We start from the raw sequence: 63,238 nt of genomic DNA, 5'->3' as shown, positions 1-63,238 counted from the left end.
TAGTCAAGGTCATCAGTTGCCTCATCATTTCTACATCATGCCCACACTAAAGTTGCAAGTTTCAGTAGTTGTGAGATGTTGACAAAAGAAGTACATCAAGAAGTCTGTAACATCTCCCCCTTACTGTTCCCACCATAACTCTGCCTTTCAGGTGCCAGTATATCTAGCTGTCAACCCAAAACTAATACACAAAATAAACAATAAAACCTCATTGTTAGTGATGCTTTTTCCTTATTTATTTTTTAAATTTTATTTTCCCCTCTTTTCATTCTCACTCTCTCTTTTCTTTTTCCAGTAACCTTCACATAAGGTGCTTCCAACATGGGAAAACTGAGCTGCCCTAAACTAGAGTGTATCTCCAGAAAACAGCAAAAGAAGCATTTCCACAATGATGAGGCCACAGAGAAACACGGGCCTATGGTTATAAGAGGACTTGCACGAATATTGTGGTACCTTTCTCAGTGGTAGGTACTTGCTGGACATCACACCACCTCAGCAGGCAATTTAGACAAACAACACTTCAAAGCCTGTTCTAACACCTAACTTGGGGTGGAAGTAGATGCTTCACCCTGCTCGAGAGTCACAGACATGAAACTTACCTTGGAGATAAAAGCCTAGGCATTGCTTTGTGACAAACACTGTATAAGATGGTGAAACACGCATGCCTCTAACACCCATTTCCTCGACATCCTCTGGAAGGGAACAGTCATCTGGAACATGGACAGTGAGACCTGGTCTCTAGCTTCTGCTTCAAGTACTGACATGTTATGGGACATTAAATATCTTAACAGGAGACAGAGTAGTACCCACTTGATACCCTACAGACTCACCTTCCGTGACATGAGGGCTTAAATCCTCCAATGCTCTCACCGCAGCATAAAAAAACTTTCCTCCTTTGTGCCTTTGGAAGGAAGACCAACAAAGGTCCACCCTTGGTGAAACCTAAGCAGATGGAAGTTATCATCCAGCACTACAGGCATGTCCTACATGTTTCCTACAGGCCAGTGCCATCAGCTTCCAGCACAGCTTGTTCAATGTTGTGGGTCACATCTGAGGCACCTACCTCTCCTAATACAGAAAGCTTTGAGGCTTTGCTTGGATTCCTAACTTCCTCAGGAAGCCAGTTGGCTTAAATTCAGATGCTTCAACACTAGATCCAATTTCAGTTTAGAGCACAACCCTACATTTTACATCAGTTTTAGAAATGGGGCTTTCGTTCCTAAAGAACCCTGAAAAATCTTTTTCCACATCAGAATTTAAAGCATCCCGCTAGGGGGGAACCCACTGTGACCCTGCAAGTCATTCCACTGCTGAATTACCCACACTGCCAAGAAGAGACATGGCACATTATAGCCAGACTAAGTTTGTCTTCAGCTTTCAGCAACTGCGTGATCTCTTCTTGAAACATGGATCACTTGGAACATGACACATTGGAACAAGGATCCCTAACTAGGTTGGATAATCCACACTTCCTACAAGAAGCCCCTGTCACAAGGGAAGGATACAACCCACAAAATAGCTCACTGTCCATTTATGCACCAATTATTTGACACAGAGCTATTGTAAATACATGCTAGAGCTAATGGTGCACTTGGATGACCAACTGCAACTGCACCCAAACCTATAGTACAGAGGAATGGTGATTCCACACCTCCGCTGGCCACGTGGCCATCTTTGTGCAGGCAGTAGTATTTGCACTAAGCCAACAGCTGGTTTAGTAAACAGACCACATTAAAATCTAACCTGCAGTTTCGTAGAGGAAATTTCAGGCTTCCTTATCCATCAGTCTGTTGCTGTACAACTCGGTGCTGGCATGGAGGAAGGCACCGGCCATGGGGCAAAAGACAGAAGATGAAAGGTGCCTTCTAGTGGCAGCCTGACTACTCCGGCCATTAAACCACACCTTTGGCTAATTCATTGCACACTCAGTTCCAAAAATCTACTCCTGCTCTACTAAGTTGTGTCCATTTCAAACTATGTATTTTTCTTCCACATTTGTTTGGCATTATGTTCCTAGCTTTAAATCTTTAAATTCAGTTATCTAAGGACTCTCTCAGACATGTTTATATTTTTATTATGTTTTCCTTTTGGAGTTCTTTTTTCCCCGAAAGAGCTAAAAAGCTGAGATTTGAAAGAGAACGGATTTAAATCAGAAATAACCTTTAGTGGAATTTCAGTATAACACTGGAATTTGGAAATAAAGACTAGAATGTAGACGGAATTTCCTTGGTGTTTAAACTTTCCTGTTTTAGTATAAAAAACACCCTGCTCGAAGCAGACCCAGAGTTTTTGAGGAGCTGATGGAAGTAATGGAGTGTGACGTACACAGCTGGGACAAGGAATCTCTTGGAAGAAACAAGCACGGTATCTTTAAGATGTTGCCAAAACCTGCAGAAGGCTGACACAGGCGATTTCCTCTGAACTGAAGCTACAAGCCAGTGAAATAGATGGAGAGCTGTTGAAGTCACAAAGATAAGAGTCTTCGGAGCTGGTATGCAAAATGACTGAGCAGCAATATTGATAATCCCCAAGGTGATATTGAGAATTCCCAGGATCGAGAGCTTGGATTAACTATATGGAGTATATGAATATGCATTCAGCTTACTTCATTAAGATGTCTACATTAGATCTTAAAACTGAAAACATTTCACATGGAATGACTTCAATGGGAAGAGAGCTAAAACCTACCAGTTAAATCCACTCTTTACAATATAAACAGGTAGAGCTCCAAGGAAATCAAACACTGCTTTGGAAAGAAACATAGCAGTCGCCCAGCACATCCCAGCTTCGGGGCAGCGACTCACTCAGCACCACAGAGGTCCCACTACCTCTTCCAAAAGCAAGGAGTGGTAAAAGTCTTGGGTGGCAAATGATCTTTTCCCATTGCACAACTCAAGGCAGGTATCAGAATTTGACCACTTTTAGTATTGACACCTAAGCCTGTGTTGGACTTGCATCAAGCAGACATCTGTTGATACTGTCACCATGGCCAGAAACATTTGCTGCTCTGCATTGCGAAGTTTTAGGGTAAAAAGTTTTACTGAGGTTCTGTAGGGAATTCCTCAGCCTCTGAGGGAATGGAGCCAGAGCTACAGATCTGAACATGCGATGCCCCTAGAACATACAGAGATAAGAAACAGTGAATGTCTGTACTTTGGGTTGATGTAACAGATTAAAAAAACAAAACAACAAAGCAAACCACAACTAAGGAGAGATGTTACTAGAGATGCTGTTGGAATAGAAAATTGAGGCATTCACAGATCTGCCAGCATCAATAAAAACTTTGCTCCAGCTGCTGAGTGCACCTACTGACTTTAGATTGGGTTCCAGATGGAAATTTCACCAGCTGCACGAGTTACTAGCTTGCCAAACCCTATCAAAAAATGACAACTGTAACTGAATTTTTACTGATGATCCTTTAGGTGGTTAAAATAAGCAAACAAATTCCACCCCAAATCCACACAAGTGATTAAAAAACTATAGAGTACGTGAATCCATAGCATTTTAGGTTTAAGGCATTAGAGAGATGTAAAGAACTTTTAAGTAGAATGCACAAAAAAAAAAAAGAAGAGATACTGACAGCTAGCCAGAAATCCATCACGAAGCAAGTGGAGTTTGCCAAAGTTAAAACAGTTGGGGGAATTTGCACTTTCTTCCTGCTCTAGAGATTAAGTAAAAGCAGCTCTCTTGCAGGAAGAGAACTCCTTTAATACCTTCAGACTATGAAATAATGCAATGAATGATCAAAGACACACTCCACAGATGAGAGGATTTTCCTAAATATTGCCCACCAGTGAGAGGAAGGACAGTAAGAAAGCTTCTAGGTTAGCTCTGAAAGGCTGTCGTTGATCTTCAAGGTTGTATTTCTCTGCTCAGATTCTCTTGCTCTGACTGTCTGTCAGGCAAAAGACAGTCAAGAGGCTCTGACACTTTTAAGTAGGAGCTTCATCCCCATAAGCCATGAGAACAGATGTGCTTGTGAAAAAGACAAATGTAACCTGCACTGTGGCAGGAGAGGTATTACCAGCAGAGAGAGAGAGAAGCAGACGTTCAGTGTGGTGGGAGGTTTGCTAGGAACCTCCCGAGCAGCCTCACTGCTCAATTCAGGTGTAAGGAAACAATAACAGGAAGAGATACACAGGACTCCAGCTATGATCAAAAGCCTAGAAAGAACTGATGGGGAAAAAAAGGAAAAAAAAAGATTACAAACAGCTCAGCTTGTTTAGACATACAGAATGAAGGCTGAGAAGAAACCTACAACTTTAATTTATGCATACTGCAGGGGGCAAAGGGGAAGAAAAGGAAGACATTCAACTCATCCTGTGAAGTGGGTATACATTACTCTTAGTATACATGAATGCATACATTACTGTTAGTCATGTATAGGTATATATTAGTAATATGTTAGCAAGGTATATATTTCAGCAGAGTTGAGGTGCAGATCAAAAGGAGTTAACTTTCAGAGCAGAGAGGTTTTGTATTTCAGACTCAAGTTTGCTTAGGGGAGAAAAAAAAACGTGTGCACCTGCCTCTATAGTGTACTAGGGTTGGTAAACTGTTTGGTCCTCTCCCTACCTGAAGGCCCTACCCGTAGGACACCAATCAGGTACAGCATTACTTGCAGACATAGCTCCAACCAAATACATTTGCAAAAACAAGTTTTCAGAGTGATATGATTAAAAGATAATAAAATATGGCAACTCAGGTGTTTGGCAAACATTTTATAATTTTTATATAAAAATCTCAGTAAGAAACCAAGCAGAATATCTGACGGAAACATCTGCCTTACAACAAGTTCAAAAAAAAAAACAACCCACAAAAGAGAAAAAAATAAAGGAAAATTCCAAACCCCCAGAATCCTCTGTAATTATAAACCAGAATACGAACAAAACACTTAAAATAATCTCAGATTGTTTGGCAACTCATCACATCAGTACAAGAGACACATTTGATCATAAGAAAAGTTTAACTTTATATACAACTTCACTTGAACATTTGCTCTTACCAGAGTTAATATACATTAAAAAAAGATTCTGGCAACAATACCAGGTTCTATTTTTAATACCTGTGTATAAAACGTAACATAAAATGCTGAAGCTCTATCGTTAGGAGAAGTGACATTTGATTTCAATGGGTTCTTCTTTGTTGAAAGAGACAAATACTGAAAGAACAGGTGTTTAGTTGCAAAATAAAAGTTTGTTTCGTTTCAGGGTAGAGTTGGCTGACTGAATAAATCTAACCTAGTACAATTTATTTCTTGAGGTTGGTAGTAAATTCACGAGTGAAAATATAATCCAGTAAGATTACATTTTAAGTTTTATACTTCGTCACAAATGTGAACCGAAAGGAGCCAAGTCCCTTTCACTATACTAAACTACTTTAATGCATGCGAGAAAAATACTTTACCAACTGTCTGAGCATATTTTAGAGAACTTCAGGTTTTAGACAGCCCCAGGAGAGTGGAGGGAAAGTTTCCTACTGACATCTGCATAGAATGTAAAATATATAATTAAAAAAACCTAAGGTATATACTAAAGTTTACAGACCAATGCTTTCCATATAATAAATAAAATGTCCATCATTGATTAGATTCATACACAGAGTAAAATACAACCTATTTTTACAAGTTTATGTACAAAGTGTATTAGTAGGCCAAGGGTGCCTCGTGGGTTGGAAGCATCTGCATTAGCATGTCACATTGGGTATCCCCAACTTTCCAAGTCAGTGATAAAATATATAACTACTTTGTTTTTCATTCAGATACAAAGTAAACTTATTTTTCATCTGAAATAAATGTACATAATATTCTGTATAAACAATAGTTTATAAAGCTGTTTAAAATGTAACTTAGAAGTACTGTATCGATTAACTTAGAGCTCTGAAACAAGCACGTGCAAATCCCTTTGCTTTAAAAAAAATAGAAGCACAGATTTTTTTTTTCTTCCTTTTGACTCTTCCATGAAGAGTACTAGTTGGTAAAGATTATCGTTTAGCTTTCTTTACCGGTGTCTCCTCTGTTTTCTGCTGGCCTTTTCTCCGTACTACTGTTGGGCTGCCATCCCTTTTACGCTTGGTAGGCTGCACCTTTAACCTAAAAAACATCATAATTAATTATTTTAACAATGGTAGGATCTGAAAAACAAGAAGGGTGGTCAGGCACAATCCTGTTTAGAGGACGGAACTTAGCTGCCCATCTCTGATGAATTATCAGGATATATTGTTTAAAAGCTTACTACTATAACATTATAGTTTTAGTTGCACGGACCCGAGGGAGTCCCTGCACAGTTCCATCACATCTTAGCAGGGTACTGCATGATAGTTCTGTATGATGGAGGATGCTCCAAATGGAGAATCTGGGGCTAGAGTACTCCTCCTTCCTCTTCTCTTTTGGAATGACTTGTGGATAAGAACAGAATATAACAAACTACGTTATCTGCTACCACCTCACAAGGATGGAATAGTAATAGTGGATTAAGCCTTGCATACACAATAGGGAATAAAGGGCAGACACCATGTATCCTTATCTCTGTTTAAGCATCTATATATAAGCCCACCACATTTCAGCTGCAACCAATTATAAGTGCAGCTTAAACTCTTGGCCATTCATAACCATCAGGTGAACCGTGACAGCTGATCAGTGCACAATACTCATCTGCCACTGTTCCCGACATTCCGTTTGAAAACATAACTCATACACTTCATAGTGGAAAACAACTGAATGCATTTGGCATATAGCCTGTTTTACAGGTAAACTACAAGATGGATAGCTACGTTTGTTGCTCTCTTTGGATTGTACACAGTGATCTCAACTTCAAAAAAAGCGCACCAGGGAAGGAGGGAAAAGGAAGTATTTTCAGAACTTCGTATGAGGCCTCAAAGTTTCTCCTTTCTTACCAGTTAATCTTAGAAATATCTTCAAAGTTTTAGATCCATGACATAGCATGTTGCTTTAACCTGAACTACAGCTGCCCTCCCCTCTCCCCCACCCCATTCATGAAAGAACCAGAGCTCAAGTTAAAATATTGCTTAGCAGCATTTTCAAATTCTCCCAAGAGGTTTCCAAGGACACACACACACACACACACAGAAAATCTAGTCTTGCAAATGTTAAAGAAAGGAAGAAAAAAGGAAAAGCATAAACAGAAAAAAAAATCCTTTGAAAGCTTTTATATAAAACAAAAGACCAGAACTGAGCAACATTAAGACGGCAGTTCAGATTTTCAACCAGTATGTTACATACAAAGAAAGGATCGATGTAGTGGACTCCCAAACTAAAGTGGCTTTAACTTTCATACTTACTGTGTCAATGGAGGAGATTTACTAATTTTTGTATCACTTGGAGATCTTTTTTTCGCTGATAGCTTCTGTTGTTTTCTGGGAGAAACTGAACTTGGACTGCTGCCTTTAGAAGTTGCACGTGTGGTTGGCTTGCTGGGCTGCTTTCTGTAATACAAAAGAAGGATGAATGTATATATAACAAAATACTTTTACCAAGTCACTTTCTTCTTGCATTCCAAGTGTGGAAAATTAAGACCGCACAGTATTTGCGACAAGTAAATCAAAATTGTTGAAAGAAACTGTGAAAAAACATTTGCATGCTTTGAGACAAAGTACCAACCAGAGACGTGTACTTTTGTACCAAAACACAGAATCAAAAAGACTGCTTTACTGACAATATTTAACAAATAACCAAGTAAAAATCCTAGTTTCAAATCTGCAGCAATTCTGGTACATAAATGCCCATGTTTGAAAAAAAATATCTTTGAGTACCAGCATAACAATAAAAGAAGCAAGGGGAACAAGCTGTGAAAGGAAAGGTAATTATCTTATCCAGTGTAAAGAAAGAACTCCTATTAGCCTTGGTATTCATCAGTTCAGAAACATGAAAAAGTAGTTACTGAAACAACAAAAATATCTATAAATAAATGGAAAGCGTTTCCAAAAGCAATCAGAATGAAAACACTGATATCTAAACATTTATTACAATTTTAGAGTTAACTGTTAAGTGAGATAAAAAGAAGCCCCTTTACCTTTACTACAATAGAACTGCTGTTTATAAAGCAGTAAATCTTCACAGGTTTATATTAAAAAGACTGTGTAACTAATACCTAAAATTATAAATTCAAGAGTTTACTCTGTGAACAGTGCTTCAAGTAAGCCCCAAAGGCTAACACCTAATACAAAATCCTCAGGAAAGAAGTAAAGCTGGTGGATTTACAGAAATCTCACCACGAGCATAAAACAAAGCCTGGAATCCAATTTGTTCTGGAAGGCAGCTATGCAGCTTAGAACTTCCCAAAACTGGTATTCTTCTGTGGTTCCACATAGCAAAGTCAAGAGGATGACCTCTATATAATTAAGTTTGCCAACAGAAAGGTACGTATACTGAAGAATGGCTTCTTGGAAGCATTCTTGGTAGACTGATCTTTTGCAGTAAGATTATTTTCCTGAGCTTGGAGATCACTAATAGATAAATGAAATCCTACAGTACTGCTGATTCACGTATTTAACTTGGATAACATTTGGAAAAAGAAATAGACATTGAAAAATGTATTTTTGCCTTGTTCCAACTCTGAATACCAAACAGTAAAAATGGCAGATTCATATCAGAGGTCCCTTTTTACCTATCAGAGTTAAGTGCTTTCAGACCAATCTTCTGAGACATCCCTAGGATGAAGATTGCCAGCAGGATCAATTCTCATCTAGCAAATTCAAGTGTGTCTTTTGTGGCCCTAATAGTTTCCCATCTCCTAGTAACACTGAATCAAGGCAAAAAGCTTTGCCCCTCCTGGTTTGTTATTCACTATTAGAATGAGAGCTACCCTCTGCCATACTACGACCTGACTCCACTTTCAAATAGGACTTTCCATTCTTCATTATCGGAAGAAACAATAGCCTCTTTCCCCTTACTATGAAACCTCCCCTTTTGCCTCTTCATCCCTAGAGAAATGGTACTGGAATTAGATATGGAATTATTTGGTAAGTTCAAATCAATTAAAAAACAAACAAACAAAATCAAAGCAACCTACAACTGAGAACAACGTAGAAAAAAAATCTGCTGTCAGTGTCTCTACAAATGGTTACCTTTGAGCCTCTAATCTTGTGGCTGGTCTAGTTGTGGACCCAGAATGCGTTTCATCATCGTCCTCCTCATCTTCTTCCTCACCTTCCTCCTGCTCTCTTACTTCCTCTTCAGAAGATGTTAATTTCCGACGTTTTCTTTCTGGCTCCAGCGTTTCTGCCCATGTAAAATTTTACACATGTGCTATAATTTTCCAAAAGCCCTCCAAAAGGATATGGACACTTAGTTTAGAAAAGGTATTCTATTCACAAATCCCATTTTAAGTAAGTATTTTTCCATTTCCTTTATGCTTCAACATTTTTAATTCACACTTGTTTGACTTAATCTTGCTAACACATTCACAACAGTTTACTTATGCAGCTCATAGCCAGAATTCATAGAAAATTCATGAGGCTTTATAGAAGCATCTGGGATGTAGCAATTCTGACATGAGATTACAGCAATTTACACATATTTACATAATATTTACACTAGCTGTAACTCAATGATTTTTCCTCAAGAAAGGAAAATTGAATAAAGCTTATCTTGTTGCTATCAGTATACAGAAAGGCACAGTAATATCTCCTCATTCTGGTAGGAACAGCACAGTTTCATGTTTTTACCAGTTTCCTCTAACTGAACCAGAGAACGCCTGGGCTTTCTCCCTCTTTTACGCACAGCCATATCTGCTTTCCCAGCTTCATCTTCCTGAAGAAATAAAATACAAGCAAGAAAGACAAGAACAATTTAATTTAAATAAAAGACAGACATTTTTCATTACATACTGCTTATAGGCTTACAAAATTAAAATGCTTGCACTTACATTTGTTGTTTCTTTCTTATTTGATAAGTCTGTACCTAAAAAGAAAAAACAAAACGGAATCCTGAACTTGAAATCTTTTGCTACTCAGTTAAAAACCACAAACTTCTTTTGAACTCTGTCAACTTTGCTTAAACAACACAATGTCAGAAAACATTTAAAGTCTCTAAATTAGAATTTGGCTTGGCTTTGTTGTATTTTGTTATACACAGACTGGGACAATGATTTATTAATATTTTTTTTTTAAGCAGTAAGGCTTTTATAAAACTGATGCTATATTTATTACTTTGTTGCATACGCTTTTTTTTTATTTTAATGGAAAAACAGAAGTTACTTATCCCTTTTAATTACTGTCAATCAATTACAGCACCACAGAAAAATTTAGCTTGGAAGGGGCCTCTGGAGGTCATCTAGTCCAGCCTCCTGTTCAACGCACAGCTAAACTCAAAATCTGATCTTACTGCTCAAGATCTTGTTCAATGCAATTCTGAAAGTCTCTAAGAACACAGATTACATATGTAGTCCCTCTGGGCAACCTGTTCCAGTGCTTAACTACACCCATGGTGAAGCACCAAGATGGCTGTAGCTCAAAAAGACAACACTGAAAACCTGTATATATAATACCTAATACCTAGCATACAAATTAGGTGACTTCCTCTGTTGAAGTGGCCCGGCTTTTCAACTCAGTGCTTCTTACAGACTGGCTTGTGCATGTTAAAATACATCTACAAACCCTATGAACCGTGTTGTCCCAACCTGGCCACTCTCTATGGTAGATGGCTACTGCTTCTACTCTAACTCTGTGGTAAGAAAAATAATTTTATGAATTTTGAGGTTTGCCAAATGGAATTATCTGCAATACTGCATGGATAAAAATCCCCAGCTGTGGAAGGAGAGTAGCAGCCTAAACAAAAGCATGTTTTTATACCTTTTTTCTGCCATAAAATTGCCTTTTTTTTCCCTCCAAGAAAGCTTAAAAAAAAAAGAGACCACAAACTCTAAATCCATCACTAATTAGACCAGTAGAGTAAGAACAGAAGAATGTCAACTCAGTGGATCAAAACCAGATCTCAAAGCAGAAACATATTCTAAAATTCACACAAGTGTTTTTTTGGAGTTGTGCTGTTAAAGTTATGAGGAAAAGCTTTTACACAGAAGCAAACAAAATGAATTGCAAAGATGTGTAACTACTTGATGAAGAAGCATAATAAAACATAGGACTGTCCACTGCATTAAGTGTTCTACATAAAATAAGTCTAATACATAAAAAACATTTTTTAATTCTGTTGTGTACTGAAGACATATACTTAAAATTCTGGTAAGTTTTGGCAAATTTATAGCAAAATATTTTGTGATTGAAGAAGATTTCATTTAACTATAAGATACCTTTTTTTTTTTAAACATAAACAATCTTCCCTTTAGGATGACAAAATGTGGTACTTTTACCTCAAAGTAAATATAAAAATAATTAGCAATAACAAAAAATCCTACCAACTTTACAGCAGCAACCACTAATTAGTGCAAAATAATTTCAATTTCAAGTTCAGCATCAGTTACTTCTACTTATTCAGGAAGAGTTTTCCAGAGAAGCCCTTTTCCACTGCTGAGTGTGTACAGAGGAGAAGCATGCTACGGAAGGATGTTTCCTTCAGATACCAGTTGTCTCCAACTGTATGAGTTGTCCTGACTGAAAACGACTTCTCTGCTTCCTATTCTGTATGTGAATCTGTCTCTGTCATAAACCCTTATACAAAACATCCCAAAATTACCAGACTAAATGGACTGCACAAAGGGATTCCACTTTGTTTTCCTTTCCCTGCCAGAGGTTTTCCAATCCTCACATGAATGCTAACATATGATGAAAAGTTTCACAAGATATTTCACCCACTTCATACACTTTATATTGCCTGTGACATCAACAGCCTTTTACCTGGAAAATGATATGTTACTTAACATACTAAATTAAGTTTTAAGTACACAGCCAAGTGTCTGTCCTTTTTAATAAAAAGCAAGCCAAAATGTAGTTTTACACCTTTCTCACATTCTTGTCTGTTCTCTTTGCAGTTGACAGAAACCAAGTACCACACAACCAGCTAGCCCTCCAGAGACAATTCTGAAGCATATGGATTAAAGCTGACATTTAAAAAATGCAGTGAAAATAGGAAATAGTCTACATGTACAGTGCAGCAAGATTAATGTCTCTGTAGAAACCTAGGCTTTTGGAAACTCCTGAAGGTTTGTTTTGAAGATTTGTTTTCTCAGATTTCTTGCATGAATGTTTGTATTTGTCTATAAACTTTTTATTTGTTTGTCTGCTTCATGAATGAATTTTAAAAAAATATTTTATGAATGGCCGTTACTAAAAAGACTTAATTAAAAAATCACCATCATTTGACCTCTTACATCACAGGTGTTTGAATAGGCAATAAAAATATAAAAATATCTCACTTTTTATTTGACTTCAGTTTGAAACACTAGCAGTATATTTCCAAGTAAAGTTAAGTGATAATCTTAGAAAACGTTTACAATAGTTGTGAAAAGGGAAAGAAATATTCTCTCAAGCTGCCACTGACCTTTTCAGACTCTCATTGACAGATAATGTAATTAACTGAACATAATTAGATTTTTTTTCCTACATGCATTTTAAAGCAGTTAATGTAAAAACTGTTACTTTGATATTCACTGTATGAAAGAAAATAAGTAGAAATGGCACCATGTGCCACACACAAATGCTTGGGTAATATTCAGCAATGTATTACTCTACCCTTTAAGCTGTAGCCGCACTCCTGAAATTTATTCTCAACATGCTGCTCTTTTCTTAAATGAAAACCTCAGTAGGAATTAGGGACAAGTCTTCACTGTCCTGTTTACTCAGATATTTTCACAAGTTGATAATACTGACTGCCAGAGATGATGTTTAAGAAAGACCCATTTGACGGTCTTGAGCACCCCCTTTCATTTCTCCCATGATTTGCTTACCTGTTTGAGGACTTTTCCCTTTACTTGCAAAGGCTGGAGACTGCAGCTAGATTTTATAACAAAAACAACAACAACACACAAAAAACACACACACAAAAAACAGGAAAATCCAGGTTTGTATTACATAAACACAGAAACTTCTTTCCATTCATTAGCAGAACATAACTGCAAGTCCAGAAAACACAAACATTCTAACCAATATGCAGAAAGTTTGTACCTAATGGCCCATAAACAAATGAAATGACAGTAGTTTCAGTAACCTGATATGGTAATTTACACTGGAAGTCATTACAGTGAAATATATTTATGAAAACTTAATTCTCAAAGATAAAAAGAAAAGTTTAGTGCAGTCACTTTATGTAATCACACACAGATTTGCAAGTCGTAGTCACCAGAATTTTGTATGTACTCAGAATACAGAAAAAGCTATATAACATTACATAATCTCCTACAACAAATGTCAACAAAATCCAGTTGCTTTCATCGTTACATGACTACACTAAGATGTCTATACCATCTTTGAAGTAGCAACAGATTCTCAATGCAACCTTGGGAAAACTGCCTTGCAAAGACAGTTATTCACTTTACAGAACCATTATCTCAAATGGGTGGCAAGTAGCTGTTCCTCCTGCAGCCAGCCTGTAACTGACTGACACACCTATGGGTCATCACTTGGAGGTGCAAGACAGTTCAATGGTTGAACTAGAAAAAGACAACTCGGTTCCAGTGCTGAATGTGCCAGCGTATATATATCCCAGAGGGGATTTGAAATGAGTTTTAATTCTCGTTTGAAACCAAAACAACACTTCAAATTACTTTTCATTAAATTGATATTGAAAAATAATGATTAGGAAAAAGATTTACTAGAATTTTGAAACAAAGTTTTACCAGGCCTGTAAAAGGGACAGGACCCTGAAAGGGCTGCCTGAAATGCATGGACAGAAGAAGCAGGGACGAGAACACCTGCTAAATTCCCCAGACTTCTGACAACCATGCCAGCGTGTGCCTCAGCAGGCAGAACACACCAGCTTCAGTAAGTGTTTTTTCTTTTTTTTTTTTTTTTTTTTTAAATCATCTCTTTCCAAGCAATATTTCTATCCTCAATCCATTACTACCCAGTGCTGTAATCCAACTGGACTGCAGGAACACTTTCAACAGAAAAGTTGGCAGTGACTGCACGTCACGTGGGTCTAGAAATCAAGATATTGCTGAACTTTAGTAGACAGATAGATGTTTCAGGAGCTCTTAACTTACTATCAGTGTCTCTCTGTACTCTGAGTTTACTGTACACACTGTAATGTAGATAACTCAACTGGATGACACAATACTTTAAGATTTTAATAGCTAATATATGCTATTATTAAAACAGGCTTATGTAGAGAAGAAAATCTCAGGTTTTCTTTAGGCCAAAATAACCCTCAGCACAAACCAAAAGGCATGTAAGCATGATGAAATTCTGATCACATGCACACGTATACTGCTAGACAGTGTAACACATTTGTATTATTTACGTTGCACTGATTGATCCTGTTATTTGCCATGTTCAGACGTAAAAGTATATTTTGCTTACTGAACTCAGTTATATCAGTATATACTTTTCATAGTTTTTGTATGCTTAGGCTGAAATCAATTATCAAGCTTTCCATAAAATGTTTCTGAAATACCATTAACTATTAAACAGAAGAACGGCTCTTGAGCTAACATGTTTAATTGCACCCAAACAAAATAAAGGCACTTACATTCCCACTGCTCATATCAGCTTTTGACTCCCCACCTGAGGGAAGAAATATGAATTCAGAACTTGAATGTTACTATTTTCATTATTTTCCCACACAGGTGTTATGAATTACTTACCACCAGGCTGCGCAGCTTCAAGAGGGTATTTACGAGGCCTTCCTCTTTTCCGTTTCACTATGACAGGTTGATTTTCCTATGAAAAATAAAGGACAAAAGTATTTTAGTTACTGTAACTGACATTCAGCATTTGATCAATATAATATAAAGACTGCTGCTAACACAGTGTGATAGTAGCAGAAGTAATGCTTGTCTGTTTAAAATATAGGTGAGCCAGGTTCTGTTAAGAGATGCTGCTGTTTATAAAATCCATAGCTGAAAAGAAACGAGACAACTCCTGATTGTATTAAATTTTCTGCGGCTTGCCTCCAGCACAATGCATGCTTGAGAACACAATGCCTTTTGCAACCTCCCACCTATACATCCCACCATGTTTTTTCAGTCTTACAAGAACTCCAAACCTGGTATCTTCTGATCACCTTTTCCCACATAGTATAGGCTACATCTTGTAACAGCTAAGGAAGTGCTATTTAACAGTCAGTATCCTAATTATCCCAGTATACAGATTGGTAAAGTTCTTTATATACCTATATACAGAGGGCCTTTAGTTAAAAAACAAAAACTTTTAAGTTTAAACTATGAAGGACACCTACAAGCAATAAATACAGGCTGAAAATCTCTAGCAACAGACTCTTCTATTTACAAGAAAAGAGTGTAAAGTTCCTCAGTCTAGAGGTGTCCTGTTTTGTTTTCGCAGCTATTTATGGTGTTGGTGAAGTCAAAATTTTAATATTGCTGTCAGCAAAATACAAACCACTTGTTTTCAGTGTGAACCTATATTATCCCAATTAGTTATCACAAATAACACCACTCACCTCTACAGAATTTTCATTTGATTCTAGACTCTGCTTCATCTTTTCAGACATTTCCTGCTCGACGCTGGATTCATCTTCTCTCACACACACACAGGAAAGAAAAAAAAGAAACTGTTCATTTTTGTTTTGTTAGACAAAGAAAAAGGTACAAGCCACAGTCTCTGGACTGAAAGCATCATTTCATTCTGTTGCCCTAAGTTCAGCTTCCCTATAAACACCCATCAGAAATTAACACTTTGCCTTGAAGCAACAACATGTTGGACTGCCAAAATGCTTCCCTAACACTAGATGAGTTAGAAGTGACTTTTAATTTAAGGTGAAAAAAGTTCAACAAGCAACTATACAATTTTCTCCCACGTTCCATGAAATAGGAAGCCATAGACAGTATAGTGAGGATATAAGCAGTGAGCGTACAAGCTCCCTGCAGAAACAGCTTCAGATTTTTTTTAAAACATGCTCAGTGGAGAGACAAAACTTAGCTCAAACTGGTATTAGGAAATGTACACTGTTCACACAAAGGCAGACTCTAGCTACATCAAAGTCATTATTAGCCCTGTGGACACATCATTTTTATACTTTTTTTTTTTTTTAAGTGTATTTAATATGTCAATTACAACAGTGTAACTTGTAAACTCTTTCCTTGTTGTTTTTATTATGTAAACAAATAGGACAGTTTTTGATTGTGAACATGTCATGTTTCCTCCCACAATAAACCCTTACTTATTTAGAGTTGGAAGAAGCTGTTCTTCTCACATGTCCTGAACATGCTGTTCCCCTTGTCCAACTGTGTATTTGCAATTGGCTTCCCTACTCAGGCTGTATACTGAAGTGGATGCACGATATCCCTGTAACTCTTTATCTGGGTCAGGCTATCACCACCAGGAACATGAGACTTGCACTCACCATTAAAAGAACTGAGAATAATGTATTATTTGATAGCAGTAACAGAACAGAAAGCAACTAGAGAATATATGCAAGTACTTGACTGGGACTGAATTTCTCATTGCTCCCAGAATCGTTCAGATGAAAGTAGCATTCAGTACGGGTTCAGTAAATTGCAAAGATTGTGTATTTTCATTACCTTTTACTTCCACAGCATTTCTAGGAAGTGTATGTGTTGCATCAATTTCTTTGGACACTTCTGCTGTATCACCTGAAGTAACTTCCTGCATTGTTTTGAAACAATACAGAAAAGAGCAACTTACTACAAATTAAAGAAATTGTCAGTTACCTGAATTTTAAAACAAACAAACAGTTATTTCATAATCTCTCAAAAATGTTGATGCTGAGAGCCTTCATTAAAATCAATGGGTAAAATAATCCAAAATATTCTGCATGTACTTTTACAATGAACATCTGTTTTTTCTTAAGTTCCGGTTCTGACCTGGAGGAGATCTGTGCAAATCCAGGACTTGGGTCAAGTCTGATACCCTCTTGCTGATCTCAGATCAGTACAAACATAAAGATGCTGAACTGACTGGACAGCTGGGCTCCCACAGTGCTCCATGGGATCCTAAGTTCTTAACTATTGGGCAAATTGGTCCATCACAGATCAGAAGTATTTGGTCACTACACAGACATTGTGCACAACAACAGAAACCTCTGCAATTTTTTTTTTCAGTTGACTACCCTATGGAAACTTAGTACCATTCTATATTCATTTTGCATTCAACACAATGCAAAATTAATTAACAGTTAATAATAGACATACCTCCTAAAGTAAACTGCTATAGAAATAAAAACTTAGACTTAAGTCTTATTTACATTGCAATTATAGAACAGTGTTCTATAATATAAAAAGTGTTCTTCAAAATACCTTGATGTTATTAGGTTTTGTTTCGGAACACTGACTTTGTTCATCATCTTTTCTCACATCCTGAGCAATCGGCTGGTTGCCTGAAAAACCAACAACAGTTCAAGCGTTTAAAAAAACAAAAAGTGCCTTGTGTATTTGTCAGATTTTGATGTTGCTTTTATACCAGCAATACCATTAGTGCTATTGGAAAGATTTTGAAAAGCAGCATCTTATTTACAGAACTACGAACAGGAAGTTATGCTGATCTCTCTTTGAATAGGAACACAAAATAATTACAAAAAAGAATTCCATGTTTCTTATTTTTTGAAATACGAGCTCAAAATTGAAATTTCACAGATACCATACCAAGAAATTAAACATCAACTGTAACTTCAATCCAACCAGAGAAATCAGTTAATGAAATGTGGGACACTATCATAAATACTGCCTGGTTTCAAATTACTCACTTCATCAAATCAACATTCTTAGAAGCGGAAGGAAAACAGTTATCAAAGACATGACATAATCAGTTAGCCTAATGTACCTTTTTTATTGTTTTGTTGTTGCAAAAAAAAAAAAATCAAAAATTTTTAGTAAGCTTTTTTTGAAGTAAGTTTTTGCTTCAGTTGAAGGCAGAGTTTAAATAGCTATTACACAGTCTCATGATTATGTCAACAAAACGCCTAAACAAATCTATTAGCTTAGAAATATTTATGCCATTCAATGGACTAATTTCCTTCTCAACTTTTGCTTCTAGACAGACAAAAAGGTTACTCTAAAACTTTGGTTTTCCCAGTCTAACAGAAAGAAACATCCAGCCTCACAACGTCCAGTGAATGGCCAGGTATTTCCTTGATGATCAGCTTTCCCCAGCTTTATTTTCCTTCTGTTTTTCTTCTTTAAGGATAAAGTCAGTAATTATTTCATAGATTACAGAAAGTTTGTTCCCCTATGATCAAAAAAAGCTACAATACTCTTCTGTATACTACTGAATTTGCTACCCTATTATTATAAAGTATATGAAGCTATTTCAAATATGTTGAGCTGTTTTGGAAAGATGTATTACTTTGGATTTTGTAATTCCCCATTCCAGTCTTTCCTTCAAAAAGAGAATTTTACCGCCTGATCACAGCATGACTTTATTTTGCAACAGAAAAGCTTTCCACTGTATCACTTACATTTTTCTTTATCTACTGTTCCTGAAGATTTACATTGTATTCCTTTAGATCTATGTTCTTCAGTTATCTTGGTATCCATGTTTTCCACCTATGCATAAAATACAAAGAAAGATAACTCTTTACCTTCTTTTTCTTCTTTTTTTCTCCCCCATAAAGTTTATAAACACAGAAGGGAGAAAGTTATTCCCACTCTCTACTTTTAAATACAACATCCATTAAAATGGGAAGTAGTGGAATTACAAAAGCAGTCTGTTTCTACAGCTCAAAGAAAGTTACTACTATTACGAAAGAACTTCTGACTTGCAGTATTTGCACATTTTTTAATTGATACTTTTAATGAAAAAAATGCTTAGTTTTAATTAGACATTCTACTATGTGTTTTAAAAGCAATGTATCATAGCAATTTACTCAAAATATATTTGGATTTGAAAGGACACTCTCCGACATGCAGAAACAAAATCAGTATCTCATTAGAACCAAAACATGATCAAACAACATTGTAATATATATATTACAATATATATATATATAGTAATATATATATATATACATATATATATATATATATATTACAAAGTTAAAACAAATAAGTTACTATTCAAGTTCAAGAAACTACAGACACACATTTTTTAACCTGTCACGTACATAAACTGTCTTGCTACTGCTCCATAAGAAACACTTCGTAACCTTCTCAGTCATCCTTATTATAATTACAGGTTCCACGTTTTTGTGAGATCGCAGTGGACTGCACTAGAAGAGCAGCTTTCTAGTCCCAATCAAAGGCCCTACTATAATCCCTATTTTGCCCTCTTTTCTCAAGGAGAGGAACAAGCTTCTAGCTTTGGACAGTTAAGAACACTCTTGAAATAGTCATAAAATGTTAAACAACAAAAGATTTATTTACTGGTAAATTCAAAAGAGTAATTAGGCATCAACCTACACAGCTGCACAGTCTCCATATATACACATATATAGGCTCTGCATATACAAGAAATAATATTTTTGTTTAGAGAATATTTAATGTAAATAGAACTTTTAATGTAAATAGAAGTAAATGCAAGCAAGAAAAAAGCAGCATAAACTGATAGTAAACTTTAAAAAACAAAACAAAACTTACGTGAATAGTTTCTCTTCCTAGAGCAATATTCCTCTGCTGCAAATCTAAAAATAATAATAAAAAAATTAGAAAAAAGTTCAGCAGCAAAATATCTTCGTATCTTCTATTTCACCTCTCCGAAAGGGCTCTAAAGTAAGTACCTGGCACTACATAACTTGCCTTCAGTGTTGAAAATACCATTCACCCAAGCACCTTATCCTTCTCTTTAACAATGTATCATCAAACAAACAAAAATAAAGAAAATGGATTTCTAAAGCATAGATAGATGAGAATCATGTTAAGACTAAAATATAGGCATTCAGGAGGCTGTGATCTTTGAAACATACATGAACCTTAAGTTAAGAAACTATAAGTTTCAAATACAGTTCTGGCATTTGAATGAGTCAGTCACCAACATCGCAGACCTAGATGCTAGATCATGGGATGAAGTAAATTATGCTGAAAACTAAGCTGTAACATCAGGCTTGGCAGAGAACTCAAGTCTGCACAACTGTAGCAGTGAGACAGTGCACATACAGAAGCTGTTTGATTGCTAGACTCTACTGTACTCTAACTTTGGCTCTGACAAAGTAGAGCCAAACCTTACATATCACAAAAATGTGGAAAATCATTACTTATTATGGAAACTAATGAGTCCTCTGCAATTTGGTAAAATTCCATACCTTTCAAAGTCACTTCATATAGGTACAAGAAGAGAATCCTAAAAAAGCTGCTCTATGAAAGGGTTCAAAAAAACCTTTAGATCTGATTCACATAGGCAACTGAATTAGTATTTTTATTTTAAAAAGCTGCTAAAACTTTCCATCCAGCTTTTCTTTCAGCTACAGTAAGAACATAAACCTACAATCCAATAAACCCGTTTTCACATAAAACTCTATACAATTTGTAGCTGATTTCTTAAACCTGTAAGTTTTAGGAACAATTTATGCACAGCTATACTGTTTAGTTGCACAATATCTTCCAATTTTTAAAGCAGTGTCAAATGAAGAGCTAGATCCTACCCACTCAAACAGCAATGATTTGTTTACATTCCAAGGAAGCTTGGACTACTAAACTACTGTGTCTGCTGTTCATACTGATGACAGGACACACATTTGTCTTTTAAACAACTTCCTTTTACGTACGTTGAGCTATATGTATATATATATACATAAAAGAGAGATTATTGTGTGTGTGGGGAAAAAGCAAAAAAATCTCTACCAAGAGCTACAAAGCATTATTCTTTCTTCAGTGTGTGTCATATCCAACATGATTTACACAACAAATGGATTTGTGTTAAACATTTTACATGGAACAAGATTATCGCAGCCAGTTCAATGTGCACATTTTAAATTTTAAGTAGTGTCTGTCTGGGTGACTGAGTGATGTGAAGTGGCACAGTTTGGATCTGGTGTCCTGAAGACCACATTCTTCTAAGCCATTCTTGGGGTTTACACTTTCTTTCTTGTGAGTTGAGCATGTCTCTTATCACCTGGATGAACACACTACACCATTAAAGTAGGTATATGAATTTGACCTACCCCCAGAATAAAAAGGAATCTAAGGCTTTACAACAAGGCACATCTCACCTTGGTCCTAATTTTGTCCTCTATTTCGTAACGTTATTTTGGTATACACATAAAAATTTACAAGTGAGCTTTACAGCGCGTCCTTTCAGTTTATGCTTTCAGCTGCAATTTCCATAAGAGGAAATGCATCTTTAACCTCTCTGGACTCTATACAGCTATATCATTGGTACCTCCCGGAATTCATTTTAGTTTTGCTTGTTACTCCATTAACTGAAGATTAACTCTCATCTGGTAGTGTTGTAAACATCTTTGTAAAGCATCTGGAGCATGCAATCCATCAAGATGGGAACAAAGTTGGGGTGTGTTTCTGCTTTAATAGGAAAGCCAAACAACTGCAACACATTTGAAAATGTGTTTCTAGGAATGAGGGATTTTTTTTCCCCCCTGCATTTAAGACTAATTTAATACACTGAAAAGGAATTACTGAGCACAGATCTAGAGTTGACTGAGATTTCTAGCTAGATGACTACCTACTTATAAATACTATTCAAATTTCATTGGATGGCCACATTTCAGTGGTTGGCCAGAAACTCTTTAATCTGATGGAAGGCAAGACAGACTAAAAAACAAATAATTCCCGTTATTATTATTATATATATTTTTTAACCTTCTGTAAACTCTCTGTGGCTTAGTCATATATTACTTAACTGTCGTTATATCCCCAAGGGCCTGTCACAACACCAGAAACAAGGTTGTTCTAATTTCAGAAAGAAGAAAGAAACTCATTGGGGAAGTTTCTGTGCCTGAGCATCAAACATTTTATTATTTTATTTATTTATTAATTATTTATTATTTTATATTTATTATCTATTATATTTATTTATTGAGTGCTAACATTCTATTTGAAATCCACATTTTTTTTTTTTTATTTCTAAGTGCTTTCCACCCTTCTTTTAATGTATTATATTGGAAGAAAAGGCTGATCCTCCCACTCTCTCCTGTAAACCAAATGCAAAACCACATGAGCTCCTAAGAAGCATTTCATGAAGATTTCCACAGGCTTTGCTTCAGTCCTTCTAGACAAAGTATATATCAAATTTACAAAATTCCCCTTTATGAGTAATAATCAAACCAGTATGAAAAGTAATGTACTATCAGTACAAAAATCACCTTTTTGTAGCTCTTTAATATGAGGATCCACACATACTTCTTCACTCCTTGGATTTTCAGGCTGTTGTGGCTAAACGCAAGATCAGAGAAAACAAATTATTACAGGCATCTAGTACAATTATGTTTTGCTCCCCTCCCTCATCTAGTAATTACTATTGTCTTTTGACTGATAAGCCTTCAAAAGCTAAGACAGCAGTACAAATATTAATAGGAGACACTGCCAGAGCTTAGTTACATTACTGTTGAACACTGCGGTGCCATGAGCTTGACCTTAGAGTTAACAACGGTATGATAAGAATGGATTAGTTTAACAAGGAGATCCCAAAAGAAATCTCAGGAAGGTGCAAATTCTTCTTCTAAGAGGAGCTCTCGTCATAACAAGTATTCCAGAAACATACATATATACAGAAAAATATGTATCTGCAAAGTATTTGCCTGTTTTCTTTCTTTCTTTCTTCTTTTTTAAGGAAAGCTGCAGATCAGCTGTATATTACAAATGCATGGGTAAATACACTTAGCTCCATGCAGCACTAAGTCAGATCCCAACACTGTAAACCCAGGTACAGTGTCATGTGAACACAACCACATTGACTGTAGGACCACTATCTTACATTGGCAAACAGTACAGCCATTTGCAGGTGGTACTGAACTCAACTCAGTAAATCCCACCAGACTGAAGCTGACGTGGATTTTCCCAAAATGCATTTCAATGCATTGAAACCGTTGTTCAGAAACGCTTAACTGGTCTGCCCTGTGCCTGGTGGCCCTTCCAGAGATGCTTGTGAGTCTCTGAACCATGCTCTGAACCGAGGGATACAATAAAATGAACAGCAGTGTATGTTTACTATTTTAAAACACTAATTGACTGCCACCTGTAAGTGTTAAGGCATATATGACTACTTTACAAGTAATATCAGAAACGACACTGTACAGTATAACTAGTTCTGAAGAAAAGCAAACTTGGATGTCACTGTCATGGAAGGAACACAGCTGGGGAAGGGAATTGGTTCTACCACAGAGTAACATGGACATCACACAATTTAAATGCCAATTGCTTAGAAGAGTACAGCTAAATATTCCGAAAAAAATGACCCTCTAAATGTTTTGAGGTTCAAATACAGTCCTTGCTGCAGAAAAATCAAATATTTAGTAAGGAAACCCTAGAAAATGTATTTAATTATACAAGAAACAGCCAAAAAAAATCAAATTAACACATACCTCTTCAATTTTCAAGTTAGTTTCAAGTTCTACTTCTGCCAACTTTGGTAAAGCTGCATTATTGCCTAATGAAATACAAGTATGTTAAAATTATTAATTACATTATGCCATAGTTAGCTCATGCTACAGTAGGATGCTATCCCTCATGAACCACCACATGAATTCAACCTCTTTCTGTAGGCAATGGAAATAATAGTTGTCTGTCTGTAGCAAACCAGCTTAAAAAAAACCTTGACATCCGCAAGAACACAAGTACTTCTCTGTTTTCCTTAAATACAAAAAGATTGGAGACTAGAAGTTATCAGGATTTACCACAGCTTATTTATGGATTTCTGACTTCAGCTTTTTTTCTTGCTTTTCCTTTGAAAACATCAACAGATTTTCTGACAAAATTCCAAACAGCAAGTTACGTTTGTATTAAATACAAACTACTGTTATCCCTGGTACTTACAAAGCCTGCATCAGTCGATGACAAGTATTGAGTGAAACACCAAAACAGAAAAACTAACCTTCGAGACATACATGAAAAGGAAAAGTTTTTAAAAGAAGTGTTTCACCAGCATCATTCCATGTACCTTGGCATAACTGAGGACAGGCAGATTTCTCTACTTTTTTCTACAGTTTAATTCCTCCAAAATTTTAACAAACTCAAAATTTTGAATTCGTTATGGCATTTACAGAACTTACTATTTCATAAACTTAGTGCTTCAACTATTCTGGAGGGTCAAAAAGGAGAAAGGCTAAAAATAGCAGGATGTTCACAATGTGGTATTTTAAGGAACTAGCAACCATGCAAGTTCACTTCAAACGTTAAATCCCAGAAAAATGGATCTTAAAAATAAGGCATGATATTCTTAGTGTCGTATGCTATCATATCTTAAGTTCTGTATTAAAAATAGACACCTAAAATCATTGCTCTCCTAAAACATTTGTTTACTTAGGATCACTACCTAACTCCTCCACCAACACGAAGGATGATAATTTCAAGTCTATTAGTGTAGAGACAAGACAAAATTCAGCATAAGACAGTGAATTTAAGTATTACCATTAAAAAACTATCCTGAGAAAATCTGCGGTTACGACTAAGGATGGTCACTCTTAATCTTCAAAACTCACTAAGTTACCATTTTTAAAATGTTGAACGTACGTCTAAATGAAATACATTCTCTTTCCTATAAAAGTACTTTTGAATTTCGGAACACGTTAGTAACAAAACCTATTTGTAGCTCCATGATAATTATCCCTTGCAAACAACATCATAAATTAGATCATGATTTTAACTCAATATATTTTATCTTTGTGCACTTTTTTAACATACCTCAGATACTAATTTTGTTCAGTCACGCCAACACTCTCAGAATCACATGCTTAGTTAAGTATTTGCCACCAATTCTTAAATACATTAGAATTTTGCAAACTACACAGAAGTCTGGTATATTTGAACAGCATAAATTATTGGTAATTCAGCATTTATTAATGACAGCTATAAACTCAAGAGAGGAAAAAAGCACAGAAATCCTCACCTGAATTAAATGTTGTATTACTTTTCTGAAAAGTAACTTCATTTCCAATATCATCTATTTTGACCAAGTTCATTTTGTCATCACTGCCATATAGTTCTTCCACATGCAACACAGGCAAGTCTTTTTTTTCCCTTAATTCTGCTCCTACAATCACTTCACCATAGTTGTTATTTACAGTTACTTCACTTGCAGAAACTAAGGAAAGAGCCTGTGCCTGAGGCAGTGGAGTCCTTCTTTCAGAAAAGTCGCTTTCTAAAAGCAAGTTTGAGTTAAATTTACAGTTTACATTCTGTAGAGTCTCACTCTCTACTGCTGCTTCCGAAATCATACAAGAGAGTTCTGATGTAACATCCGCCTGCAACACATCTTCAGCTTGCTCGTCATCCTCATTTACCTCTGAGGACGGACTTGCACTCGCAGCAGTCTCTGTACTAATCTCCACACAAAGAGCTTCATCTACACTCATGAGGTTCACTGAATTTTCATCTGTTTCTGTGACTTCACTGTCTACAGCAGTCTGAGATGCTGCTGATTCTTCCTGCACAACACTCTCACTGGCCTCATTCTCTCTACCAATGACAAGCAAAGAATTATTGCATTTTTCTGGGCCTGTGGTTGATAGGATGCATTCAATTTGGCTAGCAGTATTAAAAACGTCCTCACTTTTGTCTTTTACTTCTGTACTCTCAGCAGCAAGTTGACTTTCTTCTATGACTGTAAAGGTGAAGAGACTATCACATTCTTCCATTGTGCTCAGGGTGATCACTGCCCCTTCCTCTTTATCTCCCATACTCGAAGCAGCATGTTGATCTTCACTGTTGGTGGCAACCCTCAGCATAGGAGCTCCACATTCTCCCACAAAAATCACAGAACCTTCGCTCTTTGCATCTGTATTGAAAGCAGCTAGTCCAAACTCTTCATCTACAGTTGCAGTGGTCTCCACGATCTTGCATTCCTCTGATGCATTTGGAGAGAGAATGGTATCTTCATCTCCTTCTGCCACAAGAAGCTGACTTTCAGCTTGTGGTGCTGCACTGATCAGGACTATCTCACATTCTTCTGTCATACTTGTCGTGATCATAGCAGCTTCGTATCTTCCTTCTGTTTCTGAAGCAGTGAGTTTATTTTCATCTTGCACAGCTACACTAGACATAGGAGCTTCAAAACATTCTGCTGTACTTGTGGAGATCATTACTGTTTCATTTTTTGACTCTGTGTCTGAGACATGCTGAACTGCCTCTTCCGTAACCTCACCTGACATTAGGATTACTTGTTCTTCTACAACACTTGTGGAGATCATAGCACACTCATCCTTTTCTTCTTTACTGCTAGCAGTTGGTCGACTTTCATCATCATCATCTCCTCCCACACTGGATGCACTGGGCATGGGAACATCGTATACTTCCATATCTATAGAAACCATAGTATTCTCACTTATTTCTTCCGTTTTCACAGAGGGGAGCTGACCATCGTATTCAATAGCGGCACTTGACATAGGAGCCTCAAATTCTTCCACAATACTGGTGGAAATCATCGTGCACTCATCTTTCTCCTGCTTGCTGCTAGAAGCATGCACACTCTCTTTAAATTCTGTAGCTGTACTGGGCATGGGCACCTCTGTGTCTTCGGTGTCTGCTAAGACCATAGAGCTTTCCCCACTTTCGTTTGCTCTTGTAACAGCAAGCGGACCTTCCTCAGCATCCATGGCTGAATGTAAGGGAGCATCACTTTCTTCCACTGTACTGGTGGAAATAATATCACCTTTAACTTTTTCCTCTCTGTCAGGAGAAATAAGAGAGTTGTCATCTTCCTTTGGAATGGCACTACTTATAGAGCCATCAAGTTCTCTGCTACCGAAAGAAGTCATGGCAATTTCATGTCCTTCTTCAGCACCAGGCTGACCCTTATCCTGCAGTGCCATAGCACTAGTCATGGGGCCCTCACACTCTTCAGCATCCAGGGGAATGAGGGTACCTTCATGTTTTCCTATATGTGCAGCCATGGCACCCTCATCGGCAGCACTTGCACTGGTTACACTACTTTCAACAATTCCTTTGGCATTTTTGCTGTTTGTGCCATGACTAGCTTCTTTCTCGGCACCCGTCATACTGTCAACCATAAGCTTATTTACATTTGTGCCAGCCACTCCTGACTCAGCTTCCATTTGTTCAGCAACTATGCAGATAATGGAACTTTCACCTTCTTCTGCACCTATACAGATCAGCGCATTTTCACCTTCCATTCCCGTGCAAGTAGAAGCATGCTCAATTTCTTCATTTCCTCTTCCAGTACTGGTCACAATACCCTCATCTTCTTCATCCTCTTCTTTTGAGCCTGTACTAGTCACAAAACCTTCATCATCACATGAACCAACGCTAACCATAGCGATACTGGCTTCCTCTTTTGTCCTTGTGCTGTCCATTAGACTTTCACATTTTTCAGCATCTAAAGAAACTGCACACCCTTCATTGCTGTCCTCCAGTCCTGTGCAGACTACTGAAATTTCAGCATCATCTTCTGGAGTTATGCCTGTGCTGGTCACTGCACTTTCACCATTTATAGTATCTTCAGATTTGTCACCATTAGTTCCAGTTGTAGCATCATTATTTGTGACCACCGCAATACACGCCCCACTTACAGTGCTTTCTCCTTGGGCATCTGTACCAGTCACTGAGCACATAATGAAGTTATGACCTCTTTCTTCCGCACCTGTGCAAGTCACAGTACCTTCGTGTTCTTTTACTCGGCCAGCTCTCTTACTGCCCCTAAATTCTGCTGAACTGTCACCACTTGTTGATCCTTCACCTGTTTCCGTCCCTGCACTAGTTACAGCACCATCGCTCTCCACTTCACCTAAGCAGGACACAGAACTTTCAAATTTGCTTGCATCTCCACAATCTGAGGTCTTTCGCTTCTCTTCAGAGCCCGCACTAGTCACAGCATCATCTTTTTCTTCTGTCCCAGCGCTATTCACACTATCTTCAATTTCTGCTCCACTTGCATTGACTGAATCCTTACCACTTTCTTCTGCATCAACCATGGTACAGTCACCATTTTCTTCTTTTGTACTTGTTAGGAAACTTTCACTTTCTGCTAATCCTTCAGTGACAACACTGCCACCGCCTTCTTCTGCTGCTGCAACTGTACACTCACCGATATCTGCTCCTGTGATGAAACTGCCTCCCTCACTACTTTTTACCCATACGCCTGTTGTGAAACCTTCATCAGCTTCTATGCTTGTGCAGATTAATGCCACCTCACTTTCTTCTTCTGAGCAAGTGGTCGTAGCATCACTTTCCTTTTCAGAATGTGATGCACCCTCAGTTCTTTCTTCTCCTGTACTAGTGGCCATTACAGTGCTCTCAATCTTTTCTGTGCTAGTTCCTATCACAGTGGCTGGAGTTGTTTGCAGGCTGCTGTACAACAAACTAAGTTTGCTGCTTCCTGCGCTGGTACCCACTGCATTGCTTTCATTTTTATCTTCTGTGACAATCACACCATTCCCTTCTTGCCTAGTGGCTACAACAGAGCCTTTGACTGTTTCTTCAGGAACTCTTTTAGGCACTAACACAGAGGAAGATTGTATCATATCATCAGCATCATGCACCTCATTCTTTCTCACGTTATCCACCATTGTACTCCTCTCTCCTTTTGTGGAATGGTCTGTTTGCAAACACTCTCTCTCTTTTCTTTTTATCTTTTTTAGGAAATGTCCTTTTGTTTTTACGTCTCTATGGTCTTCAGTCACATCAGCCACCAAGCTTTCCTCTTTTATTTTCAACTCACTTCTTTGAGTGCTTTTTGACTTTGCTGATTTGTCATAACCTTCTTTAATGGGTAAGCCAGTTTTACCGTCTTCCATTGCCTGCTCATCAGGCTGTGGTGCCTCATTATCTTTTTCTATATTGTTTGTCATAGCGTTGTTGCGATCACCGTCTTTCATGACAGAACTCAGCGTTGCACTATCTTGTTGTTCCATGTATACAACCTGTGCTGCATCATTCTTCAAAATGAAAGCATCTTCAGACAAAGAAGTCCCACCTGTATTATGGCATTCCTCCTTAGACATACTACCCAAGGAATCTGTAAAATCTGAGATATCCATATCCATGGACTTTGCATCAGCAGCATCTTCTCTGGAACAATTACCTGCTAAAGGAACGTTATCTGAATTAGAATTTATCACAGTTTTAAAATTCTTTGGTTTTCTGCCGTCTTCTGAAGTTTCATCTTTACTGGGAGCATTCAGTGAGATTCTACGACTTGTTTCACGCACAGCACTCATTTTATAAGCCCCTTGTTTATTGGGTCCTTGATCCATGGAAACTTGTTTGGACAAAGCATCTAAGGCACCAACTTGCTTATTAGGGATATCTTGTTTAACAGTTTTTTCAACTGCAGCCAGAAACTGTGGTTCACAAGCTTCAAGATCTGCCACACTGTGTTTTAATTCCTTACTTGAAACAGAGAGAGCAATTTTTTCTTTCGCTGTGTACTTGGCATCTGCAGCTTGGAGTGAGTTTAGAATGCTTTTTCCTTCAATTTTAGATGCTTCTTGTACTTTTGCTTCTTCCACATCAAGTTCCATCATCTCTCCCTCATGACCAGCATACACACCATCACTATTCACACTTGACTTTTGAGGGGCTGGAGTATGGCTACTTACAGTTGTGCCAGCTGACTGCTTTTCCTCTCCAAGCAAATCTTGATTTGATACATTGCCTTTTCTGTTTTCACATAGTATCTTTTTACTTTGTTTTTTATCCATTGCAACTGTGATGCCCAACACTTTTTCATGCCCACTGTCCACTTCTTTGATATCTTTATCCTCCAATTTGACACACTCTTCCTTCTTCTTTATTTCCTTGTTGCTGTGCTTTAAGCTTCTGCTTTTGTGACCTTCAACGGAGAACCTTCTTTCTAGTTTGGAGTTACTTAAATCTTTATCACCTCTACATTTCTCTTTAACAGATCCTCTTTCTCCAGAATGTAACTTAACTCTGTGACTGAAGTCTTTTTGTGATCCCTGAGTTGATTGTACGCCACTTTCATTTTCAATATCAGCACCACTCTCCTCAAAAACTTTATTTTCATTCTTGGATTTGTGTTGCTTATCTGAATCATTCTCTTCCATGCTCTTATCTTTGTCCTGTTTCTGAATAGTCTCTTGTTTTGCTAAATTTTCCTGTAATTCAATTTCAGATACTTTGAGTTGTTTATTATGACTCTTTGACTTAGACTTTAATAAAGTTTTGTCTTCTACAAGGCTCTTAGATCTTCGTCTATCTTTATGAATGCCATCTTCTTGCTTCAAATTACATTCAGAATTAGTTGATTTTATTTCATGTTTATCTTCTGAGTAACTTTCACTCCTTTTTTGTGAAGCAGAAGCAAGTTGCTTTGAGGCACTTAGGGAATCCTTCTGTGGCCTAGAATCACTCAGTGACCTTTTGGACTTGTATTCTGCTCTTGATTTTTCTGTTGAGAGATGCTTGTCTTTTTTATTTTCCTTACGCAGCAACTCTTCAGTTTTTAAAGTGTGTTCAGAAATATTTTTTCCATCTTTTCCAGTCACTGATATTTTCCGTTCACTTCGGTGTTTACTTTTTCTTTCAGGTTTGTCATCTGTGGAAACCTTTATTTGTTGATTATGTTTCTGAGCACCATCCTCACTTTTCAAACTTTTCTCAGAAGAATGGAGTTCAACATCTTCACCTGACTTATGAGCATTGTCTCCTTTATGTTTGTGCTTTAAAGAAACTTTATCTTCTACAGCAGTTATTTCCTTTTCATTTTTATCTCTGTAAGACTTGGCTTCTTTTCTGGCAGAATTTCTTGTATGTTGAATTTCTGTGTCACTATCTCTTTTGGGGTGCTTTTCATTTTTAAATGTGGTTTTCTGCTTCTGTGGTTCTTCGGTATTAACTTCTGCTCTATCCAGTTTTTTTGGATCCCTCGTTTCACTGTCCTGCTGGGTTCCTTCAGCCTGAAGAGAGGTAGAGGTTTTTCTTTTATGTTCTTTTTCCACTTTAGAATCATTCTTGCTTTCCTCAGTTGAATGCACAGATTCTGAAAGTCTTCGAAGTGGTTTAGAGATTTCACTTTTCCCATGATTATGCTTTAATTCTTTTGAAGAATTTTTTTCACAGGTCTGTAAAAGAAATTTAAATATGTTACACAGTTCCTTCACTATACGTCTGACAGAATTCTAGAAGACAAACTATCCATAAAAGCAATACAGCAGGGGACCCACTTTCTGTAATAAAAATTAATTTAAAATATTGTTGGCAAGAAAAGGAAATTTGCCTTATTTATTTCAACAGAAGTTAACAGTCTGCTTGACTTTGAATATCACTTCTTTATAAAGTGACCTTTCTTTCTAAAATAATTTAAATAGACTTTTAAATGGACAATAACCCTTTCAAATGTTCTATAATTTATTTCAAACAGCCTTTACGCTGTTTAAAAGAAAAACAAAAACCCACAAAAGATAGTTTTAGATAGCTGGAAGTCAAACTGGCAATCACTTTTTTGGTAATAACATTGTTGATAAAAACCTCTCAACCTAAAAGTTGTCTTTCCTGTACTATTCAGACTATATTTAGTTTCTCTATAAGTTCCCAAGGAGAAATTTATGTAGATCAAACTCCTGAAGTCTTTTACATACTTCACTCCTTTAAAAATCCAATGTGTTTTACAGAGTACAGCTCAAACTCTCTCTTTTCTCCTACTACAAAATAGGCCAGCACCAAACACATACATGATGTAACCTAATATTTACTAGAATTCAGAAAACACTACCGTGGTAATGTATCATTAACCCAACTCAAAGAAGTAGCAGGAGAAAAAGTAATTCAAGAGAATGAATGGAGTAGTATACAGTTTGGTATGAACATATGAATAAGTCCTTTTACAATTAAAAAGAAAGATCGTAACATTAGTTTCTTGAAATGAATTTTAATAGCTTAGGAGACACATACCTCATTTGTCTTTTGAATTTCTTTAGAATCCTCTTCAGTTGGCTCATATTTCTTTTTCCAACTATCTTCAACATGCCTGAAACAGGAATTTGGATAAGCAATTAAAAAAAGAAAATAACAGACTAACATTAGTTTGTAAATTTTCCGCTTTAAAAGCTGAAGGCGAGAGACAAACGCACACTAAAACACTGAACACGGTCACACTACTTTTGACTAAACAGTTTGCCCAAGCCTTTTTTTCTTCTTGGAAAACTATGTGTACTAACTTCACAGATGCTCTCTGGACAACAGTACTTTAAAGCAGAAAACGTTAGTATGACAATATTAGTACTATAGTTGTCCCTGTAAAATGAATAAGAGATCTTACCACAGAGAAAAACACATTCTGCCCTTATCATAGGAAAGGGAACTTTAAAAAAAATACTGGTTTTGTATTTCAGAAGCTTAGTCTTATTTAATATAAATACATGTGTATCTAGATATATATGTATGTATCTACTTAAAACACCAAATTAAAGACCAGGGCAAGCTGAAGACTGAATGAATTATTTAAGTTACTCATACTGAAGGACTGCAGGGTATATCCCAGCTCGTGCTGCTCTACATAATGTATTTCTGTGTATCTACGATATATACACAAAAATTGTATTTTTTTTATATATTAACATAAATACATACACAAGCAGGAATTTAGCTTAATTACTATCAATCTGTTAAGTTTCTTTTTTTTTTTAATCCTACCTCATTTATGAAGTCAAGAAACGATGTAATAAGTGAATGAAAATGTAGTAATGGAAAGTTAGCAAAAAATTATGACAGAATACAAAATAATAAATATATACTAGGAACTCAGCCAGATCAGAAAAACAGAAGTTAATGGAAATACATTACACTTGTTTTTTTATATTAGATGCACAAACATCTAACAGCTTTCCATTCTCATGTCTTTATTATCGTTGTGTGGATGAAAAGCCACACAAAGGCTGCTACTGCAGCCTGCCTGTCTGAGCTGCACTACATTAAGGAGACATAACTTCATTTTATACCTCAACTTGGTGAGTATTAGTAACAAAGTTCTCTGGATGCCTTAGGACAAAATTGTTAAAATAGGTAAGGCTAACTGCAAAGTTGAAGAGAACCTTTAGAATCTGCAGAAATGAAGTTTTAAAAACTTCATTCCTTTTGAGCAAATACATGAATACCTTGAATCTCTTTTTCTTTTTCTGCTCAAGGCTACTTTTTTTTCTAAGAATTTCTGTTCTTTGAGCACATCCTTAATGCTGGTACCAGTAGTTTTTGTCTCGAGACTTCTTGCTGAAGGTTCTTCTATGTTCAAGCCACTTTTTCCTAAAATAATACACAAATGGTGAAAGGCGTAAGTATGTCTTTGTATCACTGTTTCAGCTATAAATGAGATTGAAAGTGGAAAGAAGAGAATACTAATGTATATGGGTATTCAAGTAATATAATCATGGATATATGAAAAAGTGAAGACATTTGTATTAATAATTCGCATTATCCATTTTCCTGTCACATCACTATTGAAACAATGGGCTTTCAAGGGAGATGACAAAAGACCTACTGACATTATTTTACTCCAAAAGTTATTTTCTCTTAAAATAAAAGAAATAGAAGGCTAATGTATAATTTTCATACCTTTAGCATTCTGACTTCCACTTTTTAAGGACTTTGTTTTTTCTGCAGCTTTCTGTTTACGTTTTTCTTCAAGCCTCTCTCTGTTGATTTGTCTTCTTAGGAGTCTCTCTTCTTTTTCTTTGGCCTAGAGATACACAAGCAAGAAAAAACAAATTATCATTAGGGCAAAGAGTGTTCTTTTACTACAAATATACATCTAAAACCTACAGTTTCTTACTCTCCACACTGAATGACTCAATTAAGAAAAAAATCTACCTATTGCCTATTCTGTGAAGAGCCTGCATGGACTTAGTAAATCCTCTGTCAACACCAAAAGACTGTTCCTTTGAGAGCGAGGGAAAAGTTGTCAAAACCGCAGTGTGCTTTTTTCCCCCCAACTGCTAGAAGCCTTCAAAGCTCACCCAGTAGAGTAATTCCCTGCAGTGTGGTGTTCCAGATCACATAATACTGATTGAAGTATGAAGGAGGGACACAAGCAACAAAAACAAAATGAGAAGAAACAGAAAATTCCCCCTCACAAACCACCACCAGTTACAAGTGAAAGTTCTGTGCTGAATGCTTTAAGGACTTAGACAGCGAGCAGTAACAAAACTCACACTTACAATGGATTGTCGGCGTTGCTCTACAGTTCGCTCATCATCAGAGTCACTGAAGTACTTGGAGTACAAAAAAGGCTTTCGAACGTAAGCATGACGAACAGGCTTGGCTTTCCCATCACTCATCTCATTAGAATGAGGCTTTGTCTTAGTTTGATTGTTTTTCGCCTCTTCATCTGGAAAGTTAGTGAAATGTAGAGATACACTAATATAATAGAGCAGTACTTTCAACATAGTTTTTGTAAAACCAAGACACACAAAATTTAATAACTTATTTTCTTTAAACATGGAAGCAGTCAAAAAAATAATCAAATATTGTGTGAGTACCACTAGATTATGAAAACATGAAACGAATATTCATCCATTTGTGTACACTATTCAGCCAAAAAAATCCAAGATACTAAATAAGAAGTCAGAACATACCTTCTTCTGTATATTAAACTAAGCTCCATTCTTACACCAAAAAATTGTACAATGTTTAAGACCTTAAAAACTAAGTAGGCTTATTGAAATATATAAACAGAACACATTTGTTTATATATGTAATTATTATATAAGTAAAATTGAAATAGTTTTTTTTTATCATGATGATTTGCAATAGAGCAAAAATATTTGTACTTCACATAATACAAAGTATTTGTATGCTTGAAATATACTTAAGGCTTATTTCACTTCATGCAATCTGTCATGTTTACAGGTAACACCAAAGCCAGAGAATATGCAAGTAGTTCAGTGCTTCTAAGTAATATTCTTAGACAGGAAAAAAGCTCAGAATATACGTGAGACAACTCATTCAGGTACTATGAAACTGGTACTGTCTTATGAAGCGGTTAGATCTTAATAAACGCAGAAGTCACATATCTGCGGAAATCAAAAGAATCTGAGGTCCGCTCAAGACAAGGAGAATTCAAAAATGAACCACAGCCAGTGAACAGGTTTGGTGTTCCCAAACTCTTAAAAGTTAAATCCATTCATGTTCCTTCTACTGTAGCCAGGTAGAATTTGGAAATCCCAGCATGCTTGAAGCTCTGAAAACAACCTAAATTGGCAAAGTCTGCTACATGCACTACTGCAGGATCATAAACAAAACACTCCAATGATATACTAAATCTGTGGCAGAAGGGAGGGTAAAAAGCTCATGGCAAAGCCACATATCCATCCATATCCAAACACTATGCGTTTCTGTTGCCTATGGAATACTGTAGTACAAGTAATATTTACAATCCTTAGAATATATCATGCTGTTAAAAAAGGTCTCAAAATATGCCTAGTGCTCATCTTTCACGATTGCACAAATACTACCACTCCATATTGAAAGTCCTTCCTCAAAAATAAACACAATAGAAAATACTGCAAAATGTCAAATTTGGGATAGGATGCACTCAAATAACAGAATTGTTGCATATTCTTTCTTCCCATTTTACCACCAAAATTAACATTCTGATTGTTTTACCATCTGATGTGATCTCCCCTTCTTCAGTACTGTCAGAAATTACATTTTCCTCTTCACTCTCTTCTTCAAAGGAAGAAAGGTCACTGGTATGGACAGAGCTGACAGTGATGTCACTGAGTACATCCAAATCCGAATCTATTGATGTATGTTCTTGCAAAGGAAAGAATAGAGAGAAAAGGCTGTAATACAGCATACTATATTTGAGAATCTTTTCTTACCAAAACAGGTTTTTTTTTTGCCACTGAAAACAAAGTTGTCTTAAGAAATAATAAAAAAAATAAATAAATTAACACCTTAAAATGCAGACTGGGAAATTTGAGAGATCTTGCTGGAATAACACCGATGACCAATAACACACACACTTGAAGATCAAAGACAATCAGATTCCTAATTTGGGTGCCTTCGTTAAGGGTGATGAACCAAGAGCTAACTGTAGCTAGCTAGTTAAGTTTGCCACAACTAGCAGAGAACATACATTCCACACACACTTCTGATTCAGCTCCTGAATACATTTAAAAAGAACAAAACAAACACACACAACAAAAACAACTTCATATTTTAAGAATGAGCATTGCCCACATCATACCTTCTTTAGTGCTTTCAGTTGTTTTATGTTTACTGCTATTTTTTTCTGGGACTAACTGTTTCGCTGGTTCCAGCTCTCTCCCTTGCTTTTCTTCTTTTGACTTGGTAGTATCATCACTTTTCTTTGAATGGTCAGACTTCTTGTCGGGTTTCTCTTTCTTTTCTTTTCTTCTTTCACCTTTTTCACTGCTGTCTGGTTTCTTGTCACATTTATCTATTAATTTACTCTTTTGATCTTCACTTTCCTGTTGTATTTCTTTACTTGTATTAGTCAAACAATTGGTATCCTTTGCTGAATTTTTTATTTCTTCACTTTGGCTGGGAAGCTCATTTGAATCTTCACACTTTGCAAGTGTTTCAGCTCCTTCTCCAGAAACATCAGAAGTTGCTTTCTCTCTGTCTTGCAAGTCCTCTGTGTTTTTCTCTCTCTCCGCACTACCATCAACACTGTGCTGAGATAAGAGTCTTTTAGCAACTTTGTCATTGTTCTTGGAATTTGAGTTCTCTGTTGAAGCCCTGGCAGCACTTGCTTCTTGGTTAAGAGAAGTTATTGTTTCCAAAATGGACATTGCATCACTAGCTACATTGCCACTAGGAGTTGTAGTAGAGACACCTTGAAGAGTAAGAAAGAAAAGTTTTAGTTCATCTCAGTTTCTGTGATTTTCCATGAAGGAAGCTTTTGAAATATTTGAAAGAAAGTGGCCATTTAGATAGAATGACTTTAAGCAAGTAAAAGGAAAAAGAGTGATTTTTATTTATTTGAAATAGAGTAATAACTAAAAGGTTTGACTAATTTTGCATCTGGAGAATGTTGTTCAGAAAAAAAAGTACCAGTTACACTTCTCAAGTGAAAGCAGTGGTCGTTTACGGGAAGGATGCTCAACTTTACTATCAATAGGCTTTGGAGAAGCACAAAACGGAATACTGCAGCAAGAAGCCTACATTTGTACCCCCTGGTATCTTCATAAATGACATCAGAAATGAACTCAGCGTATCGATTATATAATAGAGCTATCAAAATGCCCTCTATCACTTTCCCATCCTCTTAGAAGCATCTTTGAAGATGGATGAGAAAGGGTTAAACAGACTAGTACTGGGAGCTGCAGCTGGCTTGTTAACCCACTTACATTAAAGGAAGTGGGCCTCACAGGAAAAGGGCTAGGATTTAAATAAAGGCTCTGGTTACAAATAGATGGACTGCTGTGGAGTCTCTTAGGAAGGGAAAGAATGGACAATTACCTGCAGGAGTGTTTAGAAGCTGATACCAGGCAACATAAATGAAAATCATAAAGGAAGTACTGCATTTATAAACTAAGGATTGACTGATTTACAGCAGAACTTAAGCTCCTGAGAGAATCTTAGCCATTAAAGTTTTACTGTACACAGCAACAGCATTAAGACAATTAAATGTCTTAAAGACAAGCTCTGTTCATCTATCAATGCATAAAAAAATAAATCATTCTTCTTATACACCTATGTCTCATCTGATCATATAATACATACAGGGCTAAACCCTGAGGTCGACTTTTCTCCTTACAGTAAACTGATCCCTTGTAATCTCAGGTAGAAGTGACAGAGTGGTACATGGCACCTCTCCTGCCTTCTAACTTTGTACAAACAGCAAGAGACAAGTATTATGTATGCTGCATGGAGCTCAGCTTACTAGCATGGATGATAACAATTCTGTGCTAGCAGCAAACCTAGCTAATGCTTCTCCTGAGAAAAAGAAATAAACTTTTGGTAACAGACTGCTAAGAGAAATGGTAGAATACCTTGTACTGTAACTGAAGCATCTGTTTTGTCCTCACTTGGAGTTGTACTGGGGCCTGCCTCCTCTTTGTGATTCAGTGTAGCTAAAAATTCATGGACAGCTTTTTCCACCTGAGGTCTGAATGTATGGTTGATCTTTGGGTCCACAACCTGAGAAATAATTCTGTCAATTCCAGATTCCAACATTCCAGACCTGGAACAAAGTTACATTAATACTTAATAAAAAATGACTTTTTAGAGAACATCTTAATGATAAATGCTCATTTAAATAACGTAAACTCTCTTAAACACTTCAAGTGAAGCACCAATGTTTTTGAATATCTCTGCAGGAGTGCACTTAGCCAGCTACCTGTATTTCCACAGCTCTCTCTATTGCCTTATGAACTAAAAAAAAAAAAAAAAAGGTAAAGAAATAAAGTGATCCAATCACATGGAACTAACATAACAAATGGCCCGTGGTTACATCACTAGTGGTGATGCCTACAAGTATTAGCTAATTATAAAAGTGACTTTTGTGGGAAAAAAAGAAACCTGATCTTATCAACTCCCTTAGCATAAAACAAACACGATCAAGAAGGCATGAGGGACAGATGAATACCAGACCAGTCATCACTGCCCTAATTTACCTTTTGCTCAATACAGGGTGACACCTCAGAGTTTTTACAGCTTTATAGAACACCCTTAATGCTAAGTAAAAAAATAAAATAAATGACAGAGAACTTTTTAGCTAAGGGTTTTCTCTAGAACCTCGTATGTTCCAGGGAAGACTATGCTGCCTATTATCCCCATTGCTTATTTAAAAATCCCCAGATCCTCTGTACCAGTCACCAAAGGTATCGCTACACCATAACTGAACACATTTGCTCACAAAGACCTTACTTGACCAAGTTCAGTGACCAAACTCAGGCTCCCTTGAGGAAACTTTCTGATGATTCTTATGACTACTTTCTGACAAGTAAAACTAAACGGACGCTAATGAAATAATCAAACATGAGGTAAGTGTTTGACATCAGTTTGACATGACAGCGGTTCTGCAAAAGCTCTTCTCATAACAGATTTGCATCCAGTTTCTTATTTTGTGAATTTCACTTTGCACTCTGCAGAGCTTGATCTATCAAATCCTATTAACTTCCTCAGCTCAAAACTTGATGACAGTAGTAATTTTATTAATTTCTGACTTAAAAGAGACAGGAAAGTTAATCTTTAGCTAGAATGTTATACCCCAAGTCAAAACTAAGCTTCCATCCTTGGCTCAACTTAGATCAGACAAAATAACATTTGAAGCCTAACTCTGGCTAATGCTGATGGTGAACCATTAACGGAAATATCACCACCTTTAAAAAACAACAATAGAACCTTCTTCAGAAGTCCCTTTAAAGAAAGGGGACAGTTTACAGTTGACCTAGTGCCTCAGCCACCCGCCACAGAGCACCAGTACGTCCGAAGGGAGCACGCCAAGCGGCACCACTTACTTGAGCACCTGCTGCCTGATGTTATTCCTCAGCTGGTTCTTGTTGAGGTGGGGGCTCCAGGTGTGCGTGGCCAGATGGTTGGAAACAAAGTTGTCCACGCGCTGCCTCAGATTCTGATAGGCGGGCTGAGGAGGGAAAACGGCCGAAAACGAGGGAGACAAAGCTGAGAGGTGGCACACGAGGCTGACACACGCCTACCCCCAGAGCACGATGTGCTGAGGAGAACATCATCAGAGGGGGCAGACCGGCGGCGAGGCAGCGCCCCTCGCTCCCCCTGACCTCCCCGAATCCCGGCGATCCCCTCAGCCACGTCCCCGCCGCCCCCCCCCCCCGTTACCTTGGTGTCCACGTCGGCCAGGCAGTCGCGGCGGAACTGGTCGAAGAGCCCCTGGCTCTTGAGGTGGCTGACGATCATGGAGACCAGCTCGGGCTCCGCCGCGCCACCCCCCGCCGCCGCCCCGGCCCCCGGCAGCGGCGGCGGCTGCTGAGGGGGCGGCGGCGGCGGGGGCGGCGGCGGCGGCGGGGGCTGCGGCTGCGGGTTGCTGGCCATGGCGGCGGCTGCCGGCGCTGCCGGCCGGGCCGCGGGACCGGGCTCGCTCCCGAGCGGCAGCCGCGGCGGCTCTGACCCCGGAAGCGAAAGGGAACGGAGGGAGGAAGCGAGAGGCGGCCGCAGGGGAAGGGAAGGGAAGCGGCGGCGGCGGCGCCATGCGACCGCCGCCGGGCCCTCGGAGGGGGCGGGGCCACCGACGGAGAGCGGCGAGGCGGGGGGGGGAACGGCGGCACTCAGTCCCCGCTGCCCCCCCCCCTTCCCGGGCGGGCGCGGCGCGCACCGCCCCCTCCCCCGCCCCGCCCCGGCCCTGCCGCCCGCCCCGCGCTGCGCTGCGCGCTCCCGGCCGCGCCCCGCCCCGCCCCGCCTCTTCCTGCGCCGGCCGCCATCATGGCGGGGGCGGCCGTTGGGGAGGGGGTGGGGCTAAGGGGGCTGAGGGGGCTGAGGGAGGTGTGTGAGGACATCGTGTCGTGCCCTGGGGTTTTAAATGCTCGGTTTTAGCGGCTTTCTGTGAGGGAACAGTAAATATGGAGAAATGGGGAGGGTAACGTCCTAGTACCTGGCATGGGAACGGGGGGACAGTGCCGGGTGTGCTTCGGTTCTTCGCTCTTCCTGCCATAAGAGGCTAATCTGTCCTCCCCACGATACATAAGAAAAGTACAAAAATACATAAAAGTACAGCAGAGACCGGCTGCAGCCTAAAAAAGGAGACTTGGTAGTAGTAATATTTCAGTTACACAAGTTTTGTGGTGTGAGGAGTGGAGATCTTGTGCGGCTATGGACATTAGAAATTGCAATCTCTAGTAATCATTATATATCTGACTATAAAGGCAAGAGCCTCGGGGTTGTTATTGCACACTTGAAAACGTCAGAAGTATAAAACTTGCCCCTAGTTTTCCTGCTGAGAAATAAATACTTCTAGGTGGTTTGCAACTCCACAGAACGAACTATATCTGGCATATTTAAGAATATTGTGAGTTTTTGATCTGTGGGTGCATATGTAATTAAAATCTGGCCTTTCTTTCTAGTTTCATACTTTCTACATAGACCTCATGAAGGATTAAAGCATCAAAATGTAGGAGGATCGCAAAGTCTGCAGCTTGGAGCCTGGTACAGCCCCTACCCACATATGCCAATGTGAGGTCTGCTGGCTCTGTTACTTCTTTTCTCAATAAAGAAAAGTTTTGTCAGTGGTGACTAAAGGCCATGTAGCTGTAAGCCAGAAAGTGCAGAACTCAGGGGTATCATTTCTGTAAATGCATTACTGATTTTAGAAATTGTGTGTGACCATGAGAGTAGATGAAAAATTCAGACATCACTGGGAAGTTAGCAACATCTTCAGTTTTTTTTTTTTTTTTTTTGTTAGGAAAAAGCACTGCAACTTCAATTTAGTTATTTATTTTTCAACGATAATGCAGAAAAATTAAAAAAAAAAAAAGGCCTTTCAACAGCACAAGTAAGATTCTTGCTTCCTAGAACAGCATACCATTCACATACATCACAGACAGCCTGGAGTACCTGTGGCCTTTGTCTCCAGCTATGTCAAGGAATGTGCTGTGAAGAATACTAGAGAGCAGGAATCCATTAATAAGATTTGGGAATTTAAGGGCTATCAGGGATCAGTTATGCCCAGTGGTCTGAAACTATTGCAACAAGCAGTCCATACTCAAATTGACTCAACAGCTGAATATGAAAGATTGTTCTGTGCTATGAGTTAAGTACCATCTCAGGTTGCACGCAACTTACTGACTGTTGCAGGCTTTTCAGATATCTTATTTACCAAGCTCGGTAATCCAGCAATCTGGAACTTTAATCCTAAATACTATCTGCAAATAGCTTTGTTGTTGTTGTATGGGTCCAATTGTATGTTGTCATATGGGCAGATGCTGTAAAAGAAACTGGAAGCTTCTGGAAAATAAAACAATCATTTGAATTAAACTGAAGTTAGCCTTCATTTGTCTCTTAATAATGCTTTTTGGTCTTACCTTAGCTGAAAATGCTTATATAAAGTCTTGTATGCTAACAAAAAGATACATTATTTGTTGTCTGTGCTATAATATAGCTATACAATTATTTATGAATGCATGACTAAATGTTAAGCCATCTTGCCATTTTCAGTGGACTCACAAAGGAACTTATGTATTGAAGTGTAATTGTTTCAATTGTTCCAGTATTATCCAGTACTTGTAGTTGTTTATTTTGTACTCCGTATTTATCCTCGTAGTTTATTGTGGTTACTCACTTACTGATGCCTGATATCCAGTGCTAGTAAAATTTTCTTAATTGTGAGAAAATGGATTGGAAAAGATCAGGTAATGTCAGGTAATTAAGCAAAAACAGTTTGGGACTGAAACACTGAAAGATAAAAGAGGATTTTTTTTTCCAATATTTTGTTGTTCTGAGTTGAGTGATTTTGTTTACCTTCAAAGTCCCAGCAAATGTTCCTAACATATGTTTGTGTTATCATATGAATTTCCACATGCTTAATATCTTTCTTTATGCCTGGAACAATTATTTTTCTGGACAGTCCTAAGAGTACATCTCCTTAACTTTTGATTTTTTCCATATTCCACTCATTCCTCACATTTTTACTGGTTTAAAAAGTTTAATTACATGTAGTGTTGTGTTTGGCTTATACCTTGCACTGTAAAATTTTCTGTACATTGAATTGTACTTTTGTGTATTTCTAAAGTAATTTGGAATATTATATATAATGTTAACATCTGTGATTGCTAATCACAGTATGAAGATCTTCATTTTATGCTTTGTGTTCTGACTAGTACATTTTACTTTATTTGGAACTTTTAGTGAATTGTTGTTCTTTTAAAAAATCACTTACTTCCTCATTTTTACATATCCTGCAACCTGCAAACTCCATTATGGGAATTTACAAAGCAGCAATTGGTACAAGTGCTTTCTCGTACAGTCTCATTTAAAAATGTGTTTTACATGTATGTCATATGAAAATTCCTAACAAGTTTCTTAATATCTCCTTACTTAATAAAGTAGTCCACTTAACAAATATTTCTCAGTTCTAGCTGTGGTTCATAAAGTTCTGGCAAAATTTAAGTGTTGAAGAAATACTGAGTTTCAAGAAAAATGACAGGGAGGTGCGTGTGATATTGTGGGAGTAAAAAGTTTACATGGCTGCAAGAGGAGACTGGACAAGTGCATGAAAGCCACTTGTTGAAAGTCACAAAATCCATGGAAAGTACTTCCAGCTCAGAATAATGGAGTAATAGAATAATTACGCAACCTCTGAAGCAGAAAGTCTGCTCTTAAATAGTAATAAAATAATACATTGGGTTTGGAAGTACTGTTTTTGATACTAGTATAAGTCAAAATAGAAGGCCTGCAATAGGTATCTTTTTTTTTCAACAATGTTATTCTGTGAATTACTTTAACAAGCATTCAGTGGCCAACATCTCAAACTGATTCACGAGTTAATAAACTATTGAAGTCAGTTCATAGCATATCTGATAAAAGTGGTAAGAGAACTTGGCAGGCTAGATGGTATTTTTTTTTTCAGTAAAACAGTTTTTTTAGCTGAAATCCAGGTGGCTGTTGCTTGTATAAATTGTTGACATGAGAAAATTCTTTGCTGATGTAGTTAGCTGAGGGCATCTTAAAGTCTTCCTTCCAAAGGCTTTATCCAAGACTCAGAAATTCAACTCAGGAGAAATAACCTTAAACTGTCCATGTAAAGGCTCTGCACAGGAATCTAAGTTTCAAAGGTAAAAATCCTTACGTTAAAAATTCTCCTTTACATAGGAGCAAACTACTGATCTGAATAAGTTTGGTTTTGCAAAGATACACCGTTCCTATGTGAAGAACTTTATGTTGCAAACTTCTGTACTCTATAAAGAGTTGGTGGCAGTGTTGAATTATGAGGCTGAAAATCTTAAAAGGATAATAATGTTCCTGTTAAATCTCTGTAGTGTAAATGAGGGTATGCAGAAAGGGGAGCTGTTTACAGGAATTCAGATTTTCTATGAAAAAGTAAAGACTTTTTTCATCAGGAATGACTGAAATACCTGAGAGGTTCTTGGATAGTAAAACCTGTAAAGCAGTCTAACACCAACCAGAGGTCTGCCCTGGCTGAATTGCCCAGTTCATCTTATATGCATGTGGTAACGTCTGTGCCTTGCACCATCTGTGTTGCCACTGTTGCTCCATTTTGGGAGGCTTATTTTCTTTTGCTGTGTAATTTATGTATTGTTTATTGTGGTACAGTAGAACCCTGAACCTACAGTGATAAATTACTCCCAATGCAGATTTCACATTTACTTCTCCCTGTGCATAAACAGTGTATTTCATGATTTTCTCTAGTTAAAGAAAACCTCATTTTCTGATGCTTGCTGATGGGGAACTTTATCCAAAAAGTCAAAATTATTATGCCTGCGAGCAACACTAGTAATCACAGTCTAATCCGACCTATTTTAAAACAGCAGAGAAATGCTGCCAGCATTGCTGAGGTTTTATGCTTGATACATAACAGCAAATGTGGCCTCAGCTGAGCTGCAGCGTGAAGTGCTCTGCTTGTAAGACTAAAATGTAGCCAAGACACGCTCTGTACCTCTAGCTGTGATGTGATCAGGTAGGTGTCCTTCCTCTAATACAGCAGCAGTTTTGGTGTGTGAAATGCTCTTGGACCTCCAAGACTGGAGGATATGATTTTGTTATCTTTTCTGCATAAATAATATACATTCGGATAAACTCTGTTGTTTAATAAAGCATAACTGAAATGCTCTTTCCTGCTTTACAATCGTGTTTCTTCCCAGGTGTTATTAGTGTTTGTTCAAGCACGTATATACACATATTTATATCTTTTTCATGTGGCACTGACACGTAGGTCCTCTGTAAAATGTGAAGCTTGGTGACGTAAGTGTATTATCTAGTGGAATGGCAAAAGTATTTTGATACTGTAGGAGGCTGCCTGTCCTAGGTTGTTTCCGAAGGCAAGCCTTTGGTAATCTAAATACTTTGCAATAATGAAAACAGTGACAAGTGTTAAAATAATGAAAGAAAAGCTTTTATTTAAACTAGCCTGTCATGACCTTGATGATGACACCTTTCATACTTTTCAGTAACTTGTGAAGGATTCCTAGAACAAAACTAAACTACAGTGAAATCCTGGCCCTCACACTGGAGCTGAGCAGATCGACGGAGGTCAATGACAGTTCAACAGAGACAGCACGTTGTAGCTCCTCAGCATGGCTACTCAAATAGATAAGCTGAAATGTCCTATAAAAATACTAAGGCTTTCATGTTCAGTAACTGGTACTTTTTGGTTGTGTTTGCTGGAAGGTTGCCTGGTTAAAGTTTGAAAAAAATTCCAAGTCACATTTCAGGGAACTAGATTTTCTAATACTTCTCCATTGACGTGCAGAGAAATGAGCTCATCTTTATCCGGTTCTAACACATAAAAATGATTTACACTTCTGACTGTAACTTTATCTGAAAGGTTAGGATTATTTTTTTCCAATTTCAAAACTTCAATGTGACATCCAGTTTGCACATGATGCTTTTAAAGTACATTATTTTGCAGGTACAGCTAGGCCTCTTTTCCATTTGTTCTCATTTTATGTCTCCGTTAAGGCCAAAGAATGAGTTCCTGCGCTGCCAAGTTTTGTGACGAGATGAATAAGCATGCTTAGTGGTGACATTTGAGAGCAAAAAAAGATTACTGTCACAAATAGCTTTAGCCCACAGAGTTATTTGATTTTTTTTCTGTAACATGAAAGAACTCTTCAATGGCAGATGGAGTCTTGACCTGACCGTGAGGGGAGCACACATCCACGTGGCTGTGGCTGCGACTCGTGATATGGCTCTTTGTGGTGCACTCTTCCATGGTAATGAGGGAAGGGAGAGAAGCACTAAAGCTTTCTTACTTCTTCACAAGCAATCAGCAACTAATTGATGCAGCATGGTTGGGATTGTTATTGGCATCTAGGGGACCGGACATCTAACTTCTGCTAACTCGATTGATGATCTTGATATATCTTTTTTTTTTTTTTTTTTTTTTTTTGAAACCGAGGTTCCTGCCTGCTGAAGAAATCCCACTTTATTTCTCCATTCACATGAAAAATGTTAGATTGAATGACTGCACTCCCTGTAATGGATTTTTTACTTTGCTGCTTGTTTTTGACTGGAAAATATGTGTTTTTGCTATTTGTGTACAGGGAGACAAAGAAAAAGTTAATGGAGGCTTTTTCTCCAGAGAGAGCGCAAGAGACTATACACTCTTTCACTTTTGCCCAAATGTAATTTTAATGGTAAGGTAAAATGGTACAGCTGAAACATGAAAGCATAGTGAGTGGATACACAAAAGCACGGCACCTTTTATATCAGCATTCTTTGCTGACTGCAGCAAGGTGAAATCAAGGTGGAGGCACTGCTTAAATGGGATGCATGAAGCCTAAAGTAGAGATGATGGACTGAATTTTGCTTTAATTTATACCTAGTGTTGCTCCATTGAAGTCAGCAGGGAGATGGATCAAAGCAGGACTTTGCTGCTAAATAATAGGGTGCTCAAAATTGGTCATGCCATCTTTTTTGCAACCTTAGTTGTAATCCTCAAGGGAAAATTAGAGTTACCGTATCTAGTACAAAAATAGTATTTTCCGTGGGAAAATTGAAAATGCTTAGAAAAAATAATTAAAAAAAAAGGAAAAAAAAAGGGAAATGGAAGTTTTGACTTCTGACTTGCTCTTTGTGTTGGGGTTCAGATGGAAAGGGACTATGAGTCATCTTCAAACTACATTCTGCTAGGAGAGGTGGGGCTGGAGGGAGGAATAAGACAGGTCGTTTGTTGCTGTTGACCTACTTTCTGTGCTTGGTTCACTATGCAGCTGTGCGAATAAGAGAGCTCCAGCCGGAACTGCTGGTAAGATGGGAGCCTGTAGAGAAAGGGCTGGTAGGAAGCGAGGCGTTAGGTAGAACACACACTGGGTCTGGCAGCCAGTGGGGGCTGTGGGTCAGGTGCAGTGGGTGTGTGTCCCCGTTCCCAGCCCGCAGCCACTGGGTGTACAGACCCTGCTGGGTACCTTAACCTGGGATCCTTGCCTTGCCATCAAGCAGGGAGAGGGAGGAGAGTTGTCCATCTGAGGCTGGTCCCCCAGGTAGTATGCCTGGACAGGGGGCCAGGTATTACCTGCCGGCTCAGAGAAGTACCCTTAGGTGTCACCCTTAAGGCTACGTGCAGCCCTCAGGACTTGTTCTGAAGCAGGTGGCACATGGGGAAAAACAATCTGCAGCGAAACAGCAGAAATAATAATAATTCTTTTACATTGTTTAAATCCTAAATGCTCCATCCCCTTGTCTCCGGTACTCCCAGCTTCATACTGCCCTAAAGCACTCTTTTATCAGGAGATAAGGAACTTGATTTTCCTCGGAGCAAGTGTCTAGGAAGGATCTGTGTGCTGGCATGCATCCTGACCGGCTGACTGCTGTTGCTGAGGCTGGTACCTTTCCTTCACCAGAGGCACTAGTTCAAAATCTTTCCTTCTCACCTATTGACAAAGGTGATAGGAATTTAATGTCTTTAAGATATGGGCTTTTCTTCCAGATTTCATTAAAATTGGCCAACAGTTTCAAAAGTTATGGGGCAGGGAGTTCAGAAAGACAGACAAATAGTCAAATAATTGTTTCCTGAGTAGAAAAGAAAAAAACAGAAGAAAAAAAAAAAGAATGAATCCTGGTCTGCTAGGATATATTGTATATGGAGATAACTGGCTTTGAATACCTTCAGAGACCAGGTGCTTTCTGAATAGGTACTGATGTAGAAGGCAGACAAGGGGAAACAATCCCAGACTAGTGCACCCGCTCACTGATGTTAAAGCATGGGAGAAATGCAAGGTTTTCTATTTCATTCACTTAACTGCCGGGAAATAGAAAGTCAGGGAAAAGTATTAATAGTGTTATGAATGGCAGTCCCAAATATTCAAGTGTTCCAAGTTCGATCCTAGAGTAGGCAGTGAATATTTTTAAAGTTTATTCTCACCCAGCTGGCTTGTCTGCAGCCCCTTCCAAGCACACAGAGCTAGACTGCTTCATCTGCAGCCTCCTCTGCAGGTGTTTCCTCAGGTATCACTGACCTGGTCTGGTTTTGTTTTACCCCATGGTCTTTGTGCTGCGTGTTGGGTCATCATTTGTCTGGCTTTGTTAATGCCACCACACAGCTTGTTTTGTAAGAGTAATTCTTAAGAGAGCAGTGTTGCACTGCAGCTGATTTATTTTGTAGCTAGAAATGTCGTAAAGTTATCTTCATTTGCCACAGGCTCTTTTAACCAGCTATATGGTATGTTTTACATAAAGACAGTTTAAATTTCTTATTCATTATATATTGGCTTAAAAGGCATATTCTTCAGGTTTTTATCAGTAAGGTCTGGGAAAATTTTGGGCAGGGCCCCCCTCTCCTCTATGGTGTTATGTGACAGTGGATCAATGAGAGGAAACCTGATCAGCTGAAGCACCTGCTTGCTCAGACATCTCCAAAACATCTTAGAAGTTCAAACTTTAAGAAAGGCAGGTTTAGAAAAACAACTAAAGGTTTAGAGAATTTAAATAGAAACCATATGCCACTAACCCTCTGCTTCCTCTACAGCTTGAGTTCTCCTTGCTCCTGTGTCCTAAGGACTGTTGAGCAAGGAGCCCACTCTCCATCTTCCATCTTTGATGCTGGTATCAAAGAAAATGATCTAAAATGATTATGGTATTCCCAGTCTGAACCTGAAGCATGGGTGGAAATTTATTTTCCTTGACTCTCTGCAAGTCTTAGAGTCCTTTCCCAGCTCTGTTTGTTTTTGTGTGTGAGAAATAGAAGTCTGAGGTTTTCCAGAGTTTTAACTGTATCTGCTTCTGTACATTAATGTAAAAAGCACCCGCTTCCATCCCTCTGCTGGGACAGGATGAATAATTGCCCACATTGGACAAGAATACTCTAGTCACCTTTCTCTTGCTTTCTAAAGTAAAAAGGAGGAAGACCATGAAGCTGTGTAGCCACTGAGAGTGCTTCTCAGGACTGGTACCGCAGAGTCTCTGCCTCCAAGCAAATCTGTTAGATTGTCCCACAGGGTCTGCTCATGTGAGCAGAACATCTCTGTGTCCTGGTTCATGTGCCTCTCATGGCATGAGCTTGGGATATTTCATCTTTGTATAATGAGGGATTGTTAAAGTCAACTTTTTTTAAAAGCTAGCGCAAAGTTCTCCCTGGAAAGATCTGGATTTTTTTTTTGTTTGTTTTTGTTTGGCATTCAGTAAGAATATCCTTCTGTACCTCCTGATTTCAGCCAAAATTCTGAGTAGTCTTGAGATACAATTTCATGATTTACCGCTTGTTGAAAAGAGTCTGAAGAGACAAGATTATTGCAAATAAGTTGTACGCACACTCTGCATAAACTAAAAGCCTATACAACATAGCAGAACTTTCCTTATAAGAAAGCCTGCAATAAAATATCTCAAGAGAGGCAGGAAGTAAGGAGAAAAATACATGAACTTGCAGAACTCAGTCAAAGCTGTTAATACTGAAACTTTGTGAAATCATCCATTCCTGAAAAATATATATAGCACTACATTATGCCTTGACTGCTGCAGTTCAATTAATTGTAGCAGTATAGTATGACATGTAAATCAGAGTGGGACTTTACCTTAACATATAGCAGAAGAGGGAAGGACAGAATTGCCATATGTCAAATTTCTCACTTTGCCTAGGGGACAGATTAAAATAATTTATTAGACAAGTAATCCAAACCTCCAGGGTAGGTGAAAGAATTTCTAGATTCTCCTGGGACGTATATTATAGATTACTCCTCTGATATTAAAATAAAACAGAGTAAATGAGGGGAGGGAGAGAGCTCCCACAGCTGTTTCTTCTACAGAACTATTCTCAAATTCTCTTCCTGCCACAAAACAGCAGAGAGTCTTCTGACTAGGTATTTCAAAGAGCCTTCCTCCCTCCCTCCCTCCCTCCCTTCTTTTTCCCCAGGCTTCCTTCCTTCCTGCCCTGCTTACTTCCTGCTTCCCTTTCCTTTTCCTTTTCCTTTCCTTTTCCTTTTTCCTTTTCCCTTTTCCTTTCCCTTTCCCTTTCCCTTTCCCTTTCCCTTTCCCTTTCCCTTCCCTTTCCCTTTCCCTTTCCTTTCCTTCTTTTTTTCTTTTCAATTTTCTTTTTCTTTCTTTTTCTTTTTCTTTTCCTTTTTTCCTTTCTTTTCTTTTTCTTTTCTTTTCTTTTTCTTTTTCCTTTTCCTTTCTTTTTTCTTCTTTTTCTTTTTCTTTTTTCTTTTTTCTTTTTGCTTTTTCTTTTCTTTTTTTTCTCTTTCTTTTCCCTTTCCACTTTTCCCCTTTTCTTTTTCTCTCCCCCCCCCCCCCCCCTTTTAACTCTAGTTTAGCTGCACTTAGATCTTGCTTCTTACAATTACATTTTATTGAAATAGTGCTCTGTGCAACTGCCATGCTATTTGAGCTGGCTATTTGCACTAGCATATGAGCAAACTAGGAATACGTAAATAGTACATTAAATGAACAGGATTTTGGATAATTTAAAAATAGTAATTTAAGCATTTTTGGATCATGTTTGCTCGTAGGCAGACAAAGGAAACTAAAATTATGGATGCTAAAATTATTCAATATATTCATCTAGGCTTGTTCTTTCATTCTTCAAACTAGCTCCCCACAGACACATTTGTATAAACAGAAGCATGCTAATTAAAATTGCCAGGGAGACACAATCTATTAAAGTCTCAAAGCACATTTTTACTTTAGGCTTCATATTGTGATAGTGCAAAGAGCAAAGTTTGTCTTCAAGGTTTAAATATAATGAAGTGATTTTTTTATTAAGTATGTGCTATTATGCTGCATGCTGCTCTTATCTCCCCTAACATGCACCTGATTTCCTTTTCTATTTGCCTTTGTTCGTTTTTAAATCTCCAGTGGTCTTTCATGTTTTTTAAAGGACCACAAAACTCATTAAAACTTTGCAATTGTTTATTTCCTTGTGCTTTCTCATTTAACCTTCCTTTCACAGCTCCTTCAGCTTGACATAAAGGAATGAAGTTTAAGCAGTTCAGATATGCTACTGCATATACTGACAGCATTTACATGTCTGTTTATTATAAGCCTGTTTATTTCTTGTTGCATTATATATGCTTAGATCTGGTGTATATATTTTTCAATCTAAGACCTTAATTTCGAAACAAGGACCATGTAATTTCATTCCTTCCAGGTTTGTAACAATGGTCATCATGTTTTTTTTTTTTTTTCCTCCCCTTGGATGACAGCTCCCTTGTGGTTGTTTTCCTTACTTCTCCAGGATGCTGTATTGAAGTCTTCCCCTTGGGATACTTGTATAACTCAATAGCTAAGCATATTTTAACCTTATTTTTCAGGTCTTCAGAGGAAGAGTCTCTCCTGTGTTTATATGAAAGAACCCATTTACTTCTGTAGCCTGAATGTTTTTTGAGCCAGAAAAATTTACTGTTGAGGAAAGTGTTCCCATATTCCCTGCAACATGAGGCAGGCAGTAATCCAGAGCTCATCCAACCTTCCTCAGCCCAAAATTCACCTACGTGACAAAGTGCTCTCTTTGTGCAGTGATGTGTGACTTGTGCATTTTGGCTAGATTCTCTGAAGTGGGCAGAGGTTTTAGGCTATCATCAAAAACACATGCAACAGCCGATTTGGGATTTGTGTGCCACTTGCTGCAAAATGGCAATTCTGACACAAGCATCAACAGCTTGTCCAGTGAGTGATAAGTCCATGGCTGGGAGGGCAGGAGGAAGCAAGAGAGCAGATGAATGAATGACTAATATATACCCATCCAAAATAAATAACTTGCTTAAATGTCATGAACAAAAGTCAGTGTTGGAAAGCCTTCAGGTACAGTACATACACTTGTGCCTGGAGCACAGTTCTTTTTGCTTGGAGCATTATTGCATTAACATTTTTCTCACAAGAATAAATTGTTTTCTGATAATTTGGTGTTCCTGGTTTTGCTTAATGTGTGTGAAGCTCATGGCATTGCAATGCCTCATTCACTTCCCTTTGGATTTGAGATGTACATTGTAATATAACTGATATGGATTTGTTCCAATTTACCTCATATGCAGTCTAAAACATTTTGCTGAAGAGTTTATTAGTAGCCTCTACCTCTCTGCACTCCAATAGAAATGTGGGACATATCTGATGGCATTGCTTTAGACTAGTAGACAGCCCCAGATATTTGATCCCATAGTTTCATGATATTCTAGCTTTGGCACTAAAGCTGACCTAAGGGATTTATGGAGTTCTTGCCAAGGTTGCCTGTCCCTCCATCGGCTTCGCTACTTTATCTGCAATCCTATCTTCTGATGGTTGTTGGTGTGGGCCTAATCACTGAACAGAGCCGGGTTAAAGAAGTCTGCAGAAAAGAAGCAGAAAAGAAACCAGATCAGAACTCTCTGCAGAAAAGAAGCCCAGATCAGTTTATTGATCAGTTTACATTGTGGACCTCCAGAAGGAAAGACTGCATTGTGCTGCAGGCACAGATGTAGGAACAAAAGGCTGAGAGGCAGGAGAGCAGAAGGGACACCTTAGGACAGATAGGGGTTGGCCATAGCTCCTGTGGCATGGTTTAATGCAGGGATTAGGTGCGATGGCTTGGTATGAGACCATGAAAGAGCTTGTGGGGCTGTACAAAAGGCACCTCTCCCCAGACAGACTCTAATTTTATTTTTGCAGTAGTTGGGTCTGATAGTGAGCTAGGAGCCAAGCAAACTCCTATAGTCCTGACACTGTGTCCAGTGGACTCTTGCAACACCACTGAGTACATCAGGCTGGACCTTCCAGTCTGTGAAACAAAGCAAATATTGTCCTTGCTTATTTGTCTCAATTGTCATTATGGAAAAGATATTAGCAGCATAAAGTAATGATTGCCTGATAGCCCTGGTAAAATAAGACGTTGTCTACTTGGATAAGTCTGCTTTCCTTAAGTATACACAGAAATGGTTAGCTTGGTGTTTAAGAAGATGTTAGCTGAATTTTGAAGCTGCTTCAGTGGTGGAGGCATTTATAAATCCCCTTCTCTGTGGATCCTCTGGCATCTAATGAGCTGTGCCATGCTGCAGGCCCCTGTTAGAGCTGAATGGGTTCCTTGAATCCTGCTCTTGCTCTCTGTGCCTAGTGAAACAGGTGTGCTGTAGTTCAGGCCTTGCATGCGCCAGCAGCTATAGCCACACTGGATGCATTTGCACCTTCTCTGAGCTTGTAGAGGAGCCTCCCTGCTCATTAGAGATGGAGCAGCAGCATGCCTTCGGCTGTGGTGCAGAGCTGCAAGGTGTCTGCACAGTGACCTCGAACGGGTCCTCACAGTGCTGTGGGGCCCCATTTATCAGGTTCTCCCCATCACTTGATCAAGGTGAGCTCATGAGCTGAAGCTGACAGAACTTGAGACCCGCTGGCTGAATCTGTTTCTTGTTCCGTCAGCTGTTTTCTTCCACACAAAAGGTGTTTGGCTTTGGGCTTTGATGAATGCACTTCTTGGTTTGGCTGGTCCGGCAAATTAAAAGCACAGGTGGCATCCGGACTCTCGTGCAGTCAATGGCAAAATTCCCATTGATTTCAGGAGCCTGAATTTCACCGCAAACGCTTCTTTTCCAGACCTGCGTTGCTACCCTCCGTTTTGTCAGCAGATGGCAATATCTACTTTTCGTCTGAACTTCAGAAAAGTTCTGTGGGCAAACATAAACTCTCTTTATTCAGAAAGCTGTTACGGCTTTGCGTCGGGTGTTCTGACTGGGAGCTAGGTAAGATCTCCTTCCAAATCTCCCCTAACATTTAAGTGCTTCCTTAATCATCAAAGTATTTTTAAGAGCACAGCTTAGGAAGTCTATCGCTCCACAAGCCATCGTTGTTCCTTTCTCATCCCTAGCTCTCAATTACATGCAGGAACTCCCAAACCTCAAAATCAAAACGTGATTTGAGTTGTGTATATTAGTTTTTTTTTTTTTTACTGTGAACCTTACACATTACTTAATATGCCAGTGCTCAGACCTCATAAATTTCTGTGCTCTAGCACCCAGAGTGAATGTGACATTAACATTTCAAATGAATCTTGTAAACAGATGATACGAACAAGAAAAAATACAGTTATTTGCACGCCTGTGGTTAAGCCTCTGCCTTGCTTATTATGTCCAAGCAATCTAATGTCCCTTCCTTGTGGAACAATTGGCCAACAACATACCCAAGGTCAGTAAGTCCTTGAGCTCTCTGCTGTGTAAGTGCCAGTCTTGCAAAGCAGCTCTGTCTAAATTATTTCAGTATCAACATCGCCTTCTCCTGCCCCATTCTGAGACCTCTTTTGCATACCAAAATGTACAGCAGAGCATGGTTTCATATGAAATGAATGAATTCTTGTGCCTAAGCTCTGTGGGAAATTTGAATTTCTCTTTGAAATTGTGAGAGACCTAAGTAAGTCTTCTCCCAACAGGTATTTTGATTTTAGCCTTGCAGTCTGAGGGACACAAAGAAGCTAAAATACTTCATTTTTTGCTTGTCTGTTGGCAGTGGAAGAAAATAATATTTCTTTTTCATTGTTTAACTGCCATTTGCTCTGGAGTATTAATACCTAGAATCTGCTGTTTAAGTATGGTCCATTTTCTGACAGCTTGAGGAAATTTGATGAGGATTATTAGGAAATTAAGTTAAGTTACAGCTAAGTTAAACAATTATGCTAAGGGCATGCAGTCCACCAGGGTAAATGAACCTGCACAGATTCATTACGCCTATTGGTTGAAAGCAGAATATGAAACATTAATTTTGGTCAGGTAAGGAAGTCCAGTAAGGGTCTTGTGGAGTTGGTGTAGTTATAGTGACGGATACAGAGATAAGCGTAGCTTGGGAAGTGCAGTCCGCATGCACGGCAGGTGGACAGCTGGAGGTTTCACACCACAGTGGCATCACCCTGACTCACGGTGAAATAATAGCATGCTGCTAGCCAGGGATGCCCTGCAAGCCTGTAGATGCACTGGGCATTGCGTTGCCCTTGAATCCTCTCAGCTATGCTGGGAGCTGCCTTGCAATTTCCATATTGTCCCTTAGGTAATTGTTCCAGGTGCTTGGATGCCATGGTGATGACTTCTGTCAAGAGAGATAAGTAGGAATGCCTGCTGACTTAAAAACAGTGTGATATTCAGGCCTAGGAAAACTGCTCTTCTGTGGCAACACTCAGACAACAGATGTTTTAAAACACTCATTTTGGCCAGACATCTTGTGCAGCCTCCATCCTCGGAGGCTTTCAAGACCCAAGAAGATGAGAGACCCTGAGCAACCTGGTCTGATTTCACAGCTGACCCTGCTTTGATGAAGAGGTTGGATCTCTGGAGGAGATCTCTGGAGGAGCCTGAATAGTCATGATCCTACAAATTGACTGTTGCCCATGTAGTCCCTCAAGGCTTGAACCTGATCAAGCCCTGTAGGGCCTCTGCAATTCCTGGCCCTAAAAGCAACACCTCTGCAAATATAATACGTTTCCAAGGTGCATTTCAAACACCAGTTAACCTTCAGCAGTTCTGTGAGCTCTTATCCCATACTGATGTTGTGGAAACCATGGAAAAAATTACCCCAGCTGAAGGTAGGCCCAGGTAGGCCTCTATGAGGGCAGAGATCAGGATTTGGTAATGCAGATGGAGGAAGTTTTTACCACCCCAATTTCCTTTCCTATTTTGGCCTACGTTGATACCAGGATGTTTCAAAGGAAAGAGAGACTTTTTCTTGAGCCCCAAATAACCAATAACCAACTTGGAAGGACACTTGTGGAGTATATAAGAGACAAGACTAACATCTCTGGACCAGTAAGGCACACCACAGATCTTTTGACTTTGCGGTTTTCTGGAGCTGCCTAGTCTTTTCCTGGTGGTGATGAGATGTTCCTACAAACTTGTTTGGGTTTCTTCCCCCCAAAACAATAGTCCCATTACAATTTTCCCTTGTTGTTAACCTGGCTTTTTTTTCAGAAAAATACCTTTTATTAAATTCCATACCTCATTTAGATGGGCAACATCAACTCCTAATCATGAGGTGAGAGCATCAGAGAACATAGTCTCTTTCTTTTAAGAATGCCATTGTTTGAACTGAGTGCCTGATGTAGATGGGAATCACAGCTCACTTGAACTAGCAACTGGTTATCAGTAAATGAAATCCAGACACCACAGTCTAGCAGATTTTGCATTCAGTTGAATTAACATCCCTTAAACTCAAGTCTCTTGCACTATTTCTAGTTTCTAGCCTACAGACATTTAATGCTGTAATCACTTCCTCTAAGAGTAAAAGACAAAACACCCTTTTCTAGTTGGAGTGATCTTCCTATAATGCAAAGCAGAACAACACCAAACAACTGCCCTCATCTTCACATGCTTTTTTCTTCCTTTTGAATGTATTCCTTTGTGCAACAAAATTCTTAAAAGACAACCAACCAACCAACAAAAAGAAAACAAACAAAAACAAAAAAAACAATCATCTAGTGACCCTTCTCCACCATTTTGTTGATGCAGTTATTCTGTCTTGGTAGTATATCAGATTCACAATCTACCTGCAGTGTTTTACATTTGAGTCACTGTCAGGTTCCACGAAGGTTATTGTGAGCTACAACTAACTGTGCAATAAATGGCCACAAATTTTTCTCTGATATTTGGACCTAAGAATGGCCAAGTGTGGTATAACACAAAAAGGCTCACTAACAGTAGATTCTTCTGGACTTCTCTAATGTCATCCCTTGATAAAAGCAAACATTCAGCATGGTACCAAAGTGCAAAGCAGTGGAGTAGAAGCTACCCGAGGGACCTGCAATACTGTAAACATGGCAACAGTCATCAGTGCTGGTAAAGGAAGTATCAGGAGAGAGAATCAAATATTATTCATCAAGCTTTTCCCATTTCATGCCTTCATTAATACTTTCTATTAATAAGCCAGAGTTGGGAGACACCATTCATAGAGAAAAAGGCTGGGATATAATATGGAAATGATGACTGAATAAGAGGAATGGGATGAAATTCAATAGTTCCAACTGTGATATTGTACAATTCTTCTGTACCTAAGGTTGTTATCATTGGGAAATGCCTGAGGAAGAGAAAGATCTAGGCATACTACCCGAATGGATCATGAATCCAGTCTTCTAACATGATGAATCTGTGAGGAAAAGAATATGTTGTGCATCAAGAGAGGTGTTTCTAATGTAGACAGTGGATTCTCCAGAAGAAAGGAAGACAGGAAGGGAATGTAACTGTTCTGAATAGCTATGTGGTCATAATACTTCTGTGGCTGGTTCGAAACACTGCTGTGGTTTTCCTTTAGAAATGCCGCCATTGAGAATTGAGCTCCATGTTTTTGCAGAAGGCTCAGCAGAGCCAGTTGCCTGGGAAAAGGGAACAGATCTGCTCAGTGACTTACTATCCATTCTTGTTTTTGGAGCATGCTCAGGAAACTTTTTAAGATGAGCCTTGCAGAGTTTTGTGAAAATTCTTGTCCCACAGGAGAGAAGCAGTTTGGCTAAGCATCAGGTTCATTAACTTTTGGGTGACCTTTTCACAGTAGATACATGGCTGTTGCAGAAGCAGGTAATGAAATGCTAATAATTTTGCAAAACCCAGAAAACATTCCATAAATGTGGCTAGAGGCAACAATGCGAAATCTGAGAAATAGGTGTCCTGCTTCTAACTTAGGTTTCAAAAATAAACCTGAATTTGAAGACAAATTGTGCAAGATTATGAATATGATTTAAAGAGAACCAGTGTTGTTGGAGGTTTTGTTTTGTTCTTAGCATGGAGACTCAGTATTTTCATTGAACGGACGAATAATAAATGGATTAACCTGTCAGGGAAGCAAATGGCATACTATGCTCAAATCTACAGCTATTTGGGGAAGGTGACAAATGTGTGAGTGAAGATTAGGTAGTTTTTCTTTTAACCCTTTCCTCCCTCTCCACAAAATGCCCCATCACTGTAAGCAGAAAAGGCAAGATGGATGACTGCAGAACTGTGGGGGTTACTGTGGATATGAATTTCTTTTTTTTTTTTTTTTTTTTTTTAGGGGGAGCACTACTTGGTGCTTTAGTGGGAGGTGGCATATGGGGCAACCTGAAATTCAGGAGCAAAAGAACAACACATGCAGTGCTATGGTGTGTCTGACTGTATCCTCCTTAGGAAGAGAGACTTCATATTTTTGGTAGGGCTTGCTAATAATTGGGGTGTCTAGCGGTACACCCCAATGGATAGTTTTATCCAAAATTTACAAATCAAAAGGAGTGTCTGTTAATTCTTATAACCAGATATATGCAACAGTACTGTCAGCAAATTTGTGTTTTCCATCTGTTTGAGTCCCAGTGAACCAGAAATCATTAAAATACATCAAATCTGATACAAGGTGTATTTTAGTGGTACTGTTTTTAAGCAGAATGGTTATTACAATTTCAAGAACTGAGATGTCCAGCCTGCTTTTGGTTGCAGTTGCGTTGTGAAAGGGCTGAAAAATTCCAGTCTGACTCAAGAACGTTTTTGTGTGCAGCTTCTTGGGAACTAAGGCAGAGAAATACATTTGTCATCCCCTAGTCTTATAGCAAGAAGTTTTGAAGAGCTATCTTCCATGAGTGAAATTCCATCAAAGGCATTGTAAATAAGTGTGAAGGCTTTGTGGGTTTCAGATCATCCTGTAGAATTCGTAGCTTTGCTCTAAAATTTGGTGCAGCGATACCCAGACCTTTGGAGATGGATCTGTCTCTGCAAATCCCAAAGAATTATCATAATAAAAGCTTAGAGTAGTTTAGAATATAAGATTTGTTTACTTTTCCTGAGTGTTTTTGTGGGGAAAATGGCTAAAATACATTACAGGTGTCATCTTTTGTGATCAGAGCATTTCTGTGTTTTATTTGTAACCTGAATTAATTTTATAATGGTTTATGTAGCAATAAGTGGTCCTCTATAACACTTCACCTGATGTGGTATTCTCCCAGGAACATTTTGGGTTGAATTGGTTACAAATTGTTAGCAGCCTTTTAAAGGGGAATTTGCAGCTTCCACTATCTACTTCACAAGCTTTTTTCTTCTCATATTGAAGACTCATAAATTTTATAACCTCCTAATTCAGAGTTCTACATTGCAACCTCAGAATATTGAAAACAAACTGAGCCACATGCAGCCCCTGTGTAAATGCCCTCAGCCACAATTTTAAGTGACTTCAGATTTCTTGGTGAAGTACAGGAAGGGCAAGTCTATATAGATAAATTCAATAAAACCGAGGCTCTCTGCCCTCACAAGTGGGTTGTATGGCAATGTTAGTACCTTAGACATTGATTGCAGTACTCCAAGCTTTGTCAGGACACTCTGTACCTCAGACCTATATCATGCTCATGCAGTTCAAAGCTTTGCCAGTGAATTTCTGGGACTGTAAGGTAAAGTGGGCCAAGCATTTATTTTGGGCTGTGTTTGTACTGTGTGTTAAGCCTCGATTTGAGCCCAGGGCATTGCTCTAGCAACAGTGCTGGAGCACAGTTATTGCATCCTCAGATACAGGTCTCATCTGTGAGGGAATAGGCACCTAACATCATGCAGACATACAGCATGATGGAAAACTAGTTCTCTACTGATTGTTGATGCACACTTATAGACTTGAAGTATGTTGTTTGCTTTTTTTTTCTTTTTTCTTTTTTTTTCTTTACTCCAAAATCAAAAAAAAACAAAAAACCACCCACCAAAAAAACCCCATCACCACCACCAAAAAAAACAACACCTGCCCATACCAGAATTCTGCATTGCAGCTAAGGAAATTATTTCATGAAACGGAATTCTGACAATGTTGAGTCATTTGTCTGATTAGACCCCATGGCAAAGATATGTTCTCTAGTACAATGGTATGTACAAGATTTTCAACATCTTTTTTACCACTTTGATTGTTTTATAAAAATTATGCCCAGTTACTACCAGAAAGAGCTCCTTTAGAAATGCACATCAAAACATCTTCCTTAAAAATCAGAGAAAAAAGATATAGAGGAAATGTTGTAGTAAAAGCATGTTTTATTAATGCTTTGTGATGATGGATCAAATGATATTTTTGCAGGGTGGCAGATACTGTCTCCTTTGTTTTAGGGTATACCAGAAGATGCTCACACATCGCTTAAGGTGCCAGAGCAGGGAAGTGGAATTGAGTTGGGGGTAGATGAGTGACTGGAGAATAGAAACTCATTAAGTGCTGTGATGTCTGTCCTAATGGATAGGAGTTGGAGAAGACAGAAGATAGTAGTGGGTAACTGGAAAAAAATAATCCTATCTGGAAAAGGATCGTGGAGCTCTGCCTTATATAAAAGGTGGGAGCTTTTGTGGGTCTTGAATTGTAGTGAAGAATAAGGGGAATATTCTTTTTACTATCCCATTGCTCACTTTAGGAACAGAGAAAGTAAAGTTCATTTTCCTTTTGGAAGTTGCCTCTTCACAGATGAGCATGGCTCCCTGCTTTGTTTCCATGCCCTCTGATTCTCCTGTTCCAGATTGCAGCCTAGTTGCCTGGCTGAAACTAGAATTAGTCCTCTAACCACAAATAATGCCAGAGAGAATGAGGTTTTGCAGTGTAGTAAACTTGCACAGGCAGTGCCAGATGGCTTTTACAGTCCGGTTTGGCCCATGAGCGTTTGCTCGTGTGAGTGTATGTGTGTATTTAAAAAGACAAAAACAAAATCTAGTGGCTGCTGGTAACTGGACCATCTGGTAGCTGTTCCATCCAGTACAATGTCATTTACTTTTTTTTTTTTTTTTTTTTGCTTTTCAAGCAGGTCTGTTTTTAAATGGCTCATTTTAATCACCAGAAACCACATATGTGCCAGTCAGTTGTCTAGTAGTTCCCAGCGCTTGTCCCTCTATGCAGCCTCCTTCTGTCAGCTGGGGTTTTCCCCAAGATGCCACTCACACTGATATCAACTTTGTCTTTTCCCCTAGGCATCTTCCAATTTTGCATATGTGGCGCATTTTTTTTTTTTTTTCCAGCAGAAAGCGGTGTCTGTCTGTATTGTTTCCTCTTTGTAAGGAAGAAGTCCATTCCTTCCTACACGCTCATATCTTTTATCAGCCATTGTTTGGTCTCACTCACTCTGAGGACGAGATCTGATCTCACCTACCCCAATGAACACTTTAAAATATTTAAACAATGAAACTCAAGTTTCTTAAAGCATTCCCCCTGTGCAGCTGGACTGGTGACAGAGCTGTGCAAGTCCCCAAAGCAGGTGCATGGAAAATCATGCCTAACTGGCTTCAGCAGTGGGGAAAAAAAATTTCAGTGCAAGTGGATGAGGAGGAAGGCATAAATGGCCGTTGGCTAGGTAGTTTCTCTTGTATCACCCTTGAGCAAGTTGAGCACCTGAGGCTTCAGTAAATGAGATTATTTAACTCTTTGTGCTCTTACCTAGCAGATTTAACAGGATTCAGGGTCATGCAGGGAACAGCTAAACTCAGAGTGGTTTCCTATCTAATAAACGATTTTCTCTAGCTTCTTCACATCTCATAAATGCATTTAGTGTCCATAGATAGTCTTGTCACATGCCTCCTTTTGGTGGAAAAAAGCTTCCAAAATGGGGCTTCTACTGTGAGCACTTATGTTTGGCTTTCCCAGATATACGCAGGGAAAGGACCCCCAAATTAGCTACCTGCTGTACATCTTCAGATGCCTTAGCTTATTCTCCTCACCTTTAAAATGCACAGCAGATTTCAGAGTCTACTAATCCTTGGAAAAATACACTGCTGCAGGAAATTTTGTTAATATGGTACAACATAATATATATATATATTTTTTTTCCGTGCCATCTAGCCATAATTTTTACTAGCAAAGTACTGTGACGGGCTTGTAAACAGGGCTGTACCTTTGGTATGCTCTCACCCTGCAGTATCTCTGCAGTCACGTCACGGGGCTGTGTGATGCAGAGGTTGTAATGCGCAGTGTCGCTCCTAAAATCTGCTCTCTTGATTTAACAACTCTGCATTACAAGCTCACCCATAGGCATCCGTGAGCTATATCTGCCACCCCAGTATAGCTTTCTCAAACCATATGATTTCTAAAAGTGAACTGAATGGATAGTTGGTTGAAACAGAAAAACAAGAAAATGGAAGCCTTCATTTTTAGACAGTCTCTGTAGGATAGCAGGTAATAATAATCAGAATTTGATACTTTCCTAATATTTTCCCTATTGTAATATATATAGCTTCATTTTACTATAAAATGAGTTCTTTAGCTTAGTCAAGGGGTGAAACTGTATGCTGTTCTGACATTTATTCACATGAAATGCATTTCATAACACACATTTTTAATTCTTGCTTCCTCTCAAAAGCTGGCATGACTGTGTGTATTCTAGTATTGCAAGCAAAAATAAAATATATGGTTGCAGTTCCACCCTTTATTTTAAACCGTATAATATTGTAACTTTTCATGTGAAGGCAAAGTTCATGTTGAATGAATGCATGATTAGATAATTATAATGTGAAAAATGTATCCTAGGATGGAACTGTATGAAGTCAGTTTTATAAGCAGGATTCTCAGCAACAACCCTCACTGTCATTAAAGTACCATGGCATTACTATGAAACAGAAATGCTTTGTTTTCTTAGTACTCACAGCATTGTCCAAGACAGTCAACTGTGATCAAGAAACTGGATTGGCAACGTATTGTATCTGTCACTCTGTACCACTGTTGAGGCTGAAAATTATAGCTGGTTGATTTATGAACAGCATTCACGGGTATTTTCACTTCTGAAAAATACTATAGCACTAAGTCTAAGAACGATGTACATAGGCTGGTGCGTTTACTGGCATTTGGAAGAAATCTATGGGCAAAGATCCATTGCGTTGTACATGTGAGCTGTTGTCTAGCAATTACATATGTACATCCCTTTCATCAGAATTTAATCTCAATTTTAGAAGAGAAAAACAGTGGTATGGGAAACCACCAGTCTAAAAATGTGCTTCTACTGTTTTTGTGGTATTCATGAGCAAGCTACCAGTGGTGTGTGGCCTTGATGTATTGTTAATAGCAGTCTCAACAGATGAAATCAAACTTTCAGCATCCACCCTGGTAGGGGGAACTTGAAAGAAAAAAAATGAGGTTCTTCACTATCTCTTTTTGCAAAACATGAATATATAGAA

General features: G+C 38.3%; 1 protein-coding gene across 4 annotated transcripts; it reads right to left on the bottom strand.

The window, feature by feature from the left end:
* Positions 1-4,952: 4,952 nt before the first annotated feature.
* BOD1L1 (biorientation of chromosomes in cell division 1 like 1) lies at positions 4,953-40,115 on the bottom strand. 4 transcript variants are annotated; one of them, XM_040555045.1, is made up of 25 exons: positions 39,888-40,115; positions 39,551-39,675; positions 38,081-38,271; positions 36,310-36,921; positions 35,724-35,873; positions 34,277-34,446; positions 33,675-33,798; positions 33,221-33,365; positions 32,019-32,094; positions 25,039-31,189; positions 23,516-23,580; positions 22,298-22,367; positions 19,620-19,666; positions 18,503-18,590; positions 17,346-17,425; positions 16,611-16,695; positions 15,530-15,606; positions 14,715-14,790; positions 14,600-14,634; positions 12,861-12,906; positions 9,885-9,919; positions 9,685-9,769; positions 9,085-9,238; positions 7,300-7,443; positions 4,953-6,091 (listed from the first exon to the last, which is right to left on the bottom strand). In XM_040555045.1, the coding sequence occupies exons 1-25, from the start codon at positions 40,098-40,100 to the stop codon at positions 5,983-5,985; spliced, it is 9,153 nt and encodes a 3,050-aa protein (XP_040410979.1). In that variant the 5' UTR covers positions 40,101-40,115; the 3' UTR covers positions 4,953-5,982. The 4 variants fall into 4 exon arrangements, with proteins under 4 accessions (XP_040410979.1, XP_040410980.1, XP_040410981.1 ...); XM_040555046.1 differs by having other exon boundaries at positions 15,530-15,603; XM_040555047.1 differs by having other exon boundaries at positions 19,620-19,663.
* Between the last annotated feature and the right edge of the window lie 23,123 nt (positions 40,116-63,238).

The sequence above is a fragment of the Cygnus olor genome, chromosome 4 (genome assembly GCF_009769625.2).
Source record: "Cygnus olor isolate bCygOlo1 chromosome 4, bCygOlo1.pri.v2, whole genome shotgun sequence".
Lineage (NCBI taxonomy): Eukaryota > Metazoa > Chordata > Aves > Anseriformes > Anatidae > Cygnus > Cygnus olor.
Note: the sequence above shows the minus strand (reverse complement) of the source record. Positions and strands in the feature narration are given on the sequence as shown.

What these genes read in the sequence shown, in the direction of transcription:
- BOD1L1 (XM_040555045.1), bottom strand. Translation starts at nt 40,100, where the DNA reads ATGGCCAGCAACCCGCAGCCGCAGCCCCCGCCGCCGCCGCCGCCCCCG. An exon ending in TGCTTCAGTTACAGTACAAG is followed by an intron (nt 36,922 to 38,080) that starts GTATTCTACCAT and finishes TTACTCTTCAAG; the next exon opens with GTGTCTCTACTACAACTCCT. An exon ending in AACTGAAAGCACTAAAGAAG is followed by an intron (nt 35,874 to 36,309) that starts GTATGATGTGGG and finishes TTCCTTTGCAAG; the next exon opens with AACATACATCAATAGATTCG.